We start from the raw sequence: 72,089 nt of genomic DNA, 5'->3' as shown, positions 1-72,089 counted from the left end.
TATGCTTTCTCTGGTCTCTAATATACCTTGTGCATCATGTAATTAATTATATGAAACTTAACTCAAAATGAATCAAAGCCCTCAATATAAGATCCAGAACTATCAAACTCCTAGAAAAAAAGTAGGGAAGCATCTTGTGTTGGGCAATGGATTCTTAGACTTTACACCCAACGCACAAGCAACAAAAGAAAAAATAGATAAATGGAACTCATCAAAATTTAAAACTTTTGTGCCTCGAAGTACTTTATCATAAAAGTGAAAAGTCAACCTACACAACAGGAGAAAATATTTAGAATCCACATATCTGATAAAGGTTAAATATCCAGACTATATAAAGAAATCCTTCAACTTAGCAACAAAAAGACAAACAGCCTAATTTAAAAATAGGCAGAAGACTTGAACAGATATTTCTCCAAAGAAGATATACAAATGATCAAAAAGCACATGAAATGATGTTCAACATCATTAGCCATCAGGTAAATGCAAATCAAAACCACAATCAGACATCATTTCACACTTATTAGAATGGGTGCTATTTAAAAAATGGAAAATAGCAAATGTTGGAAAGGACATGGAGAAAGAGGAACGCTCATTCACTGCTGGTGGGAATGTAAAATGGTGCAGCCACTGTAGAAGACACTTTGGCAGTCCCTCAGAAAGCTAAGTATGAAACTATCAAATGACCTGTCAGTCACACTACTAAGTATATACCCAAAAGAATTGAAAGCAGGAACTCAAACATGTATTTGCACACCAATGTTCATAACAGCTTTATTCTCAATAGCTAAATGGCAGAAGCAACCCAAGTGCCCATTACCTAATGAATGGATAAATAAAATATGGTATATACATACAATGAGTTATTATTCAGTCATAAAAAGGATTAAAATCCTGATACATGTGACTATATGGGTGAACCTTGAAGACATTATATTGTGTAAAATAAGCCAGAACAAAAAGGACAAATACTGTATAATCTCACTGATTTGAAACAATTCAAATAAGCAAACTTACAGTGCCAGAATTTAGAATATAGGTTACCAGAGGATGGGGTGGGGATAGGGAATGGGAAGATAAGGTTTAAAATATACAGGGTTCCTATTTGGAATGATGGAAATGTTTTGGTAATGGACATTGGTGATGGTAACACAACATGGTGAACATAATTAACAGCTCTGAAATATATATGTGAATGTGATTAAAGGTGGAAAGTTAGATTGTATATACTATAACAGAATAAAATTTTTAAAAATAAAACCATGGAACTATACTATGAAAACAGTGAAACCTAAGTTAAACCATGAACTATAGTTAATAGAACAATTATTAAAATATGCTATTATCAATTGTAACACAGGTCCACACCAATGCCAAATTGTAACAATAGGGTGCTACATGGGAATGCTGTATTTTATGCATGATTGTTCTGTAAACCCACAACTTTGCTAATACAAAATAGTGTGGTAGTGGTGCAAGGAGGGACATTACACACTGAACAACAGAAGGCCCAGAAACAGGCCTACACACAGGTGAAAGCTTGCTTTATTACTTGTGCTTGCCTCATGCTACAGCAGTTTCCCATCTAGAAACCACAGAAATGTGTCCCCACACACTTGAAAAGGTGGACTGGAACACTAACAGCAGTATCAGTTACAATAGCCAAAACGCAGAAACAAATCAAATACCAAGTAGGTGAATCTTGCTGATGTCATAAGATGGATTACTACACAGCAGTGAAAAAGAGTAACCACTTCTACAAGGAACCGCATGGGTGAATCACACAAACGTAATGTTGCGTGAAGGAAAGCAGACAAGAAAGAGCACAAATTCTGTGAGTCTCTTGATGCTACATAAAGTCAGACAAAACTAACCTATAGTATTAGAAGTTAGGATAGCCTTTCCCATGGCTGGAGGAGGGGGTAGGGGTAGGGACCAAAAGGGAGAAGGGGGTTCCTTTGAGGTGTGGGTAATGTTCTGTGTCTTGATCCGAATGGCTCACCCCATGGTGATTCACCAGGGTATACACTGAGGGTACTTTTCTGTATGTGTTTGGTAACATTATTATCACAAGATGCATTAAGCAGGACAAAAAGACACATCAGGCAATCATAAAAAGCATAATTTATTCAGAAAATAAAATATCTGCAAATCTATGTACACCAAACCACATAGAGCTAAACACATGCACTAAGACCTCCTCAAAGTAGGAGGAGAATGAGATAAAAATGCTGTTCCACTGGGAGCCCTCAAAACTTCTATTTCAGAATTGGAAAAATTTAGTACAAAAATTTAGTAGAGAGGAGAATCAAGTAATGTAATCATTAAACTCGTTGAACAGAAAATAAATCTTTTGTTTACATATGTTCATGTAGCAATTACAAAAATCAATTTTGTACTTTAGCACAAAGTAAATTTTGGCAAATTACAGAAAGTAAACATTTTACAGTCCACACTCTTTGATGTCAATAAACTTAGAAATAATTAAAAGGTGATCCTGCCCCCACCATCTTCATTACTTACAAATTGAAATCAAGTTCCTGTACCTGTTGCCTGAAGTCACTTCTTACCAGCTTTTTACATTGCACTGTAGTCATCAGTTCAATGTGGACTTTGGTGGATTGATCTGGTGCTAGTGACAGTTTGTGGCTCAACTTCATGTACAAGGTTAACCCCTGACACATACACAAGGAGTCCTGTCTTTGCAGGGGTTGGTTTAAACCTACACAGTTGAGAGCAGAGAATATGTCCTTATAATAACAGCTTTATTATATATATATATATATATAATATACATATTTATATATATAAAGCTTATAAATAACAGCTTTAAAGAGAAAAACTCTTGACAAATCTGACATCCTTTCTAGACATGAATCCTCCCAATAAAATATATATATTAAAAACATCACAGCATTCAGATGCTTGAAGTCCGGGAAATGAACTCAGCTCCTGGATTCCCCTTACAGTCTTAGAACTGAGCTGAAAGTGCCACTGAAGTATTGGGTGCTGTTTCCATGCCATGACATGATTGTGTCCCTGAAGTCACAAGCCAGAAAATCACCAAAAAGATGCCACATAGGCACAAGTTTCTGGTTCTCTCATCTAGGACTCTTCCTGAAGGGACAAAACAGAGGAGCTCTCAAGCCACAGCCCCCAGAAATTATGGGGAGATGCCACAGGGTTCCTGGGAGAAAGAGCTGATTCTAGGGCTGGGGCAGGGAAAACTCAAGATGAGCTTGGAGCATCTTGTAGTGTGAGAAAATCAGGAAATGCTCAGAAAGAATAAAAGGGAAATGGACAGGCAAAAGGACACAGGTCCCACCAAAAAAAGGCTCCAAAAGCCAAATAAGCAACAATTTATGCAACAAAAGAAATGATAGTATTGGACTGTAACCCAAAGAGTAAAACTAAACTCCATGAGTCTACACTAACACAAATAAATGATTGAATGAATAAATGAGTGGAAGAGAATGTATATCTTTCTTACAAAAGAATACATGTTGATATGTTGATTATCATCCTTCAGGAAGTGGAGCTTAATTTCTTTCCCCAGGATTGTGGGCTGGACTTAGTGACTCACTTTCAAACAACAAAGTATGGAGAGGGAAATACAGAAATACAGTAATTTCCAGAGAAGCCTGGCAACCACCTTGGCCACATGATAAATGTTTAGGCAAGTTGGTAGCATGTACTCTTGATAAGGAAGTCCATCACCACAGTCTTATCATGAGAAAACACAAGGCAAGCTCAAATTGAGGGAAAATGTACAAAATAAATGGCCAGTACTCTTTGAAAGTCTTAATGTCATGGCAAACAAGGAAAAACTGAAAAGCTGTCACAATTCACTTAGAGGAAATTTTTAATCCCAATCTATATCTAAACCCCACTCTTCATTCTCTGAACCCCTTGCTCCACTTTTCCTCCATCTTTCATCAGTGTCCCTCCCACTTAGGCCTTTTCGTTTGCTCTGGGTCACTCTCACAGCATCACCAGCGCTACCTGTGAGGAGCTCCTTTGCAGGTTTACTTGGTTAAGCAGTGGTTCGCAGTGCTGCCTGCACAATGATGCCCCCTGGGGAGTTAAAAAATACTCATCACCACACCCCACACCCAGAGGTTTTAATTTAATTATTTTGGGTGGTTTCCGGACATGAATGTTTTTAAAAGCTCTCTTGATTTTGATGTGCAGCCAGGATTGAAAGCTCTGTCTCACGCCAAATTAAATTGCAACTGCATGTAGGTAAATGCCACACAACTCTATTTACTGAATTTAAAATGGAGGCTGTTATAGCTAAAACATTACATAACTGTGTAATAATTGTGTCTACAGATCCCTGCTGCTTAATTAGGGAGACTTCAACTTTAACAGAAGCTGTTTCAGATGAAATTTAAAAATTAGAGAAACAGGAGGCCTTTGGGTCCATGGTTTCTACCCTGCCACTTTGATTGTAAGGATGTTTTAGCTCAAATGATATTTTCTCAAAAATATATATGTTTAAAATGTAATTATGCCAACACTGGTGATTTTTTTCATTAGAATTCAGGTCATGTAATTTCATTCTAAGCCAATTTCCTATATAGAGTAGATTGTTTCTTTTATCCATTTTAATTTTACTTAGATTGTCTTTATATAATTTCTCCATTTACATTATCCAGTGAAGATTTGGTGCATCAATTAGCTTTTTTTGTTTGTTTGCTTATATCTGTCATTTCTAAGTCATTTTAGCTTTTGCAAATGTGAATTTTCCTTTGCAGCAAATATGTCTCCAAATTCAATCTTCATGTTTCGATTATTTTGGTTAAGGGTAAAGTTGAAAGAAAACTGTGTATTACTGGACTGGGGCTGGGGTTTCTTGAGAGAAAAACAAGCCTTGTTCCAAATTACATTGATTCACAGGTTACCTCAGCTAAGTGGGGCTTTGAACACTTTTATACAGAAAGTCATGGCAACTGCATCAATGTCAGACAAAACAGTGTGAGACAGAAGGTGTTATCAGTCACAATAGCTTTATTCACCTACTAAAACTGCCTCAAAGCAGCCTTTCCTCAGAGAAGATATTCTCTTGTTGATGCCTTAATGTGGACATTTTTCATGGCCTTAGAGTTGTAACTTGTAACCTAGTAAATCCCCTTTGTGAAAGCTAGTTCATTTCTGGTGTATTGCATTTCAGCAGCTTTAGCAAACTGAGACAGGCCCTGAATGAGCGAACTCCTCTTCCTCTTCCTCTTGTGCTGCTTAAATACCCTTTCCTAACTTCCCTAGGTGAAAACACAAATTGAGTCACTATCTGAATCTGTGTTCCCCAAATTGCAACTCTAAGACACCAAATAAATGCTTTTACTTCATTAACAGCTCGTTTGGTTGTTTCTCAGTTGAAATTCCTCGTGTCAGAAGTGGGATCTGAAGAGCCCACCACCTCAGCCCTGGAGCAGCCATCGGATCTGGGCGCCTGCTGGAGTTCTGTGTGCCTGGCATCTCCTCAACAGCCCCAGCTCCTGTGGGCGAGTCCTCTTGGTTCCGATCCTCCCCTCTTTAGGGTAAAGTTCTGGCCTTTGTTTGGGCGTCTTCAGGCTAATGACACTTTGAACCTCATTTTTTTATATATTATTTCCTTTTGAACTTTGTTCTTTTGGTATGAAGGTGGCAGCAGTCCTTTTGGTTGCCCTTTCAGTTCACAAAAAAATTTCTCCTGTCTGGTGAGTACTCAAAAATTCACTTTCTTTATTTTTCTCTTTTTTCTGGTGATTTATGGAGGGACACCTCCATAAATCTCAACTGGCCTTTGTGCTGACTGACAGCAACCACGTTATCATTTTGGTGGGCACAGGTTGGGTACCTAAATACTATTAGAGTGCCTTCCACCCCTGGTGAGAAACCTCAGCTTCCGAGAACAAGACCGCCTTGTAAGGATGGAGTGGCTATGGATGAGCAAGATTGACCAGAGTTCACCTGTCACCTGGGGACACCTGGTCATTGCTGCACAACTAGGGCAAAGGCTATCTGCCAGGTTAAAAATGTATCCTGCATAAGGCATGCTGTACAACACCCCATTAAACCAACTCTAAGATAAATCTTGTCAGGCTTTGTAGGCTTTAAGATTCCTCTCAATCAGAAACAATGGGTTTTAATTCTTCAAAAAAACTCATGGCGCACTACCAAAAAGTATTCCAGCTGGTTTTTTTTTTGTTGTTGTTTTGTTTTTTTTTTTCAATCTTTTAACTTTGTTTATCAAAAAATTAAAAACAAACAGGCAAACAACAACCAAAAAAATCCCACAACATTTCAAACAAAGCAATGGATTAAGGAAAACAAATAACCTAAAATAACTACTTTGCTTCCAATATGTTCCTACCACACCCCAAGAAAATTAATAAACCATGTCCAAACAGAGGAGTAAGAAAAACAAATAATCTAAAATAACTACATTGCTTCCAACATGTTCCTACCATACCCCAAGAAAATTAACAACCCCTAAGAAAACAAAGGAATAAGAGAAAAAAAAAACCTAAAATAACTCTATTGCTTCCAACATGATCTTACTATATCCAAGAAAGCTTACAAACCATAATCATTCCTGAGCATTCCCATAACATTGAGATTACCCTCCATAGTTTATCTGTTCTTATTAGATTATCATTCCCCCTCCACTAATTGGTATCTCTAGGTCCCCTACATTCTACAGTATAAAACATTGTACATTTTTCACAGAATTCACATTAGTGGTAACATACAATATCTCTCTTTTTGTGCCTGGCTTATTTTGCTCAGCATTATGTCTTTTTTTTTTTTTCTTTGATCTTCATTTTATTGAGATATATTCATATACCACGCAGTCATACAAAACAAATCGTACTTTCGATTGTTCACAGTACCATTACATAGTTGTACATTCATCACCCAAATCAATCCCTGACACCTTCATTAGCACACACACAAGAATAACAAGAATAATAATTAGAGTGAAAAAGAGCAATTGAAGTAAAAAAGAACACTGGGTACCTTTGTCTGTTTGTTTCCTTCCCCTATTTTTCTACTCATCCATCCATAAACTAGACGAAGTGGAGTGTGGTCCTTATGGCTTTCCCAATCCCATTGTCACCCCTCATAAGCTACATTTTTATACAACTGTCTTCGAGATTCATGGGTTCTGGGTTGTAGTTTGATAGTTTCAGGTATCCACCACCAGCTACCCCAATTCTTTAGAACCTAAAAAGGGTTGTCTAAAGTGTGCGTAAGAGTGCCCACCAGAATGACCTCTCGGCTCCTTTTGGATTCTCTCTGCCACTGAAGCTTATTTCATTTCCTTTCACATCCCCCTTTTGGTCAAGAAGATGTTCTCCGTCCCACGATGCCAGGTCTACATTCCTCCCCGGGAGTCATATTCCACGTTGCCAGGGAGATTCACTCCCCTGGGTGTCTGATCCCACGTAGGGGGGAGGGCAGTGATTTCACCTTTCAAGTTGGCTTAGCTAGAGAGAGAGGGCCACATCTGAGCAACAAAGAGGCATTCGGGAGGAGGCTCTTAGGCACAACCATAGAGAGGCCTAGCCTCTCCTTTGCAGCAACCGTCTTCCCAAGGGTAAAATCTGTGGTAGAGGGCTCAACCCATCAAACCACCAGTCTCCTATGTCTGTGGTCATGTTAGCAACCATGGAGGTGGGGTAGGCGAATACCCCTGCATTCTCCACAGGCTCCTCAAGGGGGCACTACATCTTTTCTTTTTCCTTGTTTTTTTTTTTTTTTTTTAACTTTCCCTTCTTTTTTAAATCAACTGTATGAAAAAAAAGTTAAAAAGAAAACAAACATACAATAAAAGAACATTTCAAAGAGACCATAACAAGGGAGTAAGAAAAAGACAACTAACCTAAGATAACTGCTTAATTCCAACATGTTCCTACTTTACCCCAAGAAAGTTACCTAATATAGCAACATTTCTGTGAACTTGCTCCTACTATATCCATCAGAAATTAACAGACCATAGTCATTCCTGGGCATCCCCAGAACGTTAAATAGCTTATCTGTTCTTCTTGGATTATTGTTCCCCCCTTCCTTAAATGCTCTCTATTGCTAGTTCCCCTACATTCTACATTATAAGCCATTTGTTTTACATTTTTCAAAGTTCACATTAGTGGTAGCATATAATATTTCTCTTTTTGTGCCTGGCTTATTTCGCTTAGCATTATGTCCTCAAGGTTCATCCATGTTGTCATATGTTTCACGAGATCGTTCCTTCTTACTGCCGCGTAGTATTCCATCGTGTGTATATACCACATTTTATTTATCCACTCATCTGTTGAAGGACATTTGGGTTGTTTCCATCTCTTGGCAATTGTGAATAATGCTGCTATGAACATTGGCGTGCAGATATCTGTTCGTGTCACTGCTTTCCGATCTTCCGGGTATATACCGAGAAGTGCAATCGCTGGGTCGAATGGTAACTCTATATCTAGTTTTCTAAGGAACTGCCAGACTGACTTCCAGAGTGGCTGAACCATTATACAGTCCCACCAACAGTGAATAAGAGTTCCAATTTCTCCACATCCCCTCCAGCATTTGTAGTTTCCTGTTTGTTTAATGGCAGCCATTCTAACCGGTGTTAGATGGTATCTCATTGTGGTCTTAATTTGCATCTCTCTAATAGCTAGTGAAGCTGAACATTTTTTCATGTGTTTCTTGGCCATTTGTATTTCCTCTTCAGAGAACTGTCTTTTCATATCTTTTGCCCATTTTATAATTGGGCCGACTGTACTATTGTCATTGAGTTGTAGGATTTCTTTATATATGCAAGATATTAGTCTTTTGTCAGATACATGGTTTCCAAAAATTTTTTCCCATTGAGTTGGCTGCCTCTTTACCTTTTTGAGAAATTCCTTTGAAGTGCAGAAACTTCTAAGCTTGAGGAGTTCCCATTTATCTATTTTCTCTTTTGTTGCTTGTGCTTTGGGTGTAAAGTCTAGGAAGTGGCCGCCTAATACAAGGTCTTGAAGATGTTTTCCTACATTATCTTCTAGGAGTTTTATGGTACTTTCTTTTATATTGAGATCTTTGGTCCATTTTGAGTTAATTTTTGTGTAGGGGGTGAGGTAGGGGTCCTCTTTCATTCTTTTGGATATGGATATCCAACTCTCCCAGCCCCATTTGTTGAAAAGACCATTATGACTCAGTTCAGTGACTTTGGGGGCCTTATCAAAGATCAGTCGGCCATAGATCTGAGGGTCTGTCTCCGAATTCTCAATTCGATTCCATTGATCTATATGTCTATCTTTGTGCCAGTACCATGCTGTTTTGGCAACTGTGGCTTTATAATAAGCTTCAAATTCAGGGAGTGTAAGTCCTCCCACTTCGTTTTTCTTTTTTAGAGTGTCTTTAGCAATTCGAGGCATCTTCCCTTTCCAAATAAATTTGATAACTAGCTTTTCCAAGTCTGCAAAGTAGGTTGTTGGAATTTTGATTGGGATTGCATTGAATCTGTAGATGAGTTTGGGTAGAATTGACATCTTAATGACATTTAGTCTTCCTATCCATGAACATGGAATATTTTCCATCTTTTAAGGTCCCCTTCTGTTTCTTTTAGTAGAGTTATGTAGTTTTCTTTGTATAGGTCTTTTACATCTTTGGTTAAGTTTATTCCTAGGTACTTGATTTTTTAGTTGCTATTGAAAATGGTATCTTTTTCTTGAGTGTCTCTTCAGTTTGTTCATTTCTAGCATATAGAAACATTACTGACTTATGTGCATTAACCTTGTATCCCGCTACTTTGCTAAATTTGTTTATTAGCTCTAGTAGCTGTATCATCGATTTCTCAGGGTTTTCTGGATATAAGATCATATCATCTGCAAACAATGACAGTTTTACTTCTTCTTTTCCAATTTGGATGCCTTTTATTTCTTTGTCTTGCCGGATTGCCCTGGCTAGCACTTCCAGCACAATGTTGAATAACAGTGGTGATAGCGGGCATCCTTCTCTTGTTCCTGATCTTAGAGGGAAGGCTTTCAGTCTCTCACCATTGAGTACTATGCTGGCTGTGGGTTTTTCATATATGCTCTTTATCATGTTGAGGAAGTTTCCTTCAATTCTTACCTTTTGAAGTGTTTTTATCAAAAAGGGATGTTGGATTTTGTCAAATGCTTTTTCAGCATCTATTGAGATGATCAATTGATTTTTCCCTTTTGACTTGTTAATGTGTTGTAATACATTGATTGATTTTCTTATGTTGAACCATCCTTGCATGCCTGGAATAAACCCCACTTGGTCATGGTGTATGATTTTTTTAATGTGTCTTTGGATTCGATTTGCAAGTATTTTGTTGAGGATTTTTGCATCTATATTCATTAGGGAGATTGGCCGGTAGTTTTCCAGCTGGTTTTATGTATAAAAACTATGGTCCTGCATCATGTAAATTCATACTTTGCTGAACCTGGCTCACAAAAAACAATCTCAAATTGCAACGGATCCTTTGATATGCCTAAACTACTATACTTTATGCCCAATTGTAAAATAAGAGAGTCTAAAACTAGACCATTGAATGGGATACTTATTTAAATTGATATTTGGAAGCTTCCAAGCATAGTACAAGCTTCAAAATTGTCCCTCTCCAAGAAATAAATTCAAAATTAACAAAAAATAATGACTTAACACATTACTAAACTTGAGAAATCACCTAATATTTCTATTTCTGAATCACCTTTAAATCCTTCCTGTTCTCCTCCCACTTTATACCCCACTTTAACTGATTCCCATCATCCTCCTGAAGCCCCTCTAAATCCTCCATGCCTCCTTGCTTCTTTGAAAACTAAGCAAAAAGAGCAAAGATCAGGAACTTGATCCTTTACATATACTTCCTGGACAAAAGCATAATTAAGAGCAACCACTAAAGACTTCCCAAACTGTACTGAAGTCCCAATAGGATTCACAAAGGAATTGAATCTTACTATCCAAACTTATGAACTGGAATACTCAGACATTTACCAACTAATTCATATGACTGTTGGCAAAGGTCATGCTAAAATTTAATGGACAAAGCTAACTGGAAAGGTCCCATAGCTGTTTTTCTAAGTGATGGTCTACTGATAAAACCAAAGCATTTAAACTAGCCAAAGAACTTCATAAAGTTTTGCCTGAAGTTTTTCCTAAAATTATTGATTGGAAAAAAATTCAACAATGCACTCAAAAACCTAGTGAATCTATATATGAATACTGCAAGAGGTTTAAAAAAAAAAAACCTTTAAATAATCTTCAGGTCTTGACCACATTCATTATGTAGCTTCCACCCTACTCAGTTCTATATTTGTTTATGGCCACTCAGAGGCTATGCTCAAATGCAAACAATTAAACCAGGCCACTATGGAGCTAAATGACTTAGAAAACCTTGCAGACCAATTAGATCACACTTTCAAAAAGGCAGAGAAAAGGAAAGCATCTCAAGCCAAAATGGCTCAAATCCAATTAGCCCAAACTCTGAGTATTCAATTACAACAACTAAACAAAACCTGTATTTTCCCTAAACCCTTCACCTCTTAGACCCTCACCCTAGAACTAGAGTTCAGGGCACTGGAACATGTCATTACTTTAGCAACCAGGATATTGGAAAAGGGACTGCCCAAAACTTAAAAATCTAAACAAAATTCCAAAAAATGTAACAAGCTGCTCAACCCCCTTGTGGTGTTTGAAGCTCTTATGTACCATAGAAAAAGTCTATGTTCTTTTAACCCATTCTTGTGGGTACAGACCTATCGTGGGTAGGACTTTTGATTAGATTATTTCAAATGAATAATCTTCTTACTGGAGTTTTTTATAACAGGATAAAAGACATACACAGAGAGAGAGAAGCTAAAAGAGATGAAATTAAGAGATGCTCACAGAAAGAAACCTCAGAGAAGCTGAGACAAGGACACACTCACAGAAGCTGAGAGAGAAAGCCACCAAAGCCAGAAGCTGGAAGCAGCAAAATCTGGGAAAGAAGGACCAGGGGATGTCACGTGTGGCTTGCTATCTGACAGAGGAGCCCAAGCTCGCTGATAACTGTCTTCAGAGAAGGTATCCTCTTGTTGATGCATTAACTTGGACATTTTCACAACCTTAGAACTGTAAACTCACAAGCTAATAAACCCCATTGTTAAAAGCCAGTCCATTTCTGGTATACTGCATTTCATCAGCTTTAACATCTTAAAAAGACAGGAGCCATCGATTGCTAGGGATGCTCTTGGGATCAAATAGATATTTTTACATTGTTCATGCTACTCCTCTAGGCAAAATTAATTTAAAAGTTGAAAAAGAAGAAGTACAGGCTCTTGTAGGTACTGGAGCCCCCTTGCCTGTTTAAATCCTGCAGCCCTCACAAGTCTTATTCCTCAAAGTACTGAAAACTTTGGTGGGGGTTGCTAATAAACCAAAGACTGTTTATAAATCCCTCCCTAACCTTTTCAATTAGGACCCTTCAAGGGACCCATCAATTTCTATCAGTACCATCAGCCCCTATTCACCTTATTGGCAGAGACTTTCTTGGACTTGTTCAAGCCCATATATCCTTCTCCCAAAAGGAGGAAATAAACTTGGAACTTTTAGAACCATCAAAACCAGATTTCATAAGCTACCAATCAAAAACAAACCTCATACACATTCTTATCCTTTCAATACAAGAAACAAAACGAAATCAACATATGGAATACATTCCAACACACTTATGGTCCATATCGTCTACTGACATTGGATATATCATCTCTGCCTCACCATCCAAGCACACAAATAGACCCAAACAAACTCCTTCCCAATGCAAAACAACATCCCTTGAAATCAGAAACACTGGAAGGAATAAAACCTATTACAGAGAATTATAAACAAAAGGGCTTAATCATTCCCTGTACAAGTCCATGTAATACCTCTATCCTCTCAGCCCACAAACCTGCTGGACTAGGATGGAGATTTGCACAAGATTTAAGAGCAATAAATTACATGCTAATTCCCACAATCCAGTTATACCTAGCCTGCATACCTTGCTTTCATCCATTCTACCAGAAAGTAAATTTTCCACAGTTATAGACCTTTTCAGTGACTTTTTTAGTGTTGCAGTAGTGCCAGAAAGTTCATATTTATTTGCCTTCATTTGGGCTTGACAACAAAATACTTGGACAGTAATGCCTCAAAGTTACACTGAAAGTCCCAATAATTTTTCTCAAATCCTTAAAACAGATATAGCTAATTTAATTTTTCCACAACAATCAACTTTAATACAATATGTAGAAGATTTCCTGCTTTGCTCTCCTGAAGAAGCTTGTCTCCATGACAGCATTTCTCTGCTCAAACAATTTGCAAATAAAGGATATAAAGTTTACAAAGAAAAATTACAATTTAATTCTCAACAAGTCAAATATTTAGGACATTTAATTACCCCTCAAGAACTACTCCTAGGCCCCAAACAAATTCAAGGAATCCAAACTTTCCCTCTATCTAAAACCAAACAGCAACAAAGATGATTTCTGGGCCTTGCAGAACATTGCCAAAATAGGATTCTTAACTTTTTTCCTAATAGCCAAAACTTTATATAAACTGCTTGAAGAAGACCAAAAGGAACCCCTTACTTGCAGTAATGGTAATTAGAATTCATTTCAAGAGATAAAAAATTTACTCAATACTCGTGCTTTAAGAACCCAAAATATAAATTTCTTTTTTCCTTTTTACCAAAGAACAAGAAGGAAACACCTAGGGACAAAACAGCTATCAATTAGATGCTGTCACTAAAGGACCTGAACCTTGCTTGAGAGCTATTGTGGCAACAACAAAAATCTTAGAATCAATCAAAGATTTCTTATGGGAGCCCCCTTAGCTATCTATGTTGTTTAGTAAAAGTTGTTCTAGAAAACCTCAGAGTACTCAATATCCTTACAGCTCAACAAGGAGGAACTTACACTTTCATTGGAGAATTATTTTGCTTCTATATAAATCAGCTTGTAAAAGCTTAATAAAATATTTTAAATAATAATGAAAAAATTTCAAATATTACATGAAATAGGAAACCCCAAAAGACGGGATCTATTTAGTTGGCTAAACCTTCGATATTGGGGAAACTGGATTTGTAGCATATTTCAAACACTGCTAATCCTTCTCTTTATTATAATCTCTATAATATCTCTTATTTGCTGTCTTATTTTCTGAAGAGTAGCCACTGTCACTTCCCATATCATGCTAATGCACCAAGTTCAAGCCTTTGACCCTGACTCACCTGCTTATGAAACCCTACTGCATCAACCTGAAGTCTTTAATCCTGAAATTCACCCTTATGAAACCCCATAAATTGCCTAAGAGCCTTCCTGCCTGCCAGTTCTCTTGTTGCTCAAATGTGGCCTCTAAGCCAAATGCAAACAGAGTCACTACTTTCTCCCCCTACATGGGACATGGCCCCTACAGATGAGCTAGCACCAGGAGATGAATAACAAATGTTGATCAATGACACTTTTGAAGAAAAATCTTGATCAAAAGGGGAAATATGAAAAGGAAATAAACAAAATGGAGTAACTTAGGTTAAGAGAAAATAGAGTCAAGGAGCTGTGCACACAAAAAGGCCCTTAGCTTCCCCTGAATAAGCAAAACCTAAAAACTTAGGGAAAAAGTTTTCCTCTCTGGGAAAACAAAACTTGTTTCTAAAAAAATCCACTAATTAACTCCTCTCTCTGTTTCCTCTGTTTCCCCTTAAAAACCCTCACCCAACTGCCCCAGCTGGGGACACAATTTGGGTTGCTACCTGAATCTGTGTTCTCCAAATTGCAGTTCTAATACACCAAATAAATGCTCTGCCTGCCTGACAGCTTATTTTGTTGTTTCTCAAAACTCTTCTAAAGAAACAAAATGAGTGAATAATCATCAAATCATTCTCTGAAACATGGATAGCTTTGCTAACAAAAGCAGACAAGGATGGTGATAGAGAACAAAAGTGTACACCAATCTCCTTCTGAACATAGATCCAAAAATCCAAAACAACCTACCAGCAAACCAAACCTATCAATATCTAAAAGATATAGTACATGACTAAATTGGGTTTATTCCAGAATTTCAAGAAGGGTTTAATATTAGAAAATATATAAATGTTATTCATCACATTAACATATTAAATGGGAAAATATATGATCATTTTAATAGTGCAGAGAGCATTTAATACAATTCCAGATCAATTGTCGATTTAAAAATTGTTTGTATATTAGTAATAAAAGGGAATTTCCTTAATTTCAGAAAGGGTATCTATCAAAAACCTGCATAAAAAATCATCCATAAAGAGGAAATGGTAAAACCATTACCATTAAAATAAAAATCAGGGCAACAGTTAGCAAATTTCTACTCAGTACAAGAAAACAAATGAAAAGAAATTGCAGGAATATGGATTGGGAAAGGTAATACAAAACCCTCATTAATCAAAGATGGTAGGATTGTCCACTAAAACCTTGTTAGGTCCAGAGCCATTCAAGAATCCACACAATGCAGTGAGTCATGGTTTAAGTAGAGAGTTTAAGGTTTATTAGAGGAAGAAAGCAGAAGAAAGCAGGTGGGAGCCATCAGAAAAGAAAGAAAGGAAAAATGGCTCTGGCCCTCTATCTGAGAGCAGCATTTTTTTAAAGGAAAAACCCACATGGGGAGGGAAGGGTGTTGGGGAAGAAGAGTCCTGCTGAATGTGTTCTGTGCCTCAATTGGGTGAGTGCTTATCAGTTTCTGAACTGACTGGTTACTAGGGTTCTAACACACTGGTCTTCTTTGATGTGCACTGTATCATCTATGTGGAGGAAGCAGGTCTTTTGGCTTGTTTGTGGTCATTCATCTTATGGGCATATCTGATCTTGCTTTACCCACCTTTGAGGTGCCACTGTGGCTGGAACAGCCCTGAACAGCCTCATTCTTCAGTTTATGGGGCACCTAGTTTTCTGTGAGATAAGCGGCAGGGCCCCTGGATCAGACATACCTTCTATATGTTAGACTCTTTTTTCTGGGGTCTGACATTCCTGCCTTTTGTTTTTAATAAAAAAAATTGGTATGGGCTTGGGTTGAGTTTTGGGTTAAAGTTTTAACTTAGCTCAAAGCAACTTTGTAGGGAATCAGGATGTCACACTCGTCTCTTAGCTACTTCTGGCTGGGCATGGATGGAGTCAGGGAAGAGTTGCTTTGAACTAAGTTTTAGCATTATTAGATTGATGTTTGGATGTCTTTTGCTGGAACCAGCTGGTAGTGAGGATTTTGCTATGGCAGGAGCAGATTTTCAATTTTTCATTGTAGCAGTAGTATGTTTTCAGAGTTTTGCTGGTTAGTCACAGCTGCTATTGACCTATTGATAAATTTAATTAGACATTGTAAGGGGTAAGGAGCAAAAAGGAAAATTAATATAAGAATAATTACTGGCCCCATAAGGGGGAGTAGAATAGCTTGTAGAGGCATGGAGAAGAATGAAAGAAAATTTTGAGAGAAAGTTTTATTGAATATTGCATAGAAAAGTATGAAAGAAAATTTGAGAGAAAGTTTTATTGAATACTTCTTACTTAGACTTACTCAGCAATTAAATTTCTCCTTTTTATGAGATATATTTTTATTTTTAAGAAACAGTATCTTGTGAGCATCTTCTATAAAGGGGGAAGTGGGTGGAGGTTTTTCTTGTAACTGCTTTTTGCTGAGCAATGGTTAATAGGTTCTTATATTAATCTGGAAGATGCTTTGGACACAAAATTATACATATAATATAGGCAACAATTAACACAAACAAGTAACAAGCAGAATAAAAGCTATGGTAATAAGGGCTATTTTCTATTTTATGGTAAATTAATTAACCACTTAGAAAATGCATTTAGTTTACTATAATTTTAACATTATTATTATTTTGCATATGATTTAATATCAAAGAGACATTGTTATATTTATTTCATATATATGTGTAGCACTGAATGCTAACGAATGTTCAAGTTTTTTCTGAGCTGCATTGGGTGTTAAGTTTACAATACCATATGTGCTGTCCCCTCATAAGAGCAGGCCTTAGTGTTAATTATGTTTTTAGGTTTCAACCACATCATGCTGGCAGTCACAGCTCCGGGAGGTAACTTCTTTGTACAGTTGTAGCGCAGCATCATTGGTCCTCTGGGAAACAGGACATTGGGCTCCAGGGTTCCATTGGGCTGTTTTACAGTGCCCTCTGATGCTATGCAGCAGAGCCAGTCTGGAGGCAGTGTCCACTGAAAAGCTAAAATGATTGAGTTTTTTCTGGTAGGCAGAGGCAAAGGTGTCTGTAGTAAAAGGTGTTTGCAGTAACAGGATGTTCCCATCTACTTCTGGAGCACATCCATGTGATGTGGTTGACACACTTATGGCTTTAGGGACCACAGAAATGGGTCTTACCATAACTCTGATGGGGAGAGAGCATGCAGGCACAGTACTAGGAGCTTAGTTTAAACATGCAAGCACTTCAATTAAATAGAGGTCTAATTTTTCTTTACATTTTTACTAGTGTTATGTTAGATAATGGGTAGAACATAATTTATATACTTGCCTTGCTTTTTTTTAAAAGTGTTTCTTTGCTGTTGTTGAAGATGAAGCTTTGACTTGTAGCTAACTGCAAGCACTTTCAGAGAAGCATCAGAGTAAAACAATGTAACTTATAAGGAAATTTGGCTGTTTTTGTGACAGATAACACTTTAAAAATAACTGAAATTATAACTAGCAGTGCTACATTGTTGTTTGATGTTATGCACATCAGTAACCAAAAGAAGGTTAGAAGTTTCTAATTTTTTTAACATTGTCTAAACATTTTTTCTGCAACTTATAACATATTACATGAATTTAATCATTTTTTAGTAGTTTATTTATTTATTTATTTTTCCAAGGTGAAAGAACAAATTCTTTGTAACTGTTGGGAATAAAAAGATATTCTTTAAAGTTTGACCTTGAGAAAGTAAAATGTTAAAATTTATTAGGTGTGAAGCAGTATTTATTTATTTTCAATTAAAGTTAAGGAAAAGACTTAGCTCTTTTAAAAGTGGGAAGACAATATTTTTAAGCAACCAAGGACATGATAAAGTTAACATAGAGTGCAATAAGTTATTTTGATAGAACAGACTTTTTGCCTTTTACATTGATTATTGAGGAAACCATTTTATAACATTTTACTAAAAAAATAATACAGGTTTAAACTTGTTAGAATATTGCTAAATAATTAAAACACTTTAGTTAACGCATCTTGAAATAGTAATTAACAATTTTTGGCAAGGATTAATGGAATGTATAGGTGTTAAATTGTTTCTCTTAAAAAATGCACACGATTTAACTTTGCATGAATTTTGAAATTCATGAAAGTATTTTGTTTTCTTAGTTTTGTTAAATTTTTATAGCATATTGGCTTTATGAATATGTTGATTACTATATTGCTGAACAAGGGTGCAGTTATGTATAAGCTTTATAATGTTGTATAACAACTATTAAATTAGAGTATTTGAGAGGGCTTTGTTATTTGCCATATTATGGCTGCCTTTTATGCCCACCTTTTTTATGTGCTTTAAGGCAGCTTCTTTGGTAGGTTTGGGACATATTAGGAGGATATGGGTTAAAGCTTTTGCTTTGTGATTACAAGGAGAAGTTTTTTTTTAATTTAATTAATTACTTGTCAAAGTATTCTCTTACTATTATTATTTTTTCATGTAGTGTGTTAATACTGTTAACTATTTGAGGTCTGATGACAAGTTGAAGTGATGGTATTAAGTTTTCTTTATATATTCCAGGTTTATTACAGTGATTACTAAGTAATTGATGGATATATTTGTTTGAGGCATGGATAGCTTAGAAAACAAATAATATTTTTATATATTTACAAAGTTTTATTTAATAAAATAAAATAAATAATAATAAATAAATTTATTTATTTAATAAAAAAACTCAAAAACATCTACACAAAATTTATAAATAAGAGAGTTTAGCAAGGTGGCTGCCTCTAGGATCAATAACCAAAAATCATGTTTATTACTATCCACAAATGATAAATAGTTAGAAAAAGTAATTTTTAAAAGACTCCATTTTAAAAACACAAAGGTACATAAGAATAAATCTAACAAAAAAATCTGTACCATTTATATGCAGAAAGTCTAAAAATTTATTGAAAATATTTTTAAAATAACTTAAAGAGATTACATGATCAAGAATAGGAAGAATCAATATTTAAAGATATTTAAAGTCAAATGTTCCCAAAGAGTTCACAGAGTTATGTAATTCCAGTCAAAATCTCACTAGGGTTTTTGAGGGAATTTCACTAATTGAGTCTTAAAATTTGCATGGAAAAACAAAGGGCCAAGGCACTCCTGAAAAAGAAAATATGGTGGTGGACTTGCCCTATTAGAGATCAAGACTCACCATAAAACTGTAGTGATTAAAACAGTGTAGCATTGACACATGGATAGACAGACTGCCACCAGCCTACCCTGCAAAGGGATTTTCATGTGTTGAGGAATGGCAGATCAAAGGCAAGGTCCTGGGACAATTATTATCTCTGGGGAAAATAAAAGTTGACTCTTAGCCCTCACCATATGCAAAAATGATAAATGTGAAAGGTAAAACTTAAAAAATAGGCAAATATCTTTCTTATCCTGGAGTAAGGAGGGATTTTTTAAGAAACAAAAAGTACTAACCACAAAAATAAAAGGCTGATAATTTAAGAATATATATTCATCAAAAAATGACATAGTGTGGGAAAGATTTATTTATCAGAATATATAAAGTACTCCTACAAATAATGAGTGAAGAAAGAAATCCCAGGAGAAGAGGAGAGAAAAGCACTTCTCAGAGATGAGGACATATGTCAGAGCAGTAAGTTTATATAAAGATTCTCTACTTTATTAATGATAATGGAACTGAAAATTAGGACCACAATTAAGTACAATTTTATACACACTAGGTGGGCAAAGTTAAGAAATCTATTATTACCAATTTTGGAGAGATTGTGAAACAGGACTCCTTCAACACTGCTGGTAAGTGTAAATTGTTTCAAATACCTGGGAAGACAATATGGTATTAGGTTGCTCAGGTAGACACAGGGCCTAGTGATATTCTTGCACAGTGATCCAGAAAGCAAAATGTTCCTAAAAGCACTCATATCAGTGAAATTGGTGAACTTCTGCCACATCCCACAAAATGGTAAATCTTATAAAGTTAACAATGGGTATAAAAAGGAAAATCTCAGAGAATATAAATGTTATGAAACTAGTCTTCAAAGTTCAAAAATAAGAAAAGCTAAAAATATAAGAAACCATAAAAAATAAAATCACAAATAATATTAAAAGTAAAATTCAGGAGCAGGCGGGCAAGATGGCAGAGTAGTGAGGTGCAGAATTTCATCTCACCCCTCAAGCAGCTGGAAATTACCCAAGAACTACATGAAACAGTGTTTTGGGGGTCTCCAGTAACCAGTCACACATCGGATGCAAGTTTGGAGTCAGAGGAAAAGCTGAGATTGCAGCAAACATTGTAAGTTCCCCGGAACAGGGGTCTGGTTCCCCTCCCCACCCAGACCTCACAGATTGTCTTGCTGCTGGCTCCCCGAAAGGGGAAAAAAAAACAAAAAACAGCAATCCCCTGAAGGCAAGAAAGGGGCCCAACCCAGCCTCAACTGCAGAATTAATTAACAAATTAATTAACTAACTTTGGGTGCTGGGGGTGCTAAAGAAGGGCTGAGGTCCCAAAATGTGGGGCACATAAAAGTGGGCACCCATTCCCAGGCTCAAAAAAAGCCCCTTTTCCCCCTACATTTTTGTCCCTTCTGGCTTCTCACTGATTCCTTATCTTTTTGCATTTCAATAGCCCCAGGCAGGGGTGGAATTGAAGCTGTTGGAGAGTAATTATCAGACAATAACCCAAAGTACATCTTTAAATGCTCTATTCTGACACTGACAAAACTTCCAGGCTGGGCTGGGGAAAGACTTTTAAAAGGACTCTTTTTTTTTCCTTTTTTCTTTTTCTTGTTTTTATTTTTTATTTTTTTTAATCTAAAAGTAACATATGTGGTTATTTTCTATCAGAAAGCCCAGGTTGAGGGACTAGGCTGGGCTTGGGGGCAGACAGAGTACCCACAGCATCTTTGAGTTCCTGATTCACTTCTGAAGAAGGTCTGCCCCCTTGTCTTTATTTGGCAACTCAGGCTGACCAAGGAATCTAGCTGGGGATGCCCCAAAGAGGAGAGGGGAGAAGGGAATAGTGCCCCTGAGAGACAACTGGAGTTCCTAGGATTGGGAGAGTGGAGGGAGGTCCAGCTCAACTGGCAGTCCTCTTTCTGGGAACTCAGACCCCAGGGGCTGGAATTCAGACTCTGGCTTTAGTCAGCCATGCCCCAGAAAGGATCAGAGTCACCAGGAGAACTAAAGTCTCCACACCTCCTTACACTGGTCAGGGAGCTGTGGGCTGGCAAGTGCCACCTGCTGGACAGGAGAGGAAAAGCATTGATTCTAAAGGCCTCATAGGAGGGTCTCATTGTCAGGAAAACACCATACCCTCCCAATGAGACCTGGGCCTCTCTAGACTGGGAAAATCTGACTGGGGTCAAGAATATCTGAGGAGACCCTCTCACAAAAAGGCTACATAGAGGCAGTGCAAGAAACAGAAAAAACAAGAGGTGAAAAATTCTGATCAATTAAATAGAACCTAAGTTAGAGGTCTAGAATAAGTTGAACTGAATAACAGAAGCCAGAGAACGAAGTCAACCAACAAGAAACCCCTAGGTAAAAGATAGAAAACAAGCTCCAGAATAAACTAATCAAGAAAATCAGATGCCTAGACAACTTAAGCTAACAAGCCATACCAGGAAACACAAAAATATGGGCCAGACAAAGGAACAAACTAATAGTTCAACTGAGATACAGGAGTTGAGGCAACTAATGCTAAATAAATTCAATGAAATGAGGAAGATATAGTGAAAGAGATGAAGGACATAAAGAAGACACTGGATGACCATAAAGAAGAATCCATAAACTTAAAAAAATAAATGGCAGAACTCAGGGGAATGAAGGCCACAATGGAGGAGATTAAAAACACAATGGAGGGACACAACAGTAGATTTGAACAGGCAGAAGAAAGGATCAGTGAACTGGAAGACAAGACATTTGAATTCATACACAAAAAAGAACAGATGGTGAAAAAAATGGAAAAATACAAGCAGGGTCTTAGGGAGCTGAGTGACAACATGAAATGCACAAATATACATGTTATGGGTACCCCGGAAGGAGATGAGAGGGGAAAAGGGGCAGAAAGAGTAACAGAAGAAATAATCACTGAAATTTCCCAACTCTTATAAAAGACAGAAAATAAGAGATTCAAGAAGTACAGCATACTCCAAATAGAATAGATCCCAATAGACCTACTCCAAGACGCTGATCAGATTGTCCAATGTCAAATACAAAGAGAGAATTCTGAAAGCAGCAAGAGAAAAGCAATCCATCACATACAAGGGAAGGTCAATAAGACTATGTACAGATTTCTCCACAGAAACCATGGAGGCAAGAAGACAGTAGCATGATATATTTAAGATACTGAAAGAGAAAAACTGCCAACCAATTCTATATCTGGCAAAACTTTCCTTCAAAAATGAGGGAAAGATTAAAACATTTTCAGACAAACAGAGACTGAGAGAGTTTGTGAATAAGAGACCAGCACTACAAGAAATACTAAAGGAGTGCTACAGGCTGATAGGAAAAGACAGGAGAGAGAGAGTTGGAAAAGAGTGCAGAAATGAAGATTATCAGGAAAGGTAAAAGGAGAGAGAGGAAAAAATAAGATATGACATATAAATTCCAAAGACAAAATGGTAGTAGAAAGTACTGCCCTTACAGTAATAACACTTAATGTAAATGGATTAAACTCCCCAATAAAAAGACACAGACTGGCAAGATGGATTAAAAAACAGGACCCAACTATATGCTGTCTACAAGAAACTCACTTTAGACACAAGGACAAAAATAGACTGAAAGTGAAAGGTTGGAAAAAGATATTTCACACAAACAGCAACCAGAAAAAAGTGAGAGTAGCTATACTAATATCAGACAAATTAGACTTCAAAAGTAAAACAATTAAAAGAGACAAAGAAGGACACTATATATTAATAAAAGGGTCAATTCATCAAGAAAACATAACAATCATAAATATTTATGCACCAAGCCAGAATGCCCCAAAATTCATGAGGCAAACACTGAGATCACTGAAAGAAGTAGACACCTCTACAATAATAGTTGAAGACTTCAATACACCACTCTCATCAATGGATAGAACATCTAGACAGAGGATCAGTAAAGAAATGGACATGTTGAATTGTATGATAAATGAACTAGACTTGACAGACTTATATGGAATACTACATCCAACAACAGCAGGATACACTTTTTCCTCAAGTGCTCATGGAACATTCTCTAGGAGAGACCACATGTTGGACCACAAAGCAAGTCTCAACAAATTAAAAAATATTGACATTATACAAAACACTTTCTCAGACCATAAAGAGGAACGAAGTGGGATGTCTCACACTACCCAACTTTGAAGCATATTACAAAGCTACAGTGCTCAAAACAGCATGGTACTGGCATAAGGACAGATATAGCGACCAATGGAATTGAATTAACTGTTCAGAAGTAGAACCTCACATCTCCAGATAGCTGATCTTTGATAAGGCAGTCAAGCCAAAGCAACTGGGAAAGAGCAGCCTCTTCAATAAACCATGTTTGGAGAACTGGATATCCATTCCCAAAAGAATGAAAGAGGTTGCCTCTCTCACACCTTATACAAAAATTAATTCAAAATGGATCAAAGACCTAAATGTTAGCACCAAGACCATAAAACTCTTAGAGGAAAATGTAGGGCAATATTTTAAAGGTCTTGTGATAGGAGGTGGTTTCTTAGACCTCACACTCAAGGCTTGAGCAACCAAAGAACAAATAGACAAACGGGATCTCCTCAAAATTAAACACTTTTGTACATCGAAGGACTTTATCAGAAAAGTAAAAAGGCAGCCTACACAATGGGAGATGATATTTGGAAACCACATGAGATAAACATTTAATATCCTGAATATATAAAGGAATCCTACAACTCAATAACAGAAAGACAAACAATCCAATTGAAAAGACATAGACAGACATTTTTCTGAAGAGGAAATAGAAATGGCTCAAAAACACATGAAAAAATGCTCAACATCACTGGCTATTAAGGAAATGAAAATCAAAACCACAATGAGATATCTCACACCTACCAGAATGGCCATTATCCAAAAAACAAAATTACAAGTGCTGGAGAGGATGTGGAGAAAGAGGCACACTTATTCATTGCTGGTGGGACTGCAGAATGGTGCAACCACTCTGGAAGACAGTGTGGAGGTTCCTCAGGAAGCTAAATATAGATTTGCCATATGACCCAGCTATTCCATTGCTAGGTATATACTCAGAGGAACTGAAACTTAAGACACAAACAGACATTTGTAAACCAATGTTTATTGCAGCATTATTCATGATAGCCAAGAGATGGAAACAGCCCAAATGTCCATCAACAGATGAGTGGATAAACAAACTGTGGTATATACACATGATGGACTATTATGCAGTTGTAAGACAGAACAAAGACATGAATCATTTAATAACATGGATGAACCTTGAGGACATTATGTTGAGTGAAGTTAGCCAGAAACAAAAGGACAGATTCTGCATGGTCTCACTAATTTGAACAGACGTTAATGAACAAACTTTGGGAGTTAAAAGCTGACAACACAGGCAACCAGGAGATAGAAACAGGGTAGAGATCAGGCATTTGATGCTGAAGGACTACACAGTGTTTAGCCAGATTGATTATATAGATCCAGAAATAGATAGCATAATACTGTGTGATGGTAGCACAGTATTGTAAGTATACTGAACAAAGATGTCTGTGAGTAAAGCTGAAAGAGGTGGGATAGGAGAATGTATGGCACCAGAGGTAAAGATAGATGGTAAAGTCTGGGACTGTATAACTTGGCAAAAACTGGAGTGGCCAATGACTGTTACTAAATATGCAAATATAAAAATATTTTTGCATGTGGGAGAGCAAATGAATGTCAGCCATGTAGAGTGTTGAAAAGGGGATGGTATTTGGGAAAAAACATAATCAAAGCAAACTGGAGTCTATGGTCAACAGTAACACTGTAATATACCTCCATTAAATGTAACGAAGACAATATGCCAATGCTAAGTGTATATGAGAGGGGGATATAGGGGAGGAATATGGGACTCTTGATAGTGGTGTTATTTTGTGTCCTTACTATTATACTGTATTGTATGACATGTTATTTTTCTTTTTATCATATTTTTTATTATTGCTAAAAACAAACAATTTTTCTTGTAGTACCCAATATGTTCAAATGCTGATTGTGGTGATAAACATATAACTTTATGATAATACGATGAACAACTGATTGTGCACTATGGATGAATGTATGGTATGTGAATATAACTCTATAAAATTGTAGGGAAAAATATATATAGGAGTAAAAGTGTTGGAGAAAACATGGTGAGAGGGATGTACCTATCTACTGTTGATGAGCAGGTAGAATAGTATAGCCTTTCTGAAGGTCAGTGTGGTGGTTCCGTAAAAAGTTAAGTATGTGGGGACCATAAGGTCCTGCAACCTCATTATGGGGTATGTCATTTGAAGATCTGAGAGCAGAGACATTAATGGACATTTGCACACTGGTGTTCATGGAGACAGTAATCTTGATTTGCAATGGGTGGAGGTGACCTAAGGGTACACAGACAGAGGAACAGAATGGTGAACAGTGGTGTATGCATACAATGGAATATTGAGCAACTACAAGAAGGAGTGAAGCTGTGAGACACACAATGAGGTGAACAGATCCTGTACACAGTATTTGAGTGAAGCACGCCAGAAATAAAGGCAGGCACTATAATGCCTCACCAATATGGACTAACTACAATGTGTAAACTCAGAATTGAATCCTAGAGCATAGCCTAACATGGACATGATTATTGTAATGGTCCCTAGATTGTAAGTTCTTACAGCAGTCAACTCTATTCCTGAATTGTAATACCTATCTCTAAACTTTGAGATGCTGATCCCTTAGTGTATGACCTGATTGGTCTCTGGAACAATGCATATCTCTGAGACACCTGAAACTCGGAGCTAGAGCTTGGCAGATATGAATGTCAGTGTTAGTGCAAACAGCATCTGTTAAAAAAAAAAGGCTGAAAAAGAGCCCAGACTTCAATCAGTGATATGAATGAAGCAGATCAGGTTAAGACTACGGCAAATCAGGCCAAAGGGTAAAGGTTGAAACTGACTGTGTTTTAAAACTTCAACTTCCAAGTGAGACCAAGGGAAGAGATGTCTATTTGGTGCAGGATCTATATTTTCTAAACAGTATAACTCTACAGTCAGTTTATTCAAACACCATGAATGCATGGAGCTTTGAACAGGAAGTAGATACGGTGGGTTGGTATAGGTTAGAGTGAAATAGTGACACATCCCAAAGTAATTTGGGCAGAGAATAAAAAACATATTTACAGCCAAGGAGCTGGGGGAAGGTGCAGAAGTGTTGGACTTCCTCACCGGGACTGGTGGTGTTGTCACAAACATTGGAACAGGCTGTTTGATGTGCCGAGCCCTCTATCATGGGACTTGCCCTTGTGGGGTTCATTACTGCAAAGGAGAGGCTAAACTTGCATATAATTGTGCCTAAGAGTCTCCCCCTGAGTACCTCTTTGTTGCTCAGATGTGGCCCTCTCTCTCTCTAACTAAGCCATCTCAGCAGGTGAACTCACTGCCCTACCCCTTACATGGGACCTGACTCCCTGGGGGTGTAAATCTCCCTGGCAACACAGGATATGACTCCCAGGGATGAATCTGGACCTGGCATTGTGGGATTGAGAATATCTTCTTGACCAAAAGGGGGATGCAAAATGAGATGAAATAGTTTCAGTGGCTGAGAGATTTCAAATGGAGTCCAGAGGCCACTCTGGTGGACATTCTTATGCACCATATAGGTTTTAATGTATTGGAATAGCTAGAAGTAAATACCTGAAACTACCAAACTCCAGCCCAATAGTCTGGACTCCTGAAGATGACTGAATAATAATGTAGATTACAAGGGGTGATAGTGAGATTGTGAAGGCCTTGCGGATCACACTCCCTTTGTCTAGTGTGTGGATAGATGGGTAGAAAAGTGGGGACACAAACTAAATGACAAATAGGGTGAGATGGGGGGGATGGTTTGGGTGTTCTTTTTTTACATTTATTTTTTATTCTTATTCTGATTCTTTCTAATGTAAGGAAAATGTTCAGAAATAGATTGTGGTGATGAATGCATAACTATATGATCATACTGTGAACAGTTGATTTTATACCATGGATGATTGTATGGTATGCAAATATATTTCAGTAAAACTGAATTTTTTAAAAAAAGCAAAATTCAAAATTGTGGCAAACTCTGGAGGGAGAGAATTGGATATAACAAGAAGCATGCAGGTAGATGCAGTTGGAATGTGATGTCATTCTTCTGTGGGGAAAGGGTTGCTTCATGTTCATTATATTATTGCACTTTATAACGTTCATAAAAAGAAATCCTTCCTATATTCCTGCCTATGCACCATACATAATAAAGATAATAGATGAAAGAAAATGCTGCTGCAGACTTTCTTTCTCCTGCCTCCGCTCTGGCGCCCCCTGCTGGGCGCCGCAGCTGCTGGCTGGTCCTTCCTCTGGGCGCATCTCGTCCCCTCACCCCACATCACCCCCTTTGCTGGGGACCCTCTGCCTCCACGACAGCCACTGCTGAAGTGCTGGCTCCTCTTTGGAGGCCCTGGCGAGCTCAAGGTGCCCATGCAGAATTCAGGAGGGGTTAATACTCTTGCATTGGGAAATATTGATTCTTCCTCCCGGAATCTTAAGCTGCAACTCAAAGATGAAGGCAAAGACAGCAAATGGATACAAGAACACACATGTAATCCTCACTCCCTCTGATGTGGAAACTTTGTTCTTGCGCCAAGACCGCTCTCCCTTTGGACACCGTGATGCTGTGTGTTCTGTGCTTTTGTTTTACTTGGAAAAGAGTTTTGGCTTCTGGCATGCTCATTGTTTTTAACCAAGAGTGACATCAAACGTTACATACTTGTCCATCCAAGTTTCTATTTCAAGGTTCTGTGTTGTTTACCATGGAAAACAAGAGGAAATTCTGGGAACGTAATCTTCAAATCAACTCTTTGGAGCACATTTTCAACTTTTTTCCTTTCTTCTCCCTTTTCTTTCTATGGCCTAAGTATTCATGGCTACAAAATCACCTCTTAAAGGAAGTTTGGGGCATTTTAAACTTTCTTCTTGTGGATATTAAAGAGGTGAAAGTCACTACTCTAAGTCAACCTGACAGAAACTGTTTCCGTCGCATGAACATCCAGAGAAAGAGAACTCAGCACTGAAGAGGAGGTGACATGCCCAGGAAGGTGTTTAATGACCCAACAGCTGCCTCAAGGGGTCTCTGTCACACAGCCCATCCTCTCCCAGAACATCCAAGGGGGAAACTGTATGTGTCTAGGAGATGAATGCAAGACCGACAAGACATGATATAGAACTCACACGTGAAGAGACACTTGGTTTATAAAATAAAAGAAAATATGCTGTAACAAAACTTAAAATGAATAACCCTATAAAACTAAAAATCCTGAGAGTTAGAGCAGAGTGGTATAGTGCATTAAAAGCAGAGGAGAAGGAAAAGTAAGTGAAAAGCCTTCTTGGTCAGATCAGAAGATATTAATTCTTAAGCTAATCAAGAGCTGTAAGTCTCAGTGTACTTATAGACTGAAGAGTAGCCACACATAGAATAACAATAGGACATACACAACCCAGAGCATCGAGGAAGAAAAGGAAAAAACAAATAAGGGAAGAAATAAACACATACACATACATAAACAAACATATCATAAAGCCAAATTTATCAGTGATCATGATGAACATGACTGTATAACTCCCCTTTTAAAATGAAATACTGTCAAATTATGTCAAAGTTTTAGGATGTTTACAAGACACATAGAAAACATACTTAAAATGCTAGGATAAATAAAGATGCAACACAGTGTTTTGGTTTGCTAAAGCTGCTAGAATGCAATTTAGCAGAAACGGGTTGGCTTTTACAATGGGGATTTATTAGTTTACAAATTTACAGTTCTAAGATCATGAAAATGCCCCAGTTAAGGCATCAGCAGGACAATACCTTCTCTGAAGACAGGCTGAGGCATCTGAGACACCTCTGTCACATGGGAAGGCACATGGCCGGCGTCTGCTGGTCCTTCTCTCCTGGGTTTTGTTGCTTTCAGCTCCTGGTGCCAGTGATCATCTCTCTGAGCCTCTGCTGGGCCTCTCTTAGCATCTCCAGGGGTTTTCTCTCCAGACTTCTCTGGGTTTTTATCTCTGAGCTCTCTGAGCCTTTTATCCTCATAAAAGACTCCAGTAAAAGATTAAGACTCACCTTGAATTGGGTGTGTCACATCTCAACTGAAATAATCTAACCAAAAGATCCCATCCACAGTAGTTCTGCACTCACAGGAATGGATTAAAAGAACATGGCCTTTTCTGGGGTGTCTAACAGATTCAAACCAGCACACAGGGAAATACTATAAAAATGAAACACATGGCAAAAGTCATCAGAGAGGGAAAAAGATATTTATACAGTTAAAAGATACAATTTATTAGAAGATAAATCAACAAGTTTTAATATTCATTGAATATATCAAAGTGATTTTTTTAGAAATAAAGAATTTAATAAAACACAATAATAGCAAGAGAACTCAACATATCCCACTTTGAAATGAACATATCATACAAAAAAGTAATATAAAACTAAAGTTATACAATTAAAAAGTAGTTTACAAAAAGAAATCAGGAAAATGACAAATGAACATAGAGATAATATCAATATACAGATGGAAATTATGAAAAGGAGCCAAACAGAGCTGAAGACCACAGTAACAGAAATTGAAAATTCCCTTGAGGGGCTCAACAGCAGACTGGAGCTGGTGGAAGGACAGTCAGTGAACCTGAAGACAAGACAAAGGAAAGCATCCAGTCTGAGCTGCAGAAAGAGGATAAAACAAAGAAAAACAAACAAGCCTGAGGACTGTAGGACACCATCAAACATACCAATATATGCATTATGGGACTCCCAGAAGAAAGAGAGAAAGATGCAAAGAATACTCAAGAAATAATGGCTGAAAACTGCCCCAAATTAATGAAAGACATGAATATACACATCCAAGATGCTCAATGTACTCCAAACAGAATAAACCCAATAGATCAACACTACCTCATGTTATAATCAAACTGTTGAATGCCAAAGGAAAAGAGAAAATTCTGAAAGCCACAAGAGAGAATCAATGTGTCACCTACAAGGGATCCTCAATAAGATTAGGTGTCAATTACTCACCAGAAACTACGAAGGCAAGAAGGCAGTGGAAGACATATTTAAAGTCTTGAAAGAAAAAACTGCCAACCAAGAATTCTACATTTGGCAAAACTGTTTCTTCAAAACTGAGGATGGGTTTAAGACATACCCACATAAACAAAAGCTGAGGGACTTTGTGATTACTAGACTAGTCCTGCAAGATATGGTAAGGGAAGTTTTCCAAGCAGAAAGGAAAGGACACTAGGCAATTAACTGAAGTTTCATGAAGAAATAAAGATCTCCAGTAAAGATCATGTCATGGGTAAATATAAATGCAAGTGCTACTGTATTTTTCTTGGTGACTCCGCTTTTTATTTCCTACAAGATCTAAGAGGCAAATGCATAAAATATAATGATAAATTAATGGTTTGGATGCATAGTGTATAAACATATAATTGGTGACAAGAACTACATAAAGGTTGGAGGACAGAAGGGTATAGGAACATAGTTTATGTATGCTGTTAAAGTTAAGTTGATATCAAAGCAAACAAGATGTTTTATAAATTTAATATGTTAAATTTAAGTCCCTGATAACCACAAAGAAAAGTGTGAAGAACATGAAAACTCATAGAGAGAAAGTAAGTACAGGTTACCAGGGGTGGGGACAGAGGAAAGGGGAGTTAATGCAAATTGAGTGGAGGGTGTCTGTGGTGAAGAGGAGTTTACAGTAATGGATGGTGGTGAGGCTTAGGAGGGGTCATAATGGGAAGATTTGTGTTGTATGTATGTTTCCACAATTTAAAAAAAGAAATAAAGAGGTAATAATTCAATGCAATATAATGTACTGGATGGGATCTAAGAATGGAGAAGAAAATGGTACAAAAGGACATTGTTGGAACATAAGAAAAAGTTGGAATATAGAATGTAAGCATTATATCAGTATTAAGTTTCTTGAACTTGATAAATGCATTTAAGGCAATTACATAAGTGAACATACTTGTTCATAGGAAATATATATGGAAGCATATGTGTTCCAAGAGTATGATGTGTGCCACCTGCTCTCAAATGTTCAAAAGATCAACACATAGAAGAGAAATAAATAGATGATAGATGGTTAGATACATACATACATACATACATACTTGTAGCATGATACAGCAAAGGTGGCAAAATGTTAAAATTGGTGGATCTGGGTATCTGGGGGAGACGGGGGCATGTTGGAGTTTTTGGTATGGAGTTTGTATTATTTTCGCAACTGTCCTGTTAGGTTGAAACTGTCTCAAAATAAAAAGTTTTTTTTTTTAATTTAACTCCACCAGGAAGAATTAACAATTATAAATATATATGCATATAAAACAGAACCCCAAAATATGTCAATCAAAAACTCACAGTTTTGAAGGGAGAAATAGATAATTCTACAATAATAGTTGGAAACTTTAATACCCCATGTGATGGTCAGGTTCATGTGTCAACTTGGCCAGGTGATGAAACCCAGGTGTTTGGTCAAGCAAGCACTGGCCTAACCATTGCTGCGAGGATGTTTGTGGCTGCTTGATAAACCAGAAGGCTGGTTTATTAAATCATCAGTCAATTGGCTGCAGCTGTGACTGATGACATCAATGAAGGGCGTGTCTTCCACAATGAGGGAATGCAGTCAGCTGGATTTAATCCAATCAGTTGAAGACTTTTAAGCAAGACAGATAGAGGAGCTTCACTTCTTCTTCAGCTAGCCAGCGAAGCATTTCCTGAGGAGTTCAATGAAGTTGCCAGTTTGTTTCCTAAGAAGTTCACTGAACACATTCGTCAAAGTTGCCAGTTTGCTGCCGGAGGAGTTCATCGAACATCTTCATTGGAGTTGCCAGTCTAGTGCCTGCCCTACAGAATTTGGACTCATGCATCCCCACAGCTGCATGAGACACTTGTATAAATCTTATATTTATAGATATCTCTTGTTGATTCTGTTTCCCTAGAGAACCCTAACTAATACACCCCACTTTCAATAAGGGATAGAATAACTAGGCAAAACGAAAATATTTGAAAAACACTATAACCCAACCAGAGCTAACAGTCATCTATAGAACACTGCAACCAACTACAGAAGAATACACATTCTTCTAAGTGCACATAAAACATTCTCCAGGATAGACCATATGTTAGATCATATATAAATTGTAAAGTATTTAAAGCACATAGGGTATATTCTCTGACCACAATGGAATGAAATGAAAAATCAATAACAGAAGGAAATTCAATAAAGTCACAACTATGTAGAAATTAAATAATATACTCCTAAATAACCAGTGGGTCAAAGAAGATATCAGAAGGGAAATTAGAAAATACTTTATTGTTAATGAAAATGAAAATACAACATGCCACAACTTATGAGATGTAGTTAAAGCACTGCTTAGAGGAAATTTTTATAGCTGTAAAGATCTATATTAAAAAAGAAGAAATATGGTTAATCAATAACCTAAACTTCTACCTTAAGAAACTAGAAAAAGAAGGGCAATCTAACAAAAGCAAGCAGAGGAAGGAAATAAATACCACAGGGGGAGAAAACGAAATAGAGAATTAAAAATCACTACAGAAAATCAATGAAATTTAAAATTGGTTTTTTGAAAAGGTAGAAATCATTTATCTAGCTGGAATTACAAAGGAAAAAATGGAGAAACTCAAATTGCCAAAACCAGGAATGAAAGAGGAGATATCACTAATGACCTTACAGAAAGAAAAATGATTATGTGGGAATATGAACAATTGTATAACAACAAATTAGATATCCTAGAAGAAAAACACAAAAAGTACACAAGACCTAGAAAGCCAAAAACCACCAAAACTAACTCAAGAAGAAATAGAAATGATAATGGAGAGATTGAAACAGTAATCAGAAAACTTCCCACAGAGAAAAGCCCAGGCCTGGATGACGTCACTGTTTAAAGAGGTATTAACACCCATCCTTCACAACTCTTCCAAAAAAAAAAAAACGTAGAAGAGAAGGAAACACTACCCAACTCATTCTATGAAGCCTGTATTACTCTGATACCAGAAACGGACATTACAAGAAAATACAGACCCATATTGCTTAAGAATATAGATCCAAAACTCATCACAAACTACTACCAAACCTAATACAACAACATGTAAAAAGGAGCATATACCATGATCAAGCAGTATTTGTCCCAGGAATGCATGGTTGGTTTAACTTACAAATGTTAATCAATGTAAAACACCATATCAATAAAAATAAAAGACAAATATCACATGATCATCTCAATAGATAGAGAAAAAGTGTTTTATAAAATCCAACACTATTTCCTAATAAAAACACTCAACAAACTAAGAATAGATGGGAACTTCCTCAAATTAATAAAGGATATCTACAAAAAAATTCACAGTTAGCATCACCCTTGGTGGTGAAAGTCTGAATACTTTCCCCCTAAGAATTGGGAAAAAGACAAGAATTTCCACTCATGCTATGTCTATTTAACACTGTACTGGAGGTTCTAGCCAGAGCAATTAAGCAAGTAAAAGAAACAAAATTTTTCCAGATTGAGAAGGAAGAAGTAAAATCATCTCTATTTGCAGATGATGTGATATTATGTACAGAAAAGTCTAAGGAATCCACAAAAAACATTAAAACTAATATACAAGTTCAGCAAGATCAATATCCAAAAATTAATTGTATGCATATACACTATTAATGAACAATCCAAAAACAAAATTAAGAAAATAATTCCATCTACAGTAGCATCAAAAAAATACTTAGGAATAAAATTTTTAAAATGTCTTAAACTTTTACACTGAAAACTACAAAACATCATTGAAAGAAACTAAAGAAGATCTAAATAAATGGAGAGATAGTTCATCTTACTACTGTTAAGATGGCAAATTGATCAACAGATATAGCCCAAGCCCTATCAAAATTCCAGCTATCTTCTTTGCAGAAATTGACAAGCTGATCCCCAAATTCTTACAGAAATACAAGGGACCAAGAATAGCCAACACTACCTTGGAAAAGAAGATCAAACTCTGAGGACTCAAACTCACTGATTTCAAAACTTACTGCAAAGCTGCTACAGCAATCAAGACAGCATAGTACTAGCATAAAGAGAGACATGTAGATCAGTGTAACAGAACTGCGAGTCCAGAAATAAACCCTTACATTATAATCGATTGATTTTTGACAGGGGTGCAATGCAATTCAATGGGAAGAGTCTTTCAACAAATATTAAGACAACTACATATCCGCATGCAAAGGAATGAAGTTGTACCCCCATCTCATATCATACACAAAACCTAATTCAAAATGGATCATAGACTTAAATGTAAAAGCAAAAGCTACAAACTCTTAGAAGAAAACATAGCAGTAAATTTTGATGACTTTAGATTTGGCAATGGTTTCATAGATACAGCACTGAAAGCAAAAGCAACAAAAGAACAAATAGAGCAATTGGACGTCAGCAAAATTTAAAACTTTTGTACCTCAAAGAACAGTATCAAGAAAGTGAAAAAGACAACCCACAGAATGGGAGGAAATACCAGCAAATTAAATATCCAGAATATATACAGAACTCTTACAACTCAAGAATAAAACATCAACCTAATTTAAAATGGGAAAAAGACTTGAATAGACATTTCTCCAAAGTAGATATACAAATGACCATACAAAAAAGATGCTCAACATTATTAGCCATTAGGGACATGCCAATAAAAAGCTGTGTTACCACTTCACACCCACTAAGATGGCAAAAATAAAAAACAGACAATAACAAGTATTGACAAAGATGGAAGAAATTGATACCTTCATTCATTACTGGCAGGAATTTAAAATGGCGCAAACTGGAAAACAGTTTGGCATTTCCTCTATACGTTATATATTGAGATACCATTTGATCAAGTAATTACATACCTCGGAGAAATCAAAGTATATGTCCACAAAAGAACTTGTACACAATTACTTGTACACTAATTAATGAATGTTAATATCAGCATTATTAATAATAGACAAAACTGGAAAAGACCCAAATGTTTATCAACTAATAAATATAATATATGCAGACAATGGAATACCATTTGGCAATGAAAAAGAATTAAGTACTGACACATGCTTACAACATGGACGAACCTCAAAAACATGGTGCTAAGTGAAAGAAGCCAGTCGCAAAGCCACGTATTATATGTTTCCATTTGAATGAAATGTCCAGAATAAGCACCTCTGTATGACAGAATGCAGATTAGCTGCTGTCAGAGACTATGAGGAAGGGGGAGCAGGGAGTAACTGCTAATGGGGATGGCGTTTCTTTTTAGGGTGATAAAATGTTCTAAAGTTATGTTGTGGTGATGGTTGCACACTATGAATACACTAAAAAACACTGAACTGTACATGTTAAAAGGGTGAATTTTTTGGTATGTGAATTATATTCAATAAACATGTTATTAAATAAACACACTGTAAAAGTGCTAGACATTGCTGGCACAATCCTCTCTTATATAACACACATGCATATATATATATATATGTATATCCACTGCTCCTTCTTCTTCCTGATTTGAATGTGAATGTGATGTCTGGGGCTACAGTAACCATATTGTGATAATACAGGAAAGGTGAAGATAATCAGCCAGAGGCTAGCCTTTGAACCACCCCCGGCAGCTGTCTGCTTATTATGTGATAGAAAATAAACCCCTATTTATTTAAGCCTCAATTGTTTAGACTTTTATATTACTGCTGAAAGCATTCTTATAGATACATGTATGATATTTCATCAATTTAAGACAATAGTTTTCCACATTGTATCATCTCTGAGCCAGGACACATTAATATCCTGTAATCTTATGGTACGCCAAGCAGTTCTGTGCAGCTGTCATCGCACAAGCATCTGGGAAATCTGTCATCGTGGGTCATGCTGTCACTTCAGCTGAGTTAGGTGCACTGCTGGTATTACATTTTGAATTTAATTGCCATTTTAAATATCTTCAGAATTTTACACTGTGATTTATATGGAAATGAAATGGTGTTGAACATGTAGAAAATTTAAAAAGAAAAAAAGCCTAGCATAAATTTGGTGTCATTGAAGCAATTTGCATCACAGAAGGAATGGCTGCAAAATCCACATTTGCTTCCAAAGAGACAGCCAAGCGCTTTCTTTGTGAGACTTGCAAGAGGAAGATGCTCACGAGCAGATGAAGCTGCCAGGACTTGCAGAATGAGGGGCAGCAGCTGAAAGAACGTCTAGGGGCAGCAGCTGAAAGAACGTCTGGGGGCAGCAGCTGGAAGAACGTCTGGGAGATGATGGCAGAGCCCCCCACCCCCCTTTAAAAGGCTGCCTCACTGGTGCTTTTAATGGCACAGGCATTATCAGGTAAGGAGAAACTATAGGATCATCTCACTTGAAAAGACATTTTATTATCTCAACACTCAACCTTGCTAAATACTCTTAGTTAACTAGAAAAAGAAGAAAACTGTCCCAACATGATTGCTTCTTTGCCACAAACAACCAGCAACAGATATAAGAAGCCAAGGAGGCCTCCATCGGGAACACGGGTAGGTCACCTCTGTAATCTTTATTATTAAATGTTGTCTTTGAAGACCCAGTCCATAAAATAAGACGCAAAACAAACACAAGGCCTTGCTTCTGAAAAGAGGACTGATGTGCCTCTCTATCACCAGCCAGCACAGGCGGAGTGGGGCTTTGACAGGAAAAGCACGTGGCCCTCCCGCTGGCTGCCTGTGGGGAACGTCAGGCTGGCTCAGCCTCTGTGCTCAGAATGCACCCTGCTGTCCACACCTGCCGCTGGAGAGGAAAGCAGGAGCCAATGCCCCTCGATCCGCTGGAGACAACACCCCTAAAATACCAGAGAGTAGACAAGTAAAACATCAATAAAATGGCTGCATTTTAAAAGCAAAAGAATCCATCACGTGCCCATGTCACTAGTAGACCCAGTGGAAACTCAGGTGAGAATGCAGTCAACACAATATAGCCCTAATTTACATAAATAAAAGTATAGAAGGACATAAAATCCCAAAGTGACTTGGCTGGGTTGTGACTTCTATTCCCTTCATTTTTCATCATATTTTGATTGTACACAAAGATGCATTGCTTACAAAGAAGTGTACAACTACAATATCAGAATTAAGATCTTCCCAATATTACCAGCTATGATACAGAATGGAGAACATTCCCTTCATTCTAACAAAAAAAAAAAGCCCACAAAATACCTAGAAATACACTATGAAAAGGAGCAAGCTGGGCATGTGTGAAGGAAATAATTAATGGCACACAAAAAGATTTAAATAAATGTGGAGCTCTATTATATTCCCAGATAAATAAAGACAAACTATTTAAGAGGCACAGTCTTCCCAAATTAACCCATTGATTTGAAACAAATCCAATAAAAATCCAAATGCAATTTTTAGAATTTGATAAAATGATTCTGAAAAAAATTTTCATTAACTTCCCACAATGAAAATATGTTTCCTTTTATAGTCAGAGATTACCTTTTTCAAAAGTCCTTTTGAAAAGAATGTTTCCTTTCCTTTTTTTCCTTCCTCTGAATTTACAGGTTGATGTGATTGAGTGGAATGGAATTCAAGATGTGAATTTCCTTCCTGGCCCCTCTGATTTAGCACGTGGTGCTTCAAGTACTAGTGGGGGCTGCTCAGACAACCTGCTGATCAGACGTTAAGGGACTTTCACACGTGGAGAGCTGGCACTCGACCACGGACACGTTGGCACACAATTGATGTTATCTTACATAAATTATAGTCCAAACAACCGTTGTGCAACTGTAGTCAAAGGGGAGGAAAGTCTCCCACCCCACGTTCCAAGCAATGGATTGGTGAAGTGTCCCCTGAGGAAGCAGTGAAGCAGGGCCAGGCACCGTCCTTGTCAGGGGCCACCAGACGGGAGACTGCTCCAGGGCACCAGCCTTTGAAATGATGGTCAATATGAGCTAATAATAAGCCAGCAATTTGGCCAAAGGAGTAGCCAGCAGGCATTGGTTGCCAGGGCACCCTCCTTCTCCTCGATGCACTATAAATGCCTTCCTCGGGAGCATCCTCTCCAGCTGGCCGTGGAACCTGAGATGCCATGGCCGTGCTTGGCATCAGCATCGCGCTGCTGGTGTGGGCTGCCACCCTCCTGCTCATCTCCATCTGGAAGCAGATCTACAGCGGCTGGAAACTGCCCCCCGGCCCTTTTCCACTCCCCATCATTGGGAATATTTTCCAGTTGGACTTGAAGAATATTCCTAAGTCCTATACCAGGGTAAGGAAAGATTTGTTGGTTTGAGGGAAAAAAGTCAGGAATTAGACCTGATACATGTGTATTCAGCTCATTGTCAGACTGTTTTTATTCAGTACTAGCCTGATGGGAATTACCTGAATTAATAGCAGCATCTAGAGGTGGTGGGCATGGAAGCAAGCCTTCAGAGTGGCACTGGCCATGGCACAGCCCTGCACATGCCTGCTTGTGCCAGCGTTGCCTGCTTTGCTGTTGGGTTGGCTCTGGGTGGCCGGTGTAGCTGAGGCTGTGGCCACTTGTCAGCTGGTATGGAAGGACAGAGGTGCACTCTGGCTAAATGCCAACTTAGAACTGTCTGATGCCAAAAGAACGGACAGAAAGTTAAGCATTTGTCCACCCCATTGGCGCCAGTGTAATAACAGCACTCGTCTAGGACTGTTGTGAAGACTGGGTGGGTTAACCACTCAAAAGACTAGACGAGTTGGGAGTCTATTAAATGAGTCAGTAAAAGAGCACTGTCAGCCACAGAGTGGGCACTCCGTGCGTGCTGTCACAGGGAACGCTGACGGTACGGTGCTGCACAGGGATGACCGATGGCTCAGGTCCTCCTGCAGTGCCTGTAGCCCTGGACCTCGACTGGGGAAAGCGGACAGTGAGGGCGAGTGGGACCGAGTCCGAGTGCCTGCGCAGGTGGTGTCCAGGCTGGGAGGGAGTCGACCTGACTGGGTGTCCACCCAGCTCAAAGCTGCTCCAGGACCCACAGATATGTCCCCAGTGATCTACACCCAAAAAGTCATTCTCCAGAATACTTCCAAGCGAAATTATCCTTTCTAACAAAGATGGCAAGACAGAGCTATACAACTGTGCTAGACAATAATATCAAACACGAAATGCCAATAATAATAAAAAAAAAAAAATAGGCAAAGGACACGTTTTTAAACTGTCTTTTTGCGAAGCTGTGTCTTCCACCCACCCGTTCTGGGCAAGTGTGGGAGAGGCTGCTAGCGCCGGTGCCCTTTTCCCAGGGGTTGTTCCGAGCTCGCTGCCCGGACCCGGACCAGGGTGCTTGGTGCACGCTGGCGCACGTGCTCTGGAATGGGGAGAACAGATCCCTCCCGCTGGGCGCGCTCCCCGCAGGCTCAAGGCATCTTGCTGGGGTGGACGGGGTCTTTTCCCAAACCCCTCTGGGCTCTGTTCAACAACAGCTTCGGGGGAGGAAGGGCTCGGGGGTATTCTGAAGAACAAACCCGCAGTTTCCCGAACTCCTGCTGCTTGGTGGGTCTCCGCAGCTCGCAGCGCGATACGGGCCGGTGTTCACGTTGTACCTGGGCTCCCGGCGCGTCGTGGTCGTGCACGGATACAAGGCCGTGAAGGAAGTGCTGCTGGAGCACAAAAACGAGTTTTCTGGCAGAGGAGAGATCTCCGTGTTCGAGGCCCACAAGAATGCTGGTGAGTCGCCCTTCTGGTATAGACGTGGGACGGATACCCACTCCAGGGTCGGGGGCCTGCTTACATTCCAAAACAGCAAAATAGGAGCAGCAGTCAAAAAAGCAGAAATGTGAAGAGACCTAACCTCAGGTGACGATTCATGCATTTATTTGTTTGTTCATTATTCAACAAGTATGTTAATGAAAGCTAGTTTGTGAGACTCATGCTGTGTGCTCAAAAATGAATGACACAGAGTTGTGGATGGTGGGCCAAAAACTAAATGAATGACGCAAATTCCTGACATCAGGGCATCCACTCTGATCAGAAGACAGGCACGTTAAAGAGAAACACAACAGTCAGTTGCTCCTGAGGCAGAGACGCCCCTTTTCCCCTCCACCTTCCAGCCCCTCCAGGTCTCTTCCTTGGTTGCTCTCCCCACTGCACAACCCTTCTGGGCTTGGTGACTGCAGCAGCTGAAGTGCTGGAAACTGTGCCAGTGGCGGGGACTTCGGTGTCTAGAGGCTTTCATGAGCTCTGCTCCTTTTCTGCAGAGGAGCCTCCGGTATCCCACCTGGGGATGTTCTGACAGCAGGTAGCAGGGGCAGGTGTGGTGAGGACAGACTCCAGTTCAGAATGCGGACTTCTATGCAACCCTGTCTTCTCTTCCCTCCTCTTTGCTTCCTGCCTCCAAGTCCAGAGTCTTGGGTTTAGCTTATCTGAAACACACCTGTCACCTCCCACGGGAGAGAGGGCTAGGGTCTGGGGATCTGTCTGCTCTTTATCTGAGCAGCTTTCCCCAAGCTCCTGACTTCAGCTTCATGGAGCCTTCACCCCCTGCGATGTCATGGAATCTGTGGGGTGGACTTGCTTAGTGAGGGGCTCCCCACCTTCAGCTCTCAGCTCCAAAAGCCAGTGTTATGCATGGCTCTCCGATTTCCAGCCTATGAGTCTGTAGTTGTATCATGTACCATCCATGGCATCTGATGTCTCCCTCTTGGATATGCTGAACTTGTTCTACTTCTTTGGGGGGGTGTCCAAAGTAAACTCTACCATCTCAACACATTGTCACGAACACAAGAGAAGCTTTACTGGAGGAGGGTGCCAGGAATTCTGAGGTCAAAGAGCACCGGGCTTGGCTCCAGGGAACCTGCATTTGCCACCTGCAGATCCATTCGCAGAAGTCCCGAATGCAGCTGGGCGGGCGTCAGAATTCAGACCCCACAGGTTGGGCTCCCACCTGATGTCTCTGAAGTCCTACTTTTATATGTCCCACACAGCCCCGCTGATGCACCTGCTTCCCCGGGAAAAACAATGTGTGTTCACTATCGGTATAATCTTGAGCATGGGCTGCATGCTAACATGCCACAGGAATTGCATCATTTCAGGAAATCTTTATAAAACTCTGAGGGGGCCCATTATTATCTCCATTTCACCCTCTGGGATCTCTCTCTATTCTTTCCTTCTTCCCTCCTACCAAATTTTTCCCAATCACATTTTTTAATTGTTTGGCCTTCCCCACCCCTGTTGCTCTCCTCTTCACCTGATTTTTGGGGTGGTCCACACTGTGGTCTCACAGTTCCTCTAGCCCCCAGGGCTTCAGGCACAGCTGGGACACTCTCCTGGTCCCTCTCACCTCCCTATCTCGTACTTCTGTATCCTGTGTCCTTTTACCTCTTCCAGTGAACTTCTGAAGTCAGCACTGCTCCAGGCAGGGCCCAGTCCCCACTGTCCCCCAACCCTACTCCCTCCTTGGAGGTTGTCAGCTTATCCCATGGAAACACCCAAGTTTTGTCCATCTCTCATGTGGGTTTCTCTCTGGGTCTAGAAAGCCATGCATCAACGTCCACACAGCATGTGTACATCGTGAGTGATGCTGAATCCAGGACCCCCCCAAAGTCAGTCACTCCACTGTGTCTTACACTTGGTGAAGGGCACCTCTCCATGAATTATCCTTGGGACTACTCACCCTTCACAAGGCACCCAATCCGTGCCCATGTCCCATCAATTCTACCTCTCTGTCCACCTGCCCTTGTCTCCACGGCAATCACCTTCTCTTTGGCACCACTTTCCTCCTCAGGGCGTCCGTCCACTCACATCATTCTTTCAGACTCCAGCCCAGCCTGCCAAGCACTCTCCTCCTGCCCGTTTCTCCTTCTGCTCCTCCCCTGGCCCTCTCAAACCTGGCCAGACTTCTGTCTGGGCTCTAGAAGGCCCCTGCCCATCCCTCCTCGGCCCTCCCTGAAGCAAGTGCCTCTGGCTTCCCTCCACAGCACAGCACCCACCGTGGAGCAATCATAGGTGAGCTGGGACAGGTGGACCCAGGTGAGGTGACTGAGAAGGATGCTGACCTCATTGTGGGTTTGTTGGCCAGATGGGAGAATGGAGGAGGGTTAGGATCAGGGTCAGGGTCAGGGTCAGGGTTAGCACACCATCACAATAGCCCAAGGCAGGTGGATGAGGTCTGGCCAGGGAGAGCTGTGGTCCAAGGAAGAGATGGCATGTGAGCTGTTTGTAAGTGTTTGTAAGGGAGGCTTCTCGGTCTTCGGGGAGACAACAGAATGAGGAAACAGACCGAGAAGACTCTAAGATTCCCTTCTTGGGCAAACTGAAAATTGTAGTTAGCTGAGATAGGGGTGGAAGAATGTGATATTTTTAAATTTTAAAAAGAGTTTAGTTTTGGTTCTGTTGGTTCCAAATGTCTTCATGTTCCCAAAAGGTGGCTGGACAGGTGTCTCTAAGGCTCAGGTCAGAGGTTTAGGGGAGTGAGGGGAAGTTGTGGTAGAAACAGTGAGGGGGGAGGAGAGAAGGGGGCAGGACAGGGTTTGACAACCAAGAAGCATGTAAACAGGAAACTTGCTTTAGTTTTTCCAAATCGAACGCTCTGCACAATCAGGGAATTGTGTCACCACTCAGATTTTAGTGAAGACACTTTCTGTGAAAGGCAGAAGTCTGTTAGTTGAGGTGTTTATAGTGTGAGACTTAAAAATCAATGTGAATAAAATGGCTTTTCGAGTATTTTGTCAATGAAAAGGAAAGAGGTGTGAGGCTTTCCTTGCAAACGGAGGCAGTGGTCAGGTGTGGGTTTTATTTAGCATGGGGAAGACTCAAGGAAAAGTGGAAGAAGAAAGAAAATAGATTGGCAGCATGAAGAAGAGGCTCCTATCGACGGTGCAGGACGAGCCCTGTTGGGCGTGAGGATGGGGAGCTCTGAAGGGACCCTGCAGAACCCTCACCGCGCCGCTGGCCAGCCGCCCCCTCCCCACCCCCGCATTCCTTTTCTCTTTCTGTCTGGTCAGTTCTCCCCTCACTTCCCTCCACGCCTACAAATCATCAGGAACCACCAGGCGAGGTCAGAGGACACTGAGTGTCTGAAGTAACTCCTGTACTGTTTCTTCTGTCCTTAGGAGTCATCTTCAATAATGGGCCAACCTGGAAAGACACACGGCGGTTTTCCCTGACAACGCTCCGCGACTATGGGATGGGGAAAGACGGCAACGAGGCCCGGATCCAGCGGGAGGCCCACTTCCTGCTGGAGGAGCTCAGGAAGACCCACGGTGAGCACCTGCGGGGCCGCCGCCCCAGGGGCTCCCGGGCAAAGGGACCAGCGAGGCGTGGAGAGAATCATGTGAATTCAGCAGAGATTTTAATATGATTAAATTTCCTGCTCTACATTCCCGTGGAGCAAGAGGGACTATCAAATGTTTAATTATCGTATTCCAAATAACTTTGTAAAGAAAACCCAGATAGAACAAAAAAATTCATTATCTTATTGAATTATTACGATTTTCAATGTGTTTTCCCTCTGGCAGAAAATGTAAACAGGCATTGATAACCGGCAGGAGGCTGAGTCGGGGGGTGGGGAAGGCCATGAGGCCTCGGGGTTGGGAGGATTGGGAGCTCCCACGCTTTTCGTACCCCTCAATTGCTCTGACACCCCAGCTTTTAGCACACTGACACCTCACTTTGTGCATCCCCGCGTCCATCGCTCTGACACCCACCTGTCCCCCAGGCCAGCCCTTCGACCCCACCTTCCTCGTTGGCGGAGGGCCCTGCAATGTCATCTCCGACATCCTGTTCCGCCGGCGCTTTGACTACAACGATGAAACGTGCGTGAGGATGATGACCCTGTTCAATGAGAACTTCTACCTACTGAGCACTCCCTGGCTCCAGGTAAAGTCATTTCTCTCCCTTTTTACTAACCTCACTGATCTTCAATCGCATACTTTACATTCAGAAACGGAGGGAAAGGAAAATTCCGATTGTGTAGGAGAGGACCATGAGAGCCAGAGAAGGGAAACGTGCCCGGGATGTCCTACTAGAGAGCCCAAATATTCCTTCTAGAGCCATCGCCAGGCCCTTTGCTAACCTGAGATACTTAAGGTCGTGCCCTAGACCGCCCTCAGGGGAGCAGAGGCCAAGCCTAGAGGTGCGTATTTTCACTACAGAAGGCACGCCACCTTATAGAGTAATCCGGAAGGATCCTATTGACAGAATATTCTGGATGATTCCATCCATGACAGTCATAAATTCGGGTTGTGGCAAAAGTTATTAGAGAACTCAGTGCACAAAAGTATCTTGCACCCAGAAAAATATATATAGTGAGATAACTCTATCTCTGTCTCTATCTATGTCTTTAGTTTTACAATAATTTTTCAAGCTACCTACGCTATCTGCCTGGAAGCCATAGGAAACTAATGAAAAATGTGTCTGAAATAAAAGAGTATTCACTTGAACAAGCAAAGGAGCACCTTAAGACTCTGGACCCCAACTGTCCTCGAGATTTCACTGATTGCCTGCTCATCCAAATGGAAAAGGTACTGGGGGGCCCAGTGCCTCACAGACTGGCTGCCTTGAGCTCAGTTAGCTGGGCATGGGGGTGGGGAGCAACACGTTCCCTCATGTCCCCCTCACTGTCTGGTGTCCACACTGCCCATATTGGTTCCATTTTGGGGCATTTGCCTCTGGCTTCAGCACGATCCCACCCCCACAAGCTCCTCTCTCTGGCAGCCCAGGCCTGCAGCCGGCCTCAGGTGTCCCCTCAGAGTGTGCTTGGGGAGGCCTCCAGGCACAGCTGGCCCCAGGGGGACAGGATCATGGGCCCCCAGACAGTCTCCAAGCCATGGTCTAACCATTTCTGGATGTCTGACTCTGGTCTTCTGTGTCTCGTCTGAGGAGTGGTCCTCAGCACCCCACACCCCATTGTGCCAGATTCCATGGTTTTGGCTCCATATGATTTGGTCCATCTCTGGACAGCCTGCCATCTTGCAGCACTTTCTTCTCTTTAGTGTCACTGTGGTTCTCAAAGCAAAGTGTGATTGCCCTGATAACTGCCCCAGGCTGCCAGGGTCTGCCATGGCTCCACCCCTCATGGCTTCCCCCCTCGCCTGGCTTGCTAGTGAATTCCTGCCTCCTGGACCCCCAGCACAAGGGCTCCAGTCTGGCCCCTGTGACTCTGAGGGTCGCTAGCCAGGACCCCACAGCATGACCCAGGCTTGGCTGACCCTGCCCTGAGCAGCAGGAGGTCACAGCAGTGACAGTCTGACCCAAGGCCAGCAGCTGAGAGGCACAGGTGTCTGCAGCAGCCTCCAGGCCAGACCTCAGCACTATGGAGGAGCATGCAGAGCCCCATGGCCTGGGCAAGGAGCCCTGTCCTGGCCTTGACAGTTTTCTGAGAGCCTCAGTTTCCCAAACTGTGAGAGGAGATGACGGTGTCTCTATCGGCTCCGAATGGGTTTGATGGGATAACAGCAGGTGCAGGCTGGCGTCTCCTTTCTCCCACAGAGCCAGGAGCATGGGCAGGCTCTCTTTTTGCTGAAGAGGTCACTTGTTGCTTCTCATCCCCCGGAAGACACTCTTCTTACAGAGTCTCTGTCTGTCCCGAATGTCCACAGGAGAAGCAAAGTGCAGAACCTGGGTTCACGCTGGACAATGTCGCCGTGACCGTGGCCGACATGTTCTTTGCGGGGACAGAGACTACCAGCACCACCCTGAGATACGGGCTCCTGATTCTCATGAAGTACCCCGAAATCGAAGGTACGCCTGAGCCGTGTAGCCCCAGCCCAGCTGGCGATCCACCTGGAGGGTCTCAGGCTTCAGCTTTCCATCTACACAGCGGGGCTCACTGGGATGGACTGTGCGGCAGAGGGGCAGGGTGCCCACTTCCCTCTGATTCTTCCCCGGTTGCAGAAAAGAAAGCTCAGCACCCTTCTCCACCAGGGCCCAGAGAGCAAGAAGTCTGCATTCTGCTCCATAGTAGACCTATTTGTGATGGTACAAAGTGTTCTGCCTGCCCTGGTGAGGCATGGCCTTCTTGGCTGAGGAGAGCAGAGGAGTGAGGCCCTCCTGCCACCTCATAGCAGACTGGAAACACGGGGTCTGAAAGTGGAAGCCCAAGAGGGAAGCAAGCCAAGGCTCCCTGCTGCTCTTTCCTTGGGGCTCCACTCCACAGCACCTGGGGCAGGTGGGACTCGGGGTGCCCTGGAGAGGGAGGTGTGGAGCTTCTGAGTCTACATGTGCAGAAGTCATGCTGAGAAACACCCCTTGGGCACAGGTAGTGGTGCTACATGGGGCACCAACTCCCAAACCTGCCAATCAGCACCAACCCTGAGGAAGAGAGGAAGCAGACGCATGTTTGGGGACCACTGCCCAAGGAGCCCCTGCCTGTCACTGGGTGGGTGCAGAGTGGGCACAGTCCCTGCCCCTAGAGCCCACGGCCTGCCCAGCTTGCACCATTGTCTACAGCAGCCCAGACAACAACCGCTGCTGCTCCATTAGTAATCCATCCCGCTGTGTGCCCTTTAGTGCATCACATCCTTCAAGCTCACCAGCTCCTGAGGCATAGATGCAATAGGATGATGAGTAATTTCCCCAGGAACGTGGGCTAAGGGACCTTCCAAGGTTCAGACCCAGGTCTGTCTCCAAAGCCTCTGCTTTCTCTATTCAGGGGGAAGGAGTCCAGAGTCCAGGAGGGAAGCTTTTTATGGGTCAGAGAACTTTTGACCATGGGGAGCCATAGTGAACTTCAAACATTTATTAAATTACTAGTTATGAGGAATTTCCAACATAGAGAAAAAGACAGAAAATAAACATGACTGGCATCTACACACCTGTTGCCTAATTTAATGCATATTAACATTTTGCCATATTTGCTTCAGGGATCTTAAAAGAAAACATGGTACAGGGCCAGCCAAAGCCCCACCTCCTCATGCCTTCCTGTCTTTCCTCCCCAGAGAGGACAGCATCTCAGGATTGGGGTCACCATGCATGACTTCATATGTTTTATTTAACATTTTTTTAAATATCTGCATACAATTCAAATTATTCTATGTGTTCTAAAATTTTACCTGGGTACCATACTGTATATAACTTTTGCAATTTATTATAAAGGCCCATAGGAAATTTCAAACCTAGTTCATCAAATTAGATCATGCATGTCTGGTTCCACTCTGTCATTCTCCTTCATACTTCTGAGAGGCACACAATAAACCAGATTGAGGTAGTAATTAAAATAGGACTTTATCTCCAAGAGAAATTTCCAAAACCTTCCAGTCATTCTCTGAGCCTGGGATAAAGAAAAGACCAGGATTAGTCATGATCAGCTAAGATAACGTATATCAAAACACTCTGTAGACTGTAAAGAACCTCACAGAGCTTAGCTCTGACTGGTATTTGTAGAGAGTATCCAATGATCAGAGTACCTGGAGCACTATGAAATGCTGCTTAGAGTTGGGTGAATGGGTGAGTGGATGGGTACAAGGATGGATGGATGCTGGATGCATAGATGAATGGATGGATGGACAGATGGATGGATGGATGGATAGATGGGTGAGTGGATGGATGATTGGATACATAGATGGGTGGGTGGATGGATGGATGGAAGGATGATTGGATGCATAGATGGTGGATAGATGGGTGGATGGGTGGATGTATGGGTGGATGGATAGATGGGTGAGTGGATGGATGATCAGATACATAGATGGTAGATAGATGGGTGGGTGGGTGGGTGGATGATTGGATGCATAGATGGGTGGGTGGATGGATGGATGGAAGGATGATTGGATGCATAGATGGTGGATAGATGGGTGGGTGGGTGGATGATCAGATACATAGATGGTAGATAGATGGGTGGGTGGGTGGGTGGATGATTGGATGCATAGATGGGTGGATGGGTGGGCAGATGTCCAGCCAGTCTGGGGTCAATTCTTTGAACTTATCCTATTCAAATCTTGGCAGAGAAGCTTCATAAAGAAATTGACAGGGTGATTGGACCAACCCGAATCCCTGCCTTCAAGGACAGACTAGAGATGCCCTACATGGATGCCGTAGTGCATGAGATTCAGCGATTCATCAGCCTTGTGCCTTCTAACCTGCCCCATGAAGCAACACGGGACGTGGAGTTCAGAGGATACGTCATCCCAAAGGTCAGATGTGCAGCCTGGAGTCCATGCCACAAACACCCTCCTATCAGTGCTTCAGATGAAAGCCCACATTTTAATAACTTGACCAGCTGAGATGGGCTTTGTTCTTTCTAGGGCACCGTAGTAATTCCAACTCTGGACTCCCTCTTGTATGACAACCAAGAATTCCCTGATCCAGAGAAGTTCAAACCGGAGCACTTTCTGAATGAAAATGGAAAGTTCAAGTACAGTGACTTCTTCAGACCATTTTCTGCAGGTAAGAAGAATTTAGATGTGGCATCTTCCCCCAGGAGCTGTCTCCTGCACTCCTCATGTCTACCCACGTGTACCCTGTGTCATGCCAGATAAGCATCAACATTCTTAGCCCCATCACATCCCTTGTTTTTATTTGCAACATGACAGAAACATTGTGACCTCTCTATATGGAAAGGTTAGATGACCGCTTTTCATTCAAAAGTCCTGGGAATGAGATGTTGTAGATTAATTATTTTTTCCCAAACAGTGGACACTTATCTCATTCAGTGCTAGAAACCCGTTTCAACTTTAACAAGACCTACTAAAAATCTTTCAAAACCATATTACCTAATTCTCCATAATTTTAAAGTAGGCTTACTAGACAAAATCTAACTTTTGGCTTCCTGGACTCATCGTGGGGAACATCAGCCTTCCCTGGGCTGTGACTGACGTGGCAGTGCCCGCCTGGGCTCCTGCCCCAGGGCCTTACCTCAGGCATTGGTGCAACGGAACATCGTGCAACCACTTTGATGACTTAATTGAACACCTCATGTACGAATGTTAGCTTCTAACCCAAGAGAGGCTCCACTTCTTCTCTGGAGAGCATCATTGGGCAGCATCTTCTTCGCTGCACAGAGAACATTTTATCACCTTTACACATGCTTTTGCTGTTGTGTTCAGGATGACTGAGGTTACAGGAAGGCCAATCCCTGAGTAAATCAATGTTCCTGATATTCTTATACAGCATTACTTAAATACACCTTATGCTTCCTTTGATAAGCAGAAAGGATTAAATTCTGCTTTCTGGTGGCAATTGACCCACAGTGTCTGCCTGTCTGCTCTCTCTCTGCCTTCTCACTTTTGACAGTGTGGTCTCTCTGGGACTCCCCCAGCAACTCATCAGAACTCTTGTTACTCCTAGGAAAACGGGTGTGTGCTGGAGAAGGCCTGGCTCGCATGGAATTGTTCCTATTTTTGTCTGCCATTTTGCAGCATTTTAATTTGAAGTCTCTTGTTGACCCCAAGGATATTGATCTCACCCCTGTTACAATTGGATTTGGCAACATCCCACCACATTACAAGCTCTGTGTCATTCCCCGCTCATGAGGTTGAAGAAGACACGCTCCGAACAGCCACAGGCCTTTGACAGCCCCCAGGAGCCGTCCTGCTCCCAGCCACACTACCCACCTTATGGGAGACTCTCCCCCGCCACTCAGCTTTTGTGAGGACAGTTAATGCTCATTTGAAAGCAAAGTTCAAAAAAGAGTTTTTTAATGAACTAAACCAACTGTGAATTGATTTGAGTCTATATTGGAGTTTCTAGAAACAATAGCAACTACAAATATTTAACACTGTAAGTTAAACTAAACTCTTCTGGAAAAAAAAATAGACCTAGTCACCAGAGTCAATATTTATTATAAATGATTAGCACAAAGGAGACAGGACAGTATTTTGTAGGCTGGAATGAGGAGAATAAATAGACTTTGGCCCGACTTATTAGCCTTGCTAAAAACACCCCCCCCCACCATCTTGTCTTAGAATGTAAAGTTTTTTGTTCACTACAAACATTGTTCTGTGCTAAAATATATCTGAAAAGTCAACACAGTCAGGCTTTTTTTTGTTATTATCTCTTAATATTAAAATGTGACTTTGTATCTGGAAGTAGAAATTCTAAGCACAAAGGGGACCCTTGTGTAGAACGAGACAGAAACAGTGAAAGCATCAGATCTGCCCAGTGAGCTGAATGTTGACACTGAAATGGAAGGAGAGCCGGAGCAGGGGTAGACACCCAGCAAGCCCCATCTGCCCAGTCTCAGCCTCCTCGTCCGTGTGATGCGGGGGCTGCGGACCCCTTGTGCAAAGAGGGTGAGGCTGATTGAACAGGCAGACAAACCCCTCAGAACATTGCCGTCTCACTGCACTTTCTATATAAGTGTTCCTTAATAAAATGAGTCATATTTTCATTTTGGCTGATGTTGTGGATAGGAATCGGCTCAGAAGAAAGCCCCACATGTATCCTAATGTGTTTCCTTTGTAACTTGGTGGATTTGGGGAGGTGGGTTAGGAAGGGGGCTTGGTGTAGGGATGAGTGAAAACAGTACCTCGAAGCGTGTGCCACCCCCTTGAGAGCAATACGAGGGGTCATCCTGTTTGTGACTGGGTTTCAGACAGCCCCGGGAAGAAATACTGATCCTGAGGCCATCCCAGAATCTCAGGGCTACCCTCTGTATGAGTTCATTTTGCTGCTGCAACAAGTTACCACCGACTCAGTGGCTTAAAACAACACAAATGCCTTGTCTCACTGTTTCTGGAGGTCAGAGTCCTAAAATCCAGGCATTGGCATAGCTGCATTCCTTCCGGAGGCTCCAGGGGAGAATCCGTCTTCCTGCCTTTTCCAGCTTCCAGAGTCCACTGCCATCCTCCACCTTCAAAGCCAGCAGTGCAGCATCCCTGAATATCTCTCTGATTGTGATCTTCTCACCTCCCTTTTCCTTTCTAAGGACCCGTGTGAGCACATCGGGTTCACCTGGATAATCCAGGATCATCTCCCACCTCGAGGTCCTCAGTTCATCACATCTGCAAAGCCCCTTTGCCATGTGAGGTGACACACACCCCAACTCTGGGGATGGGACCTGGATATCGCTGGGGGCCATTATCCCACCACTCTCCACCTCATCCACCTTGGAGCACTGCCGAAAACCAGCAAATTCACGGACGGCAAATCAATGAGATGGAGAGTTGCAGCAGCCCACACGCCGAAAGGCGTGTGTCATTCTCACCATCCCACTTACAGAATGCTTATCCTACATCCAGCAGAAAAATACAAGAAATTGTCTTTTCATTTGCTTTAGGGCAGAGAGCTTTCAGTTTGAGAGAATTCTCTAGGCAAATTCCAAAGTACCTAATACCGATGGAAGCATGTTTGTAGGGAGCGTGGGAGCCTCTTGAGGGCTGTTTAACCACTCAGCACAACAGCATCTGGCTACCAGCAGTCTTGGACTGACTTCCTGCTCAGCACATTCCGAAACCCGTATTCATGGTGCAGTTTCTCAAGCTGCAGCTACTAGATGTCCTGCTGTCTCCCTGAGTGTGAGCAATGATCCAAAGGTAATACTATTTTGGAAAAGTAGTCCAACCTTAAAAGTACACTCTCTACTGATCTAAACCACACTTGACAGACAGGAGGAAAAGGGGCCTGTAGGAGTGGGTGGACAAAGAAGAGGAAGGAACCCTTTCCTCGGTGTTGGGAAGTGGCCAGAGAAATGTGGTGGCACACTGGCCTCAACCCACCGAGCAGTTTATATTCAAATCCCCAGCCCAGAATCCACTTCCAGGGGGCAGCTGGGTGATTCCGCCTTCCAACTCAGTGACAAAAAGGTGCCCTCAGCCTCTCGTTTGTGCTATTATCCCCACAATTGCCCAGACAGAACTTCAGAGTAGCCTTGGTTCTCTCTCCTCTTACTACACATGGTTAAGGGCATCGTAAATCCCATAACCGCCCCATGCAGTGCACTGTTGTAGGTCTACCCGGGTGGCAGCAGCCCCTAGTGCCGTCACGCAGGAGCCTCGTGAGGACGTTGGCACAAAGAAGCCTCTCAACAGCGATGACTTCTCACACCTGCTCTGCTTCGTCCTCTTCTTGCAGAAATTAACATTAAATACCGTTGTAAAACTCATTTTCCTGAAGAACAGTTCAGGTCCAGTCACTTCCTGGACAGATGCCTTTAAAATCCCACACTGGGTGTAGAATAAAACTCAAACCCTACGGGCAGAACTCAAAGACTCCAATGTTCTGTTTTTTGGTTGTTGTTGTTATTTTTTGAGAGGAGGAAACTTCACTGAAGTGTGATTTTTAAAATTCATCAATTCTAAATGTATAATTTGATGATGTTTCATGAATGTATAACTACCACAATCAAGACACAGAATATTTCCATGACCTCAAAGATTTCCATCCTGTCCCTTTGTGGCCAAGCCCCTTCCCCATTCTCAGGCCTTGACCATTGATTGGATTTTTGTTCCTATAGCTTTGCCTTTTCAAAAATGTTACATAAATGGAGTCATAAATTATGTGGTTTTTTGTGTTTGAATTCTTTCACTTAGCATAAGTGATTTTCACCCATGTGTTGTGTGTATTAATATTTCATTTATTTGTATTGCTGAATAGTATTCCATTGTTTGAGTATACCATAATTTGTCTGGAACACTTGAATTTTTGTCAAGTTTTATCTATTGTGAATAAAGGTGCTATATACATTCACAGGTAAACCTTTGGGTGGGCATGTGTTTATTACTCTTAAGAAAATACCCAGGAATAAAATTATTGAGATGAATGGGAAATATATGTTAAATTTTTAAGAATGTTGCATTCCCATCAGCAATATGAGAGCTCCAGTTGCCCCACATCCTTGTCACACTTGGTATTCTCAGTCTTTTTAATTTTAGCTATTCTAGTAGATGCATGGCATAATTTGCATCTAGTAGGTGTATGGTTCTAATTTGCATTTCCCTAATGACTACTGATGTTGTACATCTTTTCTTGTGCTTATTTGCTATCCATATATCTTCTTTGTTGAAGTGTCTATTTAAATCATTTGCCCATTTTCTATTGAGATTGTTCACATACCATACAATTATCCAAAGATCCAAAGTATACAATTACTTGCCCATGGTACTATCATACAGCTGTGCATCCATCACCCCAATTAATTTTTTTTCAATTTTTAGAACACTTTCTTTACTCCAGAAAAGAAATAAAGACACACAAAAAAAAGGAAACTCAAATCCTCCCATACCCCTAAACAACCCCCTCCATTATTGATTCGTAGTATTGGTATAGTACATTCTTTCATTTGATGAAAGAATGTTAAAATACTACAAATCATAGTATATAGTTTGTAATAAGTATATTTTTTCCTATATGCCCCTCTATTACTGATTTCTAGTTATAGTGTCATACATTTGTTCTAGTTCATGAGAGAGATTTCTAATATTTGTATAGTTAATCATGGACATTGCCCATCACAAGATTCACTGTTTTATACTTTCCTATCTTTTAACCTCCAACTTTCCTTCTGGGGTCATATGTGAAACTGAGCTTCCCATTTCCACCACATTCACACACCATTCAGCACTGTTAGTTATTCTCACAATGTGCTACCATCACCTCTGTCCATTTCCAAACGTTTAAGTTCACCCTAGTTGAACATTCTGCTCATCATAAGCAACCACTCTCCATTCTTTAGCCTTGTTCAATATCCTTATAACTTATATTTCATGTCTATGAGTTTACATATTCTAGTTCATATCAGTGAGACCCTGCAATGTTTGCCCTTATGTGTCTGGCTTATTTCACTCAACATAGTGCCTTCAAGGTTTCTTCATCAACCCATTTTTTTTAAGATGGTTTTTGTTCACACAGCATACATTCTGTCCTAAGTAAACAATCGTTGGTTCCTTGTATAGTCATGTATTTATGTATTCAACACCATTGCCACTATCTATATAAGGACATCTCCATTTCTTCCACAAAGGAGGAGGAAGAGTCAAAGAAGGTAGAGAGACAAGAGAAAAAGAAAAAAGAAAGAGAGAAAAAAATAAGACAAAACATGACAGCTAGGAGGCAACAAAAGGAAAGACAGCATTAAACTAAAGTAGAATAAAGAGTCAGACAACATCACCAATGCCAAGAGTCCCATACCTTTCCCCTGTGTCCCTCCCCCCGTATGCATTTAGCTTTGGTATATTGCCTATGTTATATTAAAGAAAGAATACAATGTTTCTTTTAACTATACTCTCTAGTTTGCATTGATTGTATTTTTTCCCCAATCCCACCCCATTTTTAACACCTTGCAATGTTGGCATTCATTTGTTCTACCTCATGTAAAAACATATTTATACCTTTTATCACAATTGTTGAGCACCCTAGGTTTGACTGAGTTATACAGTCCCCATCTTTATCTTTCCTCTTTCCTTCTGGTGTCCCACATGCTCCTAGCCTTCCTCTTTCAACCATACTCACAGTCATCTTTGTTCAGTATACCTACATTGCTGTGCTACTATCTCCAAAAATTGTCTTCCAAACCTCTCACTCCTGTCTTTTCCTTTCTGTCTGCAGTACTCCCTTTAGTGTTTCCTACAGAGCAGGTATTTTGTTTACAAACTCTGTCATTGTCAGAGAATATTTTAAGCTATCCCTCATAATTGAAGGACAGCTTTGCCAGATACAGGATTCTTGATTGGTGGTTTTTCTCTTTCAGTATCTTAAATCTATCACTCTTCCTTCTTGCCTCCATTGTTTCTACTGAGAAATCCATGCATAGTCTGATTAAGCTTCCTTTGTATGTGATGGATCACTTTTCTCTTGCTCCTTTCAGGATTCTCTTTGTCTTCAATGTTTGACAATCTGATTATTAAGTGTCTTGGCATAGGCCTATTCAGATCTATTCTGTGTGGGGTATGCTGCACTTCTTGGAACTATAATTTTATGTCTTTCGTAAGAGATGGGAAATGTTCATTGATTATTTCCTCTATTATTGCTTCTGCCCCTTTTCCCTTCTCTTCTCCTTCTGGGACACCCATGACACATACATTCCTGTATTTCATTTTGTCCTTAAGTTCCTGGAGACATTGCTCATATTTTTCCATTCTTTTCTCCATCTGTTCTTTTGTGTGTAGGCTTTCAGGTGGCTTGTTCTCCAGTTCCTGAGTGTTTTCTTCTGCCTCTTGAGATCTGCTGTTGTATGTTTCCATTGTGTCTATTGTCTCTTGTGTTGCACCTTTCATTTCCATAGATTCTGCCAGTTGTTTTCTCAAATTTTCAATTTCAACACATCCAGTGTTTTCATTTTATGCTTCATCTCTTTTGCCATATCTTCCCTAAACTTTTTGAACTGATTTAGCATTAGTTGTTTAAATTCCTGTATCTCAGTTGAAGTGGAAGTTTGTTCCTTTGACTGGGCAATAACTTCATTTTTCTTAGTGTAGATTGTAGTTTTCTGTTGTCTACATATCTGGTTTCCTTGGTTACCCCAGTCAGGTTTTCCCAGACCAGAATGGGCTCAGGTCTAGAAATAAGCAATAGTATCCAGTTTCCCTGAGGGTGTCTCAGAAGATTGATACACACTGTGAGGCCTCAAGTCACTGTGCTTTTCTGCCCAGCAGGTGGCACCTGTCAGCCTGTAGCTCCAGACTGGTGTAAGGAGGTGTGGCCCATGGCTGTTTTCTCCCAGGCTCTGGGGTCTGGCTCTGAATGGAAGGTGGGTAGTAGAGCTTGGCACCACCTCTTTCCTCTTAGGGAAGATACAACCCCTAGGGAGCAGTCATTCGCATTTGAATAGTCTCTGACTCTGCTATCTCCACCCTTGTCTGGGTCTGAGCACTGGGAATTGAAGATGGCTGAGGCTTTTTCCACTGAGCCAAAAAAGAGACAGAACCCCCTCCCCTTCAAGGTCAGTCTGCTGCCCCCCTCAGTTTCCCCTGTTGCCCAGAGACAGCACCTGGCCCTCTGGGCTTCCTCTCCCTCCCAGAGTGGTTCTCCGGCTCTCCAAGGTCAGTCATCACCAAAAGCCTCTGTCTGCTTGTTGGGGATTCATTGCTTGTATTGAGCAGTCCAGGTTTGTTAATTAAAACCCCAGCTGGAGCTCAGTTGAGCTATATTTGCTTGTTCAGAGAGTGCTGCTGTCTAATACCTTGAGGCTTTGCAGTTTGGGCCATGGGGGCAGGGGGATCCCAGCTTGGATATGCAGTTTTTACTTACACATTTTATGCTGCATTCTTGGGCTTTCCTCCCGATTCAGGTTGTTGTATGATGATGGATGGTCACGTTTGTCCCCCGCAGTTATTCCAGATTATTTACTAGTTGTTCCTGGTTGTTTATTAGTTGTTCCAAGGGGACTGACTAGCTTCCACTCCTCTCTATGCTGCCATCTTCCCCAATTTGCCGATTTTTAATTGGGATTTTTGCCTTCCTCTTTCATATATTCTAAAATTAAGTCCATTATAAGATATAGTTTTTCACATATTTTCTTCAAGTCTAGCTTGCCACTTCATTTTCTTAACAGTGTCTTATGAAGAGAAAAAGGGTTTAATTTTGATGAAGTCCAATTTATCAATATTTTTTTATTTTGTGATTTGTGCTTTCAATCCTAGTTCACTAAGATTTTCTCCTATTTTTTCCTAAAATATTGTTGTTTTAACTCTTACATTTAAATGTATGATGCACTTCAAGTTAGTGTGTCTATATCGTATCAGGTAAGGTTCTTTTTTAGTATATGAATATTTAAATATTTCAGCACCATTTTGTGAAAGAATATCTTTCCCCATTAAATTGCCTCAGCACTTTTATCAAATGTCAATTGGCCATGTACATGTGGCTCTATTTCTGGGCTCCCTGTTCAGTTCTAATGCTCTATTGGTCTATCCTGATATCAAGACCACACTGTCCTGATTATTGTAGCATTATAAAAAATTGAAATCAGGTAGTCTAAGTCCTCCAACTTTGTTTTTCTTTTTCAATATCTGTTTGGCTACTATAGGTTCTTTACATCTCCACATAAATTTTAGTATCAGCTTGTCAATTTCAACCAAAAAAAAAAGTCTACTGGTATTTTGATTAGGAATTAAAGCTCTATAAAGCAGTTATTCAAAAATTAAAAAAAAAAAGTAAGCATGTTAACAAGCAAAACAAGTAAGCAAACAAAACACTTTTTTCTTTTACATATGTGCATCATTCTAACTGGTTAAAAAAATTCAACAAGATATATTTCCTCAATTTAAACAATAGCACAGAGAAGATGTTAGATATTAAGGAAGGGTAAACTACTTCATTGTGACCAAAGCAAGAGTGGGCATGAGCCATGCTCACAAGACTGTAACACAGAGGGCATTTTCAGGCGTGAGTAAACTTCACCAGGGAACACCATTGGGACACTGAATTCCACTTCTGCCTTGGATATGGAAAGCTGAAAAGAATACTGTTCCAGCAACAGGAAAAAGCCAGATATCCTATGAAATCAAACTTTCCTTGAACCTATCAGAAAGGTCACAAGAAAACCAAGCAGCCTGAATTCCCAGGAGGGACAGTGAGAAAGCACGCTCGCCTTTCAGCAGTGCATGGAGGAAGTGCAAGAGAAGAAATGGACAAAACGGTCATGAATTTTTCCAGGCCAAGTTGGGCTGGTGTGTCAAACCAGAATAGCTGGGCCCCAGACACAACGGGGAGGGCTGGCATTCACTCACCCGGTGTGTGCGTCACTAGGGCAGGACGAGGACAGGGAAGCCCCCTCTATGATACAGCATGCAGGAGGTGCTGAGCTGGGTGCTGGGCTAGGCACGAAACCCCACAGCCCTGCCCACGCCCTTCTCCCTCAGAAAGCAAAGTTCTTAAGCTGAGGGGGAGGGACAGCAAACGCCATCACTCCCAGGGCACAGGTGAAGACGGACTGTGACTGAGGGAAGGTGGAAGCAAAAGCCCTGTACCCTGGAGAGAGGGCAAGAAGCCTTCCAGGCCGCGGATCCTAACTCACACCCAGCAGGGGTTTGCTACCCTGGGTTGGGAGAAAGGCAGGGCTCTCCCACACAGAGAGGGTCTGGCCACCCCAGGGAAGCCGGCCAGGAGGACTGAGGCCCAGGCGCAAAGACCCTGACGAGGACTGAAGCGGGACCCGGATGACGGAGCACCCCCCCCCCCCGGCCCTTCCCGAGAGGGAGCACCAGCCCACACTGGGGAAGGGCAAGAGCAAGGAGGAAGTCCCCATTTGATGGCGAAAAGCCGAGCCTGCAGTGATAAAACTGACTTTATAAAGAGCCTCCCAAGGCGCTGTTGGGAGGTGGACTCCTCGGAGGTTGCGCTCACACGCGCGGGTGGAAGGAGAGGCCGCGCTCCCGGCGCAGCACGGAGTGCGGCAGAACCACCTCAGATCGTCTTGCTACGGGGGCCTCCCTCCACTTTCGGGGTTTTCGGGACAGCATTGTCCACCCGTCGACTCCGCGGCTACGACCTTTGTTCACTCAGTGAGGTGGGCTGTCCCAGCGCTCGCCCTCGTCCCTTCCTCTCCGGGCACCCTGCGCTTTTTGCCTTGGCCAATCACAGGCCTCGTCGTGTCGCCGCAGCCAATGGGAACGGCCAGGGACGCTGGGGCGAGCGCGGCGGCTGCTCCCGCGGTGTCGGAGCTCGCTGACGTGGAGATGATGGAGGAGCTTTTGGTAAGCTGACCTCAGAGGAAGTGGAGAATCTAATATGAACGTTTATCGACTAGTAGTTTAACAAAACGTTTTCTGCAAAACACCCTGCCACAATGGGATTCAGAGGGGCTGAGCAATATTTTTGTTCCCTTTGTCCATATTCCAGCCAAAACGATTCGTATCAAGGAATTTTATTCTTGGAAATGATGGAAAAAGATACCTGGGTCTGGAAGATAATTACTTGAAATATTCAGGGGAGGAATAAATGTGAAGAGAGTTTTTCTTAGAAAATGTCATTTGTCAGACTCATCTGACCAAGAATTCCAAGAATTTGAAGATTTATTTAATAAGATACAGGTAGTGCTTGCTTTGCACGGTTCCAATATGCATGAACACTAGTTACCACAGTTAAGTGAAATAAAGACAGCCTGCCAAAAATGCAGTTAAAATTTCAGTTACCACGGTGCTGTGACTACCATCAAGTACAAACTTTGCTGCTAGCTCTTTTGTCCATAAATTATGCAAACAACAGATGTGCATCACGATTGATGACAAATCATGTTAATTTCTTCAAAGTCTGCTGGGGCTTGATCACTGAGCATCTGTTACCATATCCATGTACAAACAACAGTGTGTAGTCACTTGGCCTTGTCTCACAGTGATAAACCCCATGTGACGTTTTACAAAAATGGATGATAGAAAGAGGGAGTTGGCCAACAAAGATGATGGGGCCATGAAGAAATGCAAAGTGAGAATGCTGGAGGTGAAATTGGATGTGAATAGAAGATTTGAAAATGGTGACAGCAAAGCCAAGGTAGGAAAAGACCTAGGCCTGCGTGAAGCTACAGTACAAACCATTTTGAAAAAGTCCAATGAACATAAAAAACAAGGTAAAGTAGCTTTAACATCTTTTAGCATAAATTTCACCAGGAACAGGAAGCCTCTCATGGTTGAAATGGAGCATTTACTACAGCTTTGATTTGAAGACCATAGTAAAAAATAAATCCCAATCAGTTTGCCTAGCATTCAGACCAAAGTGTTGAAGTTAGTTGCTATGTTGAAAGAAAAAGGTTAATTACAAGGATATTGAAAAAGAACATTTTACTGCCAGTAAAGGCTGGTTTCATTGTTTCAGAAGTCAGCATGAGTTGATTAATGTTAAGCTATCTGGCAAAGCTGTTGGCTCAGATAAGGATGCTGTGGTGAAATGTGCCCCCAGATTCCAAAAATTACAGGCAGTTCTTGCTTTGCACAATAGTACAGAACTGTATTGTGCAAAAACATTTTCAGGATTTGAATGGAATGGAAATGGAGTTATAGAAGATATAGCTGACCATGGGAACACTACTGCTGTTCAAGAGACTACATATGCAGCCAGAGGAACTTAATGAAAGTGACTTAGAGGCATAAGTGAGGAAAGTGGTTGTGATGAAAATGATGGCGATGTCTCAGTGGAAGTGATTCTGGCAAGAAACTTCACATTACAGGAACTCTTGGAGACATTTCATGACCTTGAAAGTGCAAAGGATAAAATTTTGGAAGCTGATCCAAACTTAGAAAGGAACATGACAATTTGCCATGTCATCAAAAAGATGGTAGCTCCATTTTGTAAGTTACATGATTAGAAGAAGGCAATTTTAATTCTAAAAAAAAAAAAAAAAAATCTGAATATCCCAGCCTCCACCCTATGCACAAGGTGATGGCAGCCACAACTAGAGGGATTTGAAGCCTGTGGCCCAATAAAGGTAATGAAGCAGCAGGAGATCCCAAACTCAGCTCAACTACAGATTAGACAACCTCAGTCCTCCAAACTAATGGCCTGACAGTAAGAGGCATCCTCATTTCTAGGTGTAAGTGCTCTTTACTTCAGCCTCTCCTTTTCTACATATGTTCAACATTGAAAAAACTTAAATATACAGAAAAGCAAAACACAACCCACTGTCAAGAGACAAAGAAATCAATAGAACCTGATTCAGAGATGCCCAGATGTTGGAACTCTCAAACAGGGACTTTAAAATTGTTCTGATGTATATATTAAAGGATTTGACATTCTTTAAGTAGAAAAGGTGGACTGCATGCATGAACATATGGGCAATTTCAGCAGAGCTGGGAACTATGGAACTAGTGTTAAATGGAAATGCTAGAAGTAAAAAGCATGAGAGGAAAATATCAGAGATGAAAAATTACTTGATGGGCTCATCAGTAAACTTAACTCAGCTGAGAAAAGAAAATTGTGCTTTGTGTCCAGTATGTTTCTTCTAATTATTACAGTGTCATTATCTAAATCTGCATATTTGATTCATGTTTTATTCCTATAATGAAGTCTGAAAATTTTGAATTTAGTTGTCTATGAATGTATTTAATTCAGAGAACACATATTTTAATCTGTCTTTAAAAGCATATTGAGGGAGGCAGGGCAAGATGGTGGAGTGGTAAGATTTGGGTTTTAGTTACTCCTCCAGGGCAGTTGGTAAAAAGCCAGGAACTGCATGGACTGAGTACCACATAGGAATCTGAGTTTGGACATGCTTCATACAACACTCACGAAAGTGCATGAAACAGCTGAGATCAGTGAAATCTGTAAATTCTTGTCAGCAGGGGGCCTGTGCCCCTCCCTGCCAGGCACAATCCATGGGAGGATGGGCTGTCAGTGCTGGGAACCAGGAGGGAGAGCTGCAGTTGCAGCACTGGTTAACAAGCTCAGACTCCAGAACAAAAACTCCAACCATAGATAAACTGAGACCAGATACCAGAAAATCTGGAGCAGTCAGCCTAGGGGAAAGGAGATAGGGCTAGCAAAAAACAGTAAAAATAAATAAATAAATAAATAAATAAATAAATAAATAAATAAATAAACAAAAACAGAGACTTTTTGGAGCGCTGGTGAACATAATACAGAGAAGGACCTGGCTCAAAAAAAATCAGGCACATATGCAAATCCAGGGGGCAAGGGCCCTTGTCTGAAAAGCTGGTTTCTCTGCTTTCTTGATTGTTCCTTTAATCACCCTCAACTCCTTGTCTTTTAGCATCTCAATAGCCCATTAGATCTGCAAAAACTGTAAATATGCCATACTGGGCCCTTCTTTTTCTTTTTCCTTTTTTTAAAAAATCATTTTCTCTTTCTAAAACAATTATTCTAAGAAGCCCATTACAGAAAGCCTCAAAGACTTGCATTTTGGACCCAGGCAAGAACAGAGATTAGATAGCTCTGAGAGACAAAGCAATAAGTCTAGTGGTGGAGAAAATTCACTAAACACGATAACTTCCCAAGAAAAGGGGAGTGTGGCCCAGCTCTAGTGGTAGCTCTCCTTTTGGGAACTCAGATCCCAGGGGCTGGAATTCAGAAACCAGCTTCAGTCAGTCACACACACAGCAGGGTCAGGGTCACTGGGAGAACTAAAGGCTCCATGCCTCCTTACACTGGTGGTGGAGCTGCAGGCTGGCAAGCATTCCTGCTGGACAGCACAGGAGAAGCACAGAGTCTAGAGGCCTCACAGAAGGGTCTCATTCTCAAGGAAACTCCATACTCTCCTCCTGAGACCTGGGCCTTTCTGGATTGGGAAAACCTGATGGGGGTTGACCATATCTGTGGAGACTATCACACAAAAAAGGCTACACAAAGGCAAGGCAAGAAACAGAAAAACAAGAGGTGAAAAACCCTGATCAACTAAACAGAATCAAGGTCTAGAATACACTGAAAGGAACACCAAAGGTTAGAGAACAAAAACAACCAACAAGAAAGCCCTAGGTAAAAGAGAGAAAACAAGATCCAGAATAAACTAATCAAGAAAGTCAGATGCCTAGACAGCTTAAGATAACAAGCCATAGTAGGAAACACAAAATTATGGACCAACCAAAGGAACAAATTAATAGTTCAACCAAGATACAGGAGTTGAAGCAATTATTGCTAAATCAATTCAATGAACTGAAGGAAGAAATAATTGGACATGTTCAAACAAATCTAAGTCAATTCAAAAATCAAGTCAATGAGCTGAGGGAAGACATAGCAAAAGGGATGAAGGATATAAGGAGGACACTGGATGACCATAAGGAAGAATTCATAAACTTGAAAAAGCAAATTGCAGAACTTATGGGAATGAAGGGCATAATGGAGGAGATTAAAAGGACAATGGAGGGATGCAACAGTAGATTTGAACAGGCAGGAGAAAGTATCAGTAAATTGGAAGACCAGACATCGGAATTCACACACACAAAAGAACAGATGGTGAAAAGAATGGAAAAATATGAGCAGGGTCTTAGGGAGCTGACTGACAAAATGAAATGCACAAATATATGTGTTATGGGTGTCCCAGGGGGAGAAGAGAGGGGAAAAAGGGCAGAAAGAATAATAGAAGAAATAATCACTGAAAATTTCCCAACTCTTATGGAAGACAGAAAATTAGAGATTCAAGAAGTACACTGCAGCCCAAACAGAATAGACCCCAATTGACCTACTCCAAGACACTTACTGATCAGATTGTCCAATGTCAAATACAAAGAGAGAATTTTGAAAGCAGCAAGAGAAAAGTAATAGATCACACACAAGGGAAGCTCAATAAGACTATGTACAGATTTCTCCACAGAAACCATGGAGACCAAAAGACAGTGGTATGATACATTAAAGATACTGAAAGAGAAGAACTTCCAACCAAGAATTCTATATCCAGCAAAACTGTGCTTCAAAAATGAGGGTGAGATTAAAATATTTTCAGAAAAACAGACATTGAGAAAGTTTGTATATATGAGACTGGTGCTACAAGAAATGCTAAAGGGAGTGCTACATACAGGTTGATAGAAAAAGACAGGAAAAAGAGTGTTGGAGAAGAGTGTAGAAATGAAGATTATCAGGAAAGGTAAAAAGAGACAGAGGAATAAATAAGATACAACATATAAAATCCAAAAGACAAAATGATAGAAGAAAATACTGCCCTTACAGTAATAACACCAAATGTTAATGGATTAAATTCCCCAATAAAAAGACACAGACTGGAACAATAGATCAAAAAACAGGACCCATATACTTGTTGTCTACAAGAAACTCACCTTAGATACAAGGACAAAAAATAGGCTGAAAGTGAAAGGTTGGAAGAAGATATTTCAGGCAAACAGCAACCAGAAAAAAGTAGGAGTAGCTATATTAATATCAGACAAAGTAGACTTCAAACATAAAACAATTAAAAGAGACAAAGAAGGATACTGTATATTAACAAAAGGGTCAATTCATCAAGACAACATAACAATCATAAATATTTATGCACCAAGCCAGAATGCCTCAAAATTCATGAGGCAAACACTGAAAACACTGAAAGAAGTAGATAACTCCACAGTAATAGATGGAGAATTCAATACATGACTCTCATCAATGGATAGGACATCTAGAGAGAAGAATAACAAGGAAATGAGATATTGAATTGTACGATAAATGAACTACACTTGACAGACATTTATAGAACACTACACCCCACAACAGCAGGATGCACATTTTTCTCAAGTGCTCATGGAACATTCTCTAGGATTGATCACATGCTGGGACACAAAGCAAGTCTCAACAAATTTAATAACATTGATATTATAAAAAACACTAACTTAGATCATAACGGAGTGAAGTTAGAAATAAATAACAGGAAGAAGATTGTAAAATCCACAAATATATGGAGACTAAACAACACCCTCTTAGAAAACCAGTGGGTAAAGAAAGAAATTACAAGACAAATTATTAAATACCTTGAGGCAAATGACAAATAAAACACAACATATCAAAACTTATGGGATGTAACAAAGGTGGTGCTGAGAGGGAAATTTATTGCCCTAAATGCCTGTATTAAAAGAGAAGAGAGAGCAAAAATTGAGGAAGTAACTGTCCACCTGGAGGAAGTAGAGAAAGAACAGCAAACTAACCACAAAGAAAACATAAGGAAAGAAATAACAAAGATTAGAGGAGAAATAAATGAAACAGAGAACAGGAAAAAAAATAGAGAGATCAACAAAACCTGAACCTGGTTGTTCTGGTTTGCTAATGCTGCTGGGATGCAAAACACCAGAAATGGATTGGCTTTTATAAAGGGGGTTTATTTGGTTACACAGTTACAATCTTAAGGCCATAAAATGTTCAAGATAAGGAATCAACAATCAGGTACCTTCACTGGAGAGTGGCCAATGGCATCTGGAAAACCTCTGTTAGCTGGGAAGGCACATGGCTGGTGTCTGCTCCAAGTTTTGGTTTCAAAATGGCTTTCTCCCAGGATGTTCCTCTCTAGGCTTCAGCTTCTCTCCAAAATATCACTCTCAGTTGCTCTTGGGGCATTTGTCCTCTCTTTGCTTCTCCAGAGCAAAAGTCTGCTTTCAAAGGACATCTCCAAAATGTCTCTGTAAACTGCAGTCCCTCTCTCAGTTCCTGTGCATTCTTCAAAGTATCCCTCTTGGCTGTAGCAAGCTCGCTCCTTCTGTCTGAGCTTATATAGTGCTCCAGTAAACTAATCAAGGCCCATGATGAATGGGTGGGGCCACACCTCCATGAAAATTCTCCAATGAAAGATCTTGCCCACAGGTGAGTGATCACATCTCCATGGAAACATCCAATCAAAAGTCTCCAACCCAATCAACACCAATATGTTTCCTGCCCACACAAGACTGCATCAAAGAAAATGGCATTTTGGGGGACATAATACATTCAAACTGGCACACTTGTTCTTTAAGAATATCAGCAAAATTGATGGACCCCTAGCTAGGCTAAAAAAAAAGAAAAAAAGAAAGAGTGAGAGAAAGGATACAAATAAATGCAATCAGAAATGGGAAGGAAACATAACTACTGACACTGCAGAAATAAAGGAGATAATGAGAAGATCCTATGAGCAACTATATGCTAATAAACTGGACAACTTACATGAAATGGACAACTTCCTAGAAAACCATAAACAACCAATGTTGACCTGAGAAGAAATAGACGACCTCAACAAACCAATCACAAGCAAAGAGATTGAGTCAGTCATCAAAAAGCTCCCAAAAAAGAAAAGCCCAGGACCAGATGGCTTCACATGTGAATTCTACCAAGCATTCAAGAAATAATTAGTGCCAATCCTGCTCAAACTCTTCAAAAAAAAATTGAAGAGGAAAAGCTACCTAACTCATTCTATGAAGCCTAGATCACCCTAATACCAAAATCAGATAAAGATACTACAAAAAAAGAAAATTATAGGCCAATCTCTTTAATGAATAGAGATGCAAAAGTCCTCAACAAACTACTTGCAAATCGAATCTAGCAGCACATTAAAAGAATTATACACCATGACCAAGTGGGATTTATTCCAGGTATGCAAGGCTGGTTCAACTCAAGAAAATCAATTAATGTAATACACCACATCAATAAATGAAAGCAGAAGAACCACATGATCATCTTAATCAATGCAGAAAAGGCATTTGACAAAATTCAACATCCTTTCTTGATGAAAACACTTCAAAGGATAGGAATAGAAGGGAATTTTCTAAATATGATAAAGGCAATATATGAAAAACCCACAGCTAACATCACACTCAATGTGGGGAGACTGAAAGCTTTCCCTCTAAGATCAGGAACATGACAGGGATGCCCACTGCCACCATTGTTATTCAACATTGTGCTGGAAGCGCTAGCTAGAGCAATTAGGTAACAAAAAGAAACAAAAAGCATGTAAATTGAAGAGGAAAAGTAAAATTTTCACTGTTTGCAGATTACATGATTCTATACATAGAAAATCCAGAAAAATCTACAGCAAAGCTATTAGAGTTAATCAATGAATACAGTAAAGTGGCAGGCTGCAAGATCAACACACAAAAATTTGTAGTGTTCCTATACACAAATAATGAGCAACAAGAGGAAGAAATAAAAAAAAAAACCCACCTACAATAGCAACCAAAAGAATCAAGTATTTCGGAATAAATTCAAAGAAAGCCACAAAAGACCTATACAAAGAAAACTACAAGAAACTGCTAAATTTGAAAAGGAACTAAAAAAATGGAAGAACATACTGTGTTCATGGATTGGAAGACTAAATAAAATTAAGATGTCAAGTCTACCTAAACTGATTTATAGATTCAATGCAATACCAATTAAAATCCCAACAACTTACTTTGCAGAAATAGAAAAACCAATAATCAAATTTATCTGGAAGGGTAAGTTGCCCTGAATAGCCAAAAATATCTTGAGAAAGAGGAATGAAGTGGGAGGTCTCACACTACCTGACTTTGAAGCATATCACAAAGCTAAAGTGCTCAAAACAGCTTGGTACTGGTGTAAGGACAGATGTACCAACCAATGGAATTGAATTGAGTATTCAGAAATAGACTCTCACATCTACAAGCAATTGATCTTTGATAAGGCAGTCAAGCCAAAGCAACTGGGACACAGCAGCCCCTTCAATAAATGGTGTTTGGAGAACTTGATATCCATTTCCAAAAGAATGAAAGAGGACTCCTACCTCACACCTTATACAAAAATTAACTCCAATTGGATCAAAGACCTAAACATAAATGCTAAGACCATGAGACTCTTAGAAGAAAACATGGGGCAATATCTTAAAGAGCTTATGATAGGAGTTGGTTTCCTAAACCTTACATCCAAAGCACAAGGAACCAAAGAACTAATAGACAAATGGGATCTCCTCAAAGTCAAACACATTTGTACGTCAAAGGACTATGTTAAAAATTAAAATGTCAGCCTACAAAATGGGAGAAAACATTTAGAAACCACATATCAGATAAGGGTTTAATATCCCAAATATATAAAGCACTCCTACAACTCAACAACAGAAAGACAAACAACCCAATTTAAAAAATGGGCAAAAGACATGGACAGGCACTTTTCTGAAGAGGAAATACAATGGCTCAAAAACATATGAAAAAATGCTCCACTTCACTGGCTTTTAGGGAAATGCAAATCAAAACCACAATGAGATACCGTCTCACACCTACCAGAATGGCCATTATCCCAAAAAAAGAAAATTACAAGTGCTGGAGAGGATGTGGAGAAAGAGGTACACTTTTGACAGATATGAATGTCAGTATTAGTGTGTACAGCAACTGTTAAATAAAAAAAAGCTGAAAAAGAGCCCAGACTTCAATTAGAGATATGAATGAAACAGATCTGATTAAGACTAGGGCAAACCAGGACAAAGGGTAAAGGTTGAAACTGTGTGCTAAAACTTCAACTTCCATGTGAGACCAAGGGAAGAGATGTTTATTTGGTGTAGGATCTATATTTTCTGAACAATATAACTTCTACAATTTGTTCAAACACCATAATTACATGGAACATTGAATAGGAAGTGAAATATGGTAGGTGTGTATCAGTTAGAGTCAACACATCCCAAAGTAATTTTGGCGGAGAATAAAAATATATATTTGCCCCCCCCCCAAAGAGCTGGGGGAGGATGCAGAAGTGTTGGGCTTCATCACCTGAATTGTTGCTGATGTTCTCACAAACATTGGGGGCTGATGGCTTGATGTGCTGAGCCCTCTTGTCTTGGGGCTTGCCCCTATGAAGCTTGTTACTGCAAAGGAGAGGCTAAACCTGCTTATAATTGTGCCTAAGAGTCTCCTCCTGAATGCCTCTTTGTTGCTCAGATGTGGCCCTCTCTCTCTCTAACTAAGCCATCTTAGCAGGGGATCTCACTGCCCTCCCTGCTAGTGGGACCCGACTCCCAGGGGTGTAAATCTCCCTGGCAATGCAGGATATGACTCCTGGTAATGAATCTGGACCCAGCATCGTGAGATTGAGAACATCTTCTTGACCAAAAGGGGGATGCAAAATGAAACAAAATAAAGCTTCAGTGGCTGAGAGATTTCAATGGAGTTGAGAGGTCACTATGGTGGACATTTTTACACACTATATAGATAACACTTTTTAGTTTTTAATGTATTGGAATAGGTAGAAGTAAATATCTGAAACTACCAAACTCCAACCCAGTAACCTTGACTCTTGAAGATGATTGTATAACAATGCAGATTGCAAGGGGTGACAGTGTGATTGTGAAAACCTTGTGGATCACACTCCCTTTATCTAGTGTATGGATGGATGAGTAGAAAAATGGGGACAAAAACTAATGAAAAATAAGGTGGGATGGGAGGGATGATAGGGTGTTCTTTTTTACTTTTATTTTTTATTCTTATTCTGATTCTTTCTGGTTTAAGGAAAATGTTCAAAAATAGATTGGGGTGATCAATGCACAACTATATGATGATACTGTGACAGTTGATTGTACACCATGGATGATTGCATGGTATGTGGATACATCTCAATAAAACTGAATTTTTAAAATAAAGTATATTGGTATAATACAAGAATTTGAAAGGGTAAAAAATGACCAAGTCTTATTCCAATTATGAGCTTCTTCACTCTTCAATGGGAATCTGAAAACCAGGTTACAAACTAATGTTTTCTATATGTGACCCTGGAGCGTACCAACATCTCTACAGCTTGTCTACATTGGGGTTCTGAAAGCTGGTTTCATATATAGATCCAGAGCCAAGGCCAGAGCTCACAGGTTAGGGGCATAATCGAGAGTTCAGGGTCAGGCATTTAGTTGGAATCATGGATGAGCGTCAGAGTACAGGGTTTAAGGGTAAGATTGTGTTCAAGTTGAGGGATAAGACTGTATTTCAAGAAGGCAAGTGTCCCTCCACCCCTTGCTCTCAACAGGTGCTCTTTGGAGCTGCCGGTCTCCAGGCCTCAGCCTCCTCCCTGGGCAGCCAAGTTGGGAAAACACTGATTCGCAATAAACCCACAGAGTGGAATGAGTATATCCCCAAAACAGATTTATCAGACAAAGCCTACAAAAATCCCTCTTGGCTGGGCTTGATGAATATATGCCCAGGCTTTGATTTGAACTTTATCATTCTCACCTTCCATCCATTACTCCCCACATGAAATGTGCAAAAATAATTACCTGAATGCTCTGGCATCATATTGTGAAGTGTGTTTTCTCGGTAAGTCTCATATAGGAAAGGAAAGATGGGAAGATCTGTGCATCACGGTTGCATCCCAGAGAGTGAAAACCATTGGCTCAAGTTACAGAGCTATTCAGTTTTGAGCCTGGAGTGGAACCAGAACACTCTTCATGGAGCTTACTGCACCCCCACCCTCCCCCATCCACACCGCCCACACCCCTTCTCCTCTCCACTCCCTCATGCCCAGGGCTCTGACCCCCACCATTTCTCATACGTGATCTCCACGCTTGTCCACATCAAGGAGGAGAAGAGCAGGAGGCATGAGGAGTGGCTACCGTCACTTGCACTCCTGTTCCCTTGGCCAGAAGAGGACACACCTAAACTCTTTAATGATTCAAGATTCTGCAAGACACACTGACATATCCAGAACTGGGTGGGAATACAGCATCTCAGCACTGCTGCTGCCGGCTTGGAGGGGGGTGGTGGGACGCTGGCTGGAGGACATCCACAGTGGAGTCAGTTCCAACCTTATGGGGAAACTCCCTGCCCTATGTCCATGGAAACCAGCCTCCCCTGAGACCGGGCCCTGGGAGCCTAGGAGCACGTCTGAGAGATATTTCCCACTAGGCAACCACAGATACCCTCCCTCACACAGAGCTACTGCGCAGCCTCTCATCATCCCTCTCTGCAAAAGATAGAGGAAATGGAGTGACCACATAAGGACAAACAAAAGCAGACTGTACCTCCTATAGGGGAATAAAAACAAAGGAGGTGAAGGAGGTGGCTGCCTCCGGCTCTCAGAATCTGCCAAGCCCCACCACCCTAGGATGGCCTTGGCAAATGGTGGTGCCATGATTGGCAGAGGGATGGATGCTGATCCAACCCCCCAGAGGGACCCTCCGCCACTGGCGGGACCACTCCTGCTGAGGCAGAGGAAAAGGCAGCTTGTCCTAATTAGTTCTGTTTCCTACTGTGCTTGTGAGTGTGAGCATGTGTTTGATACTCTTCTGTGCTGCAACTGCCCTCTGCTCCATGCCCCCCGGCCTGAAATAAAGCTGCACACCCAAATGCACTTCCATATAGTTTTCTCAAGTAAAAATTGGGGAGTGGGGCAATGAAGTGAAAAGGGTGGAGCCTCAGGGGCCTGAGAGTGCCTGGACAACTAGGGGCTAATTCAGACATCCAACCTAAAGTGCTGACTCCATCCTTACCAGTAGCTTTCTAGTCTCTTCTTTCCAAGCTGTTTATCCTGTCACTTTCACCCCAAACTCTCTCCAGTGCTTCTCCTCACAAAATCTAAGATTTTCTTGCCTTGTCCCTGGGCATATGGTTTGAAGTAAGCATGGGAGCCCCAGGAACTCCACGGCAGGATCAGAGACCCTCAAAGGCTTCTCCTTGCCGCATTACTGTCTCTTCCTCCTCTCTTTTGAGTTCTTGTACCCTCTCCTCTCTGCTTCCTTCCAAAATTCAAAATTCAGCTTCTCCCCACCCCTTATGTGACTCTCCAGCCGGCAGATGGAGAAGGAGCTGAAGATCACTTGAAGGCAGATTCAAGGACTCCAACGAGGTAAGGAGGAAATGGTGATACAGTAGAGGTTAACATTGTCCTTTCTGCCTTTAGAAGTTTGGAGCAGTGTGATGGTTTGAATGTATTATGTCCCCCAAACGCCATTATCGTTGATGTAACGTTGTAGGGTTACGGTTAGGGTTAGTGTTGGGTTAGGGTTAGTGTTGGGTTAGGGTTAGTGTTGGGGTTAGGGTTAGGGTTAGGGTTGTTGACCCATACTGAAATGAATTTTTGTGAAGCCACTGATCTATGGGGATTATTTTTTCATAATCAAATGAAGTGAGTGGTGTGCTCGTCCAGCCTTCTGCCTGGGGTACACTCAGAAAAGCCCTCAGGGAAGGGAGCGTGGAGACGTGCTGAGCTGAACTGTCGGAAACAGGGGTCCAGAGGCCGCAGGCGGCCGGACCGCAGGGCGGAGTCCAGGAGAGCAAGCCGGTCCGCGCGCCCCAGAGGGTAGGCGCGAGAGGGGCGCAGCTGCAGCCCGAGCGGACCCAGCGACCCCGCGCTCGGCTAGGAAAGCGCGCCCAGCGCCTCCGAGGGACGTGCCGGACAGACCTTCTGACACGCAGCCCCGAGACGTCTGCCTCCGCGCACGAAGCTCCGACGACCACATGACGTGCGCCCCACGGTCCACAGGTGAGAAAGCGCCGCTGGTCTCGGTCTGCAGCCCTCGGCTCTCTCCGCCGCTCGCCGTCCGG

General features: G+C 40.8%; 1 protein-coding gene and 1 long non-coding RNA gene across 3 annotated transcripts; one reads left to right on the top strand and one right to left on the bottom strand.

The window, feature by feature from the left end:
* Positions 1-36,929: 36,929 nt before the first annotated feature.
* On the bottom strand, positions 36,930-38,031 carry LOC119530989. Its single transcript, XR_005216159.1, has 2 exons — positions 37,896-38,031; positions 36,930-37,243 (listed from the first exon to the last, which is right to left on the bottom strand). It is a non-coding gene; the product is annotated as an uncharacterized LOC119530989 (long non-coding RNA).
* Positions 38,032-38,453: 422 nt separating this feature from the next.
* LOC119530981 (cytochrome P450 2E1-like) lies at positions 38,454-52,790 on the top strand. 2 transcript variants are annotated; one of them, XM_037831629.1, is made up of 9 exons: positions 38,454-38,664; positions 39,930-40,089; positions 43,473-43,622; positions 44,078-44,238; positions 44,706-44,882; positions 45,960-46,101; positions 48,301-48,488; positions 48,600-48,741; positions 51,221-52,790. In XM_037831629.1, exons 1-9 carry the CDS (start codon positions 38,488-38,490, stop codon positions 51,229-51,231), a joined length of 1,308 nt encoding a protein of 435 aa, XP_037687557.1. In that variant the 5' UTR covers positions 38,454-38,487; the 3' UTR covers positions 51,232-52,790. The 2 variants fall into 2 exon arrangements, with proteins under 2 accessions (XP_037687557.1, XP_037687556.1); XM_037831628.1 differs by lacking the exon at positions 51,221-52,790 and adding an exon at positions 49,642-50,683 and having other exon boundaries at positions 38,457-38,664.
* The last annotated feature ends 19,299 nt before the right edge of the window (positions 52,791-72,089 follow it).

This window comes from Choloepus didactylus, chromosome 4, assembly GCF_015220235.1.
Source record: "Choloepus didactylus isolate mChoDid1 chromosome 4, mChoDid1.pri, whole genome shotgun sequence".
Taxonomy (NCBI): Eukaryota; Metazoa; Chordata; class Mammalia; order Pilosa; family Megalonychidae; genus Choloepus; species Choloepus didactylus.
The sequence above is the reverse complement of the archived record's forward strand: the minus strand, read 5'-3'. Positions and strand labels throughout refer to the sequence as shown.

Excerpts from the sequence above, each read along its gene's own strand:
- LOC119530981 (XM_037831628.1), top strand. The coding sequence starts at position 38,488 with ATGGCCGTGCTTGGCATCAGCATCGCGCTGCTGGTGTGGGCTGCCACC. Across the intron at positions 43,623-44,077 it reads GGAGCTCAGGAAGACCCACG|GCCAGCCCTTCGACCCCACC; the intron begins GTGAGCACCTGC and ends CCTGTCCCCCAG. Across the intron at positions 46,102-48,300 it reads GAAGTACCCCGAAATCGAAG|AGAAGCTTCATAAAGAAATT; the intron begins GTACGCCTGAGC and ends AAATCTTGGCAG.